Genomic DNA, 72,089 nt, shown 5'->3' on the forward strand with positions numbered 1-72,089 from the left:
TGCAAAAATGAGGTAAAGTACAATATGACAATGGAGCACTACCATCAAGACAAAAAGTAAGCACTAAGTAATGCTACTGGGTCTTTGTCCTATGACAGTGATAGTATGGCTGGCCAACAGAACCACAGTGTTCACAGCCATGAAATTCAATGTCAAATTAGTACAGTGCCACAGATGGAAATACACTTGTTTTTAGTGCATCATACTACTCCACTGCTCTTTTTTGCTGCATTTATGTTGCAAAAGAACATCTTTGTGGTTTTCACACACCGGTCAACATTTGTAACACCAGCACATGTGAAATGTAGCCATGTTTTACATTCATAGCATTCAGTCATACTCTCATCCAGTTTATATATGTTGCAGAAGCAATGCAGTGTCGACTGTACTTTCTTAGACTTTGTTTTTTTTTTTTTTTCTTTTTTATTAGTATGTGTGGAAACATCTTCTTCTCTCTTTCCTCAATGCATTGAATTAAATATTGTCTCATTTCCCTTTGGATGAAGTGTATGGTGGACAAACATGATTCATTTGCAAGAGCAAAAGCATTGGCCACTGCAAAAAGACCAAAGTCCCTGTATCTTATCTGTTTTTGACAACACAAAAAATTATTTATTTATTTATTGGCATTTGTTGACCGGGAAAGTCCACTTGGAAAAAAGAAACACATTTTCAGTGGAGGCCTGGGGAGAAAAGCTCCACATTTATACAAACATCAAAACAAATATTGAACATTATAAAGTACAGATCTGGAGGGAAGGCTCCACTTTTAAGACAGACTAATGTTACAGAACAACATAATTGCAAAACATATGATTTACAAATTACTATATAAACACCATATCATAGGTAAACTATATCACACAAAAAAGCAAGTAGTGAATAAATTATTAATAGAGTACTATAATTCAGTTGAGTTGATTGAAAATCAGAGGTGTTAGAAAGGCAGGATTATAGTTAAATAAGTTATGGGATTAAGAGGGCTATCATTGTATTTCACAAATATGGGTCTATAGCACATCATCAAACTTGTATAAGTTTGAACGATGTAATATCTAACCCAAAAGTCCAAAACCACACAATAACGAACACACATAACAGCGATTTTTTTTCCCAGGGAAAAAATCACCGTTCCCTAACAAAAAAAAAAAAACATAAACCTTAAACTAAAACTAAAGTGGGGGGCTTCACCTCCCACACCCCCCAACATGAGGGCTGTGCCCCACCACCCCCTACTTAAATATACAAACTCCAAGATTGCACCACAGTGGTGGAAATACCAAAGCCCCGAAAATGGTCCACCGATTTTTTTTCTCTAGGAAAAAAATTGATGTGCTGTGACTTCGCTATTTTTGCGTTTTGGACTTTTGGGTTCAGTATCACATTGTTCAGACTTATACAAGTTCAACAATGTGATATAGACCCCACATGTACAGCTAGGCTTATGTAAAATGTATGTTTTAGTGCAGCTTTAAAGGACATCAGGGCGTCTAGTTGAGTAATGGAGGGGAGGGTATGCCAATGTTTGGCGATACTGTACAAATACAGGCATTGTCCTGCTCTCTTGTTGGGTTTAGCTACACTTAATAGGGTTTTCTGTGAAAAGCGGAGGGAGTCGAGTGGGGGTGTATGTATACAAGATGGAATGGAGAGCTGGGCATTTATCAGGTTGAAAAGTAATTTATGGGCAGTAGTTAGTTGAGTAAACTGGAGATAGTGGTGACATTCTAGCCAGGATAGGTTTGAGAGAGTGCTGCAGTGGTGTGAGTGGTTAGACAAGTTAGAAGCAAATGTTGCTATCTTGTAGTAGCATTGTTGTAGTTTATTACTGAGCCATGTATGGAAGTTGGTGAAAATGGGGCTCTCGTATGTAAGGGATGGAATAAGCAGGTTGTTAGCTAATTTGATCCTAGTTTGTTTGTTAAGGTAACGTTAGTGTTGGTATAATTTGCCCAATTTGAAGTAGGTTTTCTTTACTGTGTTGAGAATGTGTTGTTCAAAACAGAGTTTGTTGTCGATAATAATTCCTAGAAGTTTTGCGGATTGTGCCTGTTCTATTTCAGTTTTGTTATGTGAGAAAATTTTGAATTCTGGAGTTGGAGGCTTTGATGAGAATAATAACAGCTTGTTTTATTTTGGGGGGGGTTAAGCATTAGTTGAGAGTCATTCAGCCAAGTCTGTATAGAGGAGAAGGCATCTTGGGTGATTTTTTGGAGGTTAGAGAAATTATTGGAGGATGAGATGATAGTTAATGTCAAACACTTGATCTGCACCAGCAAAAAATGGAGCATACATACAAATGAGCTGCTCCTTCAGTGTGTCTGAGATGCCAGAGAATTGTAAATAGTCAGACTGTTACACATGCACCACTCCTAGTTGACACAACCCAATGTGCCCCAACATGATGAATCTGGATAATCTTTTCACAGTAAATTCTACTCACAGACTAATGAGCAAGAAGCACAGTGTCTATAAAATCACCATAACATGGATGCTTTTCTGCAAGTAAATACTGGTTGAGCCATTCACCAGTGATAATGTCATTTCTGTCTCTGTATGTCAGTTTGATTCCATGGATTACTGTCCAGGTATCAGTGGCGGCTGGTGACTTCAAATCAAAGGGGGGGCTGCAGGAGACAGCTGAATGGGTGGGGTCAAGGGGAAGGGGTGTGACCAACCAGAAAGGGGAGGAGCTATGCTCAAAACTACAAAAACTAACTTTAATTAAATACGCTGCCCTGGGTGGCAAACCATCATTATGAGAGTCCAATCAAGACAAAAATAAGTGTAGAAGAATAAAAATATTGCAATGCATTGGCTGCATGACAGCTTACTTAATATTTAGATGGAAACAAAAGGTTGTGAGGCATGAAAAAATAAATTACTTTTTAAATACATTATTGGAATGCCAGTCAAAATCAAGTACAAGCAAAACCAGAAGCACTCAACTCAAACCACTTCTCCTTGCACTGCAGTTCTAATTATAATTTATATTCAGCTTTATTAAAGTTCCAAGTAACATGCTGAAAGTAGAAATCTCTGTGATGCCCCACTTGTAAAAATGTTTCTTATCCAAAAAGACCTGCTGCCTGACAACTATCTACTTGTTTCATGGGGAAAACTTGTAAGTAAAAGATGAAAAGCAAACAAGAAACAAGCTCAAGATACATTGCTTAAAGGATTACTGTACAGGTTATGAACCACACATGACTGGCATTCTGTTTAGTTTACGGGTAAAGTCTGTAGAGATGACTGGAAGTCTCCAACAAGTGTAATGAGCTTTTTAAAATAATGGAATCCTGTCCTTTAATACCCAAGGCTTATACATTATCTAGTCAAGTATTCTCTGCATGGCAACAACAGAAAGGCTTTCAATGTTGGCAATTCTTTAACAGTATGCTTATTAAAGCTTATTTGCATCTTCACGATCTCAGACAAGCTTACATTATGGTCATTAAAGCATTGCTACTTAAACACAGAGCAACAGGCACTTTGAGTAATAAGCATAAATCAACAGTACAAAAATATGACAGAAACCAGACCTTTCTGCAAAATCAAGGACAGATGAAAAGCCACTGTAGTACTTGTGTCTACCTTGGATTGGGGGTGGGGGGGAGAGACACTGCACATTTACACTGCATAACTACTCCTTGCCTTGCTTGGACACATCCAGAGTCAGTACATGGTGGAGTGGGGTGCAACAAGTATGTCACAATTTGAAATGTTTCTGGCTGACTGTGATGGCCCTGACATGTGTCATACCTCTCAACCTCAGAGCAAGAAATCTGGACAAAGCCATACACAGAAGTGGGACAAATGCCCACAAATAAGGACAATTTTTAAATATTGCTCTAATAAACTTAGAAAGATAATAGAATAGGTCTTGCATTAGTATGACTTTTCTGAAGGGTATAAAATCTGAAACTCAAATGTCTGTCATTATTTTCTAACTTCAGTCTTTAGTGATTTGTCACTAATTTGCCAAAAAACACAATTTTATGAAAAATGGACCAAATGTGATGCAAAAATATAAAATAGCCACACAATACAGCTGGGAACCTGTAAAAGAAGGGACGCTTTAATATTAGTGCTGCTAACTTGAGCAGCTGACAAAATAAAAGAATCTACATGCATTTCAAGTAATCTATAACTTTGATTATTACAGTTATTTCTTAATTGTAAACCCTCCATGTTTTCTTCCAAGATTGCTATTTTGCGGAGGGATTATTAGGGGGAAAAGCAACATTTTAAGCCAAAATCGGAGACAGTTGAGAGGTTGGCTATGCCTAATTCTATAAAGCAATTTATTTGCATGTACCTCTCAACCTGTTAATGCAGTAAATCTGAACAAGGCCAAATGTATTGGGGCAACATATAAACAGTACTAAAAATTGCTTTTGTAGAAATTGAGACAGTTGATAGAATAACAGTTCTTACTTTTGCATGCATTTTTCTGAAGGTTATGAAGTCTGAAACTCAGTGTATCATTATTTAGTGACTTAATTTCTAAATGATTTGCCAGAAAACTACAAATTTTATGAAGAACAAACCAAAAATAAGAAGCAAAAATCTATTCATTCTTTGAAAATCTGGACAGTTGGGAGGTATAGTTCAGCTGGGGCTGTCTGATTTTGCTGCCCTTCCCCCCTGACAAAATCACGGTTGAATGGAGCCTCTGCAGCCATTTCAATGAACCATTACTTGGCTATTTCACTCCATTTACCATAAACACTAATGTGCATACTGCTTTACTTGTATGAGGAGTTGGACTTCATTTGAAAGTTTTATTTTGTATTTTACAGCACAAACACTATGTCATCTACTAAACAAAGCAATGCAGTCTCACAATGAAAACTTAGCATTAAAACTTCTCTGCCCTTGAAACTCACATTCATTGAAACAGCATTGAAACCCACATTCAAATAAAATACATTTTGCCAGTGGCAGATAAAGATTAATTTTGGGCTGTTTTCAAATCATAGGCCCCTTGCATATGAAACATACATGTGCTCTTTGATACACCTTCCTCATTGTACTAAATTATATTCCTTGTACAATATATTACAGTTGTTAGAGGCGTTTTAAATTTGTTTTGAACATTTTCTAGTAAGCAATGAAACAAAATGCATGCACCCATAATGACAAAACTGCCCAGTTCAGAACATTTATCATAAAAGTCTACTCAGACTTCGCAGTCCACCATTATCAGTAAATATGCACAATTCTACAGTCCACCGTTATCAGTAAATATGCACAATTCTACAGTCCATTATCAGTAAATATGCACAATTCTACAGTCCATTATCAGTAAATATGCACTCTCTCTGAAGAAGTAAAAGTCATCTAAATAATTCCACATTAAAGAAATCTGTAACTAATGAAGAGGTTGCTGCTAGCAAACACCTTTATATTTCATGGTTTCATTAAAAAATAAAGTGCCTGTTGCCCCTCAGGAATAAATTGGCTATATTACATTAAAAAATGATAAGCTAGTAATATTGCAAGAGATGGATGGCAAACTGATAACGGACTCATAGTTAGTATTTTCATCAAAGGAGAACATTCTCAATACAGCAGCATCCACCCCTTGTGGGAGTAGAACCCACAGCCTTCTGCATCAAAGGTAAGTACACAACTTGTTGTGCTATTAACAAGGTAAACCAACTTCACTTAAGCAGCACTAAACTTCTGTTCCCCTGCAGCTCTCAGCTCCTTGTAAAATCTACTCAATACTCAACTTCGCAGCACAAGAAAACTGGAAAAAGCCAAAATGTATTGGGGGTCAAAGCCCAAAACCAGGGACACAAACAGTGCTTGTATAATCTTGGAAAGTTGCTAGAACCATACATTTTACTGCCAAGCTCCTGTGCAAAACAGAGCAACATACCACTACGCCAAATCAGCTGCTTTGTAAAGAGGAAGACTGAAACTTAAATGGCTATCATTTAGTGAATTCAGTTCTCACCATAGCTGTCAACCTCTTAGTACAAAATACCTGGACAAACCCAGTAATGAGGGAATACAGCCCTCAAACATTCAGTGAATTCAGTTCTTGCCATAGCTGTCAACCTTAGCACAAAAAACCTGGGCGAAGCCAATAATGAGGGAATACAGTCCCAAAAATAGGGACACATTTCAAATATTCATCTTATAAACTTAGAAAATTGCTAGAATAAAAGGTTGTGTTACGGTTGTGTTACTATGTATTTTTTGAAGAACATGAAGTCTGAAATTCAAATGCCTGTCAATTTTACTGCTGACAGAATAAAAATTTTCAGCAGAGACCCAGGGAGAAATACTGCAGACACGTCTTTGTAAAATGACAGGGCACCAGAGCAAATCCACACAAACACAGGGAGGAGATGCAGACTCCACACAGAAGGCACCCCAGCCAAGAATCAAACCAGAAAACCTATAGCTGTGAGGCAACAATACTACCACTGCACCATCAAATATGCAAGGACTTAAACATTCAGATTCCTGAAGTCTGAAATTCAAATGCCTGTCAATTTTATTTAACATTTGTTAATCAGGGCAGTCTGACTTGGAACAAAAAAAAAAAAAAAAAGAAAATCAACAGAGGCCCAGGAAAAAATAATGCAGACATGTCTTTGTAACATGGGAGGACACAAAAGCAAACCCACACAAGACCCCACAAAGAAGGCACCCCAGCCAAGAAGCAAACCTGAGAACCTGCAACTGTGAGGCAACAATGCTACAACTGCTCCATCAAATATCAAGCATTGCCACATTTACAAACCATAGATATTATGAGGAACAGATCAGATCAAACATGAGGCAAAAATCTGCAGTTTTTTTTTCACAAACGGTGGTGGGTAGGGAATTAAGGTCTTTAACACCTGCATACAAGGTACAGGGTTCAAGCCTGAGGTATTCCCTCCCACACATAAACACCTCTAGTAGCAAACTTCAAAAACTAAATATACTGCACTGGGTGCCAAACAGTTGTCATGAGAGTCCAATCAAGACAAAATGAAGTGTAGAAGAATAAAAATATTTCAATGCATTTGCTGCATGACAGCTTAATATCTAGATGGAAACAAAAAAAGGTTGTGAGGCATGAAAAAATAAATTACTTTTTTTAAAATACATTAATGGAATGCCAGTCAAAATCAATTATAAGAAAAACAAGCAGCACTCAACTCAAACCACTTCTTGCACTGCAGTTCTAATAATTTATATTCAGCTTTATTAAAGTAACAAGTAACATGCTGAAAGTAGAAATCTCTGATGCCAACACTTGTAAAAATGTTTCTTATCCAAAAAAAGACGTGCTGCCTGACATCTACTTGTTTCATGGGGAAAACATGATCAAAGTAAAAAATGAAAAGCAAACAAGAAATAAGCTCAAGATACATTGCTTAAAGGATTACTGTACAGGTTATAGACCATGATTGGCATTCGGTTTATGGTTAAAGCCTGCAGAGATGACTGTCTGTAAGTCTCCAAGTGTAATGAGACTCTTAAAATAATGTAATTCTGTCCTTTATTACAAATACTGGCATATGCATTTCAATACCCAAGGCTTATACATTATCTAGTTAAGTATTCTCTACATGGCAACAGAAAGGCTTTCAATGTTGGCAATTCTTTAACAGTATGCTTATTAAAGCTTACTTGCATCTTGCAATCTCAGCCAAGCTTACCTGATGGTCATTAAAGTATTGCTACTTAAACACAGAACAACAGGCACTTTGAGTAATAAGCATAAATCAACAGTACAAAAAATATGACAGAAACCAGACCATTCTGCAAAAATCAAGAACAGATGAAAAGCCACTCTAGTACTTGTGTCCACCTTGGATGGGTGGGATTCTCTGCACATTTACATTGCATAACTACTCCTTGCCTTGCTTGACACATCCAGAGTCACTACATGGGGAGTGGGATGTAACAGGTATGTCACAGTTTGAAATGTCTCTGGCTGACTTGTGATGGCCCTGACACATTTGTCATACCTCTCAACCTCAGAGCAAGAAATCTGGACAAAGCCATACAAAGAAATGGGACAAAGGCCCAAAAATAAGGACAATTTTAAAATATCGCTCTTATAACCTTAGAAAGCTAATAGAGGTCTTGCATTAGTATGAATTTTCTGAATGGTATGAAATCTGAAACTCAAATGTCTGTCATTATTTTCTAACTTCAGTCTTTAATTATTTGTCACTAATTTGCCAAAAAAACACAATTTTATGAAAAATGGACCAACAAATGTGATGTAAAAATATAAAATAGCAACACAATACAGCTGGGAACCTGTCAAAGAAGGGACACTTTAATATTAGTACTGCTAATTTGAGCAGCTGACAAAATAAAATAATCTACATGCATTTCTGAAATAAAAGTAATCTGATTATTACAGTTATTTCTTAATTATAAACCCTCCATGTTTTCTTCCAAATTGCTATTTTTTTGCGGAGGGATCGTTAGGGGAAGAGCAACATTTTGAGTCAAAATCAGGGACAGTTCAGAGGTTTGGCTATGCCTAATTCTATAAAGCAATTTATTTGCATGTACCTCTCAACCTGTTAATGCAATAAATCTGGACAAGGCCAGATATATTGGGGGAACATATAAACAGTACTACAAATTGCTCTTGTATAAACTGGGACATAGATCTGGACAAGGCCAAATATATTGGGGGAATATATAAACAGTACTAAAAAATGCTCTTCTATAAACTGGGACAGTTGATAGAACAGGTCTTACTTTAGCATGAATTTTTCTGAAGGTTATGAAGTCTGAAACTAGGTTTGTCATTATTTAGTGACTTAATTCCTAAATGATTTGCCAGAAAACCACAAATTTTTATGAGGAACAAATCAAAAATAAGAAGCAAAAAATCTATTCATTCTTTGAAAATCTGGACAGTTGGGAGGTATGGTTCAGCTGGGGCTGTCTAAGTTTGCCGCCCTTCCCCCTCACAAAACCCTGGTCGAATGGAGCCTCCCTGCAGCCATTCCAATGATCCATTACTTTGCTATTTCACTCCATTTACCATAAACACTAATGTGCATACTGATTTACTTCTATGATGATTTGAACTTCATTTGAAAGTTTTATTTTTGCATTTTACAGCACAAACACTAAGACATCTGCTAAACAAACTTGGCATTAAACCTTCTCTGCCCTTGAAACTCACATTCACTGAAACAACATTAAAATCCACATTCAAAGAAAATACATTTTACTCGTGGCAGATAAAAATTAATTCTGGGCTGTTTTCAAATCATAGGCCCCTTGCATATGAAACACATGTGTTCTTTGATACACCTTCCTATTGCTTTGAACATTTTTCCAGTAAACAATGAAACAAAACTGTCCAATTCAGAACATTTCCATCATAAAAGTCTACTCAAACTTCTACAGTCCACTATTATCAGTAAATATGCACAATTCTACAGTCCTCCATTATCAGTAAATATGCACAATCTCTGAAGTAGTAAAAAAGTCATCTAAATAATTCCACGTTAAATAAATCTGTAATGAAGAGGTTGGTGCTAGCAATCACCTTTATATTTCATGGTTTCATCGAACAATAAAGTGTCTGATGCCCCTGTGGAATAAATTGCCTAAATTACATTAAAAATAAGCTAGTAATATTGCAATAGGAAATGGATGGCAAACTGATAACAGGCTCATAATTAGTATCTTAACTTTCAGTACGGCAGCATTCACCCCTTATGGGAGTAGAACCAACAACCTTCTGCATCAAAAGCAAGCACACAGCCTGGTGTACTATTAGCACTAAACTTATCTTCCCCTGCAGCTCTCAGCTCCTTGTAAAATCTCCTCAATACTCAACTGCATCTCAACTTCGCAGCACAAGAAGTCTGGAAACAGCCAAATTTATTGGGGTGGGTCAAAAGGGCAAAAACCAGGGACACATTAAACATTGCTTGTATAATCTTGGAAAGCTGCTAGAATAAAATGCTGTGTTACCACGGTACCACCATACATTTTACTGCCAAAGTCCCTGTGCAAAAAAAGAGTCAGAACATACCACTATGCCAAATCACCTGCTTTGTGAAAGAAAAATGCTGTGTTACCACCGTACATTTTACAGACAAGGTCCCTGTGCAAAACAGTCAAGAGCAACATACCACTACGCCAAATCAGCTATTTTGTGAACGAGAGGAAGACTGAAACTTAAATGGCTATCATTTAATGAATTCAGTTCTCACCATAGCTGTCAACCTCTTAGCAGAAAACACCTGGACAAACCCAGTAATGAGGGAATGCAGCCCTCAAAAATATTCAGTGAATTCAGTTCTTGCCATAGCTGTCAACCTTAGCACAAAAAACCTGGACAAAGCCACTAACAGGGTATTGCAGTCCCAAAAATAAGGAAACATTTCAAATAGTCACCTTATAAACTTAAAAAATTGCTATAATAAAAGGTTGTGTTACTATATATTTATTGCTAGAATAAAAAGTTGTTTTACTATGTATTTTCTGAAGACTATGAAGTCTGAAATTCAAATGCCTGTCAATTTTACTTGTGATGGAACAAAAACAATTTTCAGCAGAGGCCCAGGGAGAAATACTGTAGACACGTCTTTGTAAAATGGCAGGACACCAGAGCAAATCCACACAAACACAGAGATAAGATGCAGACTCCACAAAGAAGGCACCCCAGCCAAGAATCAAACCACAAATCCTATAGCTGTGACTCTGAGGCAACAATACTGCCACTGCACCATCAAATATGTAAGAAATTAAATATTCAGAAACATGAAGTCTGAAATTCAAATGCCTGTCAATTTTATTTAACATTTGTTAATCAGGACAGTCTGACTTGGAACAAAAAAACAATTTTCAGCAGAGGCCCAGGAAAAAATAATGCAGACATGTCTTTGTAACATGGGAGGACACAAACGCAAACCCACACAAACACAGAAAGAAGATACAGACCCCACAAAGAAGGAATCCCAGCCAAGAATCAAACCTGAGAACCTGCAGCTGTGAGGCAACAATGCTACCAGTGCACCATCAAATAAAAGCAAACCCCACACAAACACAGGGAGAAGATACAGACCCCACAAAGAAGGAACCCCAGCCAAGAATCAAACCTGAGAGCCTGCAGCTGTGAGGCAACAATGCTACTACTTCACCATCAAATATCAAGCATTGCAACATTTACAAACCACAGATATTATGAGGAACAGATCAGATAAAATATGAGGCAAAAATCCGCAATTTTTTTTACAAATGGTGGTGGGTAGGGAACTCAAGTCTTTAACACCTGCATACAGGGTACAGGGTTCAAGCCTGAGATATTCCCTACCACACCACCATGAGCACCTGGGGCATTTTCACACACACACACACCCCTGTTCTCCATACTAACCAGTTTCACAAGCACCATATATTCAACACTTACCTGTCCTCCATTCTAACCAACGTTAGATCCAAACCCCTTCCCGCGCAATACTCCAATGACTTGCGAGAGTAGATCGCATCCAAACCCTTTCCCGACAAGACTGCAGCTCCCATTCCTGCTGCTCGTGTTGCAGTCTGGCTGCGCTGTATAATCCCAGCGTGTCTGTGCACTTTAAAGTGCACAGACATCTCCTCACGTTTCCCTATCAGTCCTGCCGGACTGCCGTGAGCATGTGCATACAGTAGACCAGTAGACTGGTCTACTGCGCATGCGCGTAGTCCGCGAAATTTAAAACTTTTTTTTCTTTTTATTTTTTTGAGTTCTTTTTGTTTTGAGGGGGCTGCAGTCCGGCAGTCCGATAGCACAGGCCGCCCCTGCCAGGTATCATCTTCATCTTCCACTGTGTCTGACTGTTCTTCCCGCGCTGTCAGCCTGCTACCTGTAAGTAATGACCATCTCTCTGCATTCTCTGTGACTCCATGTAACACTTCTTCTGGTGGTGTCATTGGATAACATCACTAACTGACCAGATGTCGCCATCATCTTCGATTGTGTATTTGTGTTCTTTGGTAGATTCGGATGTCATTTCAGTACTTTCCCAGACATCAACCTTCTGCAGGTCTACTTTTTTCCCAACCCTCTATGCTCCCACATGTTTTCTCTTTCCATATTTTCATTGTGGAAGGGGATGTATTTGTCCATGTGACTGCTGCTTACCAAGTGACTCAATCAGTGGTAAACCATGATCGCCTGGTATTTCTCCTAATACATAGTCTGAGACTTGTTTTAGCATATCAGAAAGGTGTGTTAGCTTTTATTTGTCACCAGGTAAACAGAATCTATTATTTTCTTTAGGTACTGTATACACGGCCCAATTAACATGGTTATCTTACTTCTCCTACGTGGTGGCAGGTCAAGTAATGACTGGTCTGCTTTCAGTACCTGTACGTTCTCCTGTTTTGCAACTATCTCTTTGGATAACTGGATGTCTCCACTGATCATTGCATGACACACAGTCTTTATCTAACATAATGGGTTTTCAGAATATGACTTATGAAGGCTATTCCAACTCCATCCATCAATGCAGTGAAAAATGCAACACATGTGCTTGCATGGCAAGAGGAATCTTCTCCAATCTTTACAACTGCAAAATGGTGACTCACTGCCCAAATCAACTGTATATGTTTTTTCATTATAAGACTCACTTTTTTATTTTGAATATTCCACTTTGATCATTTACAAATGTTATATGCATATTGTGCAGAGTACTAAAGTACCTCTGCATTACATGTACAACAAAGTCTTGTGGGTGTTTCTTCAAAAATGCTGGTATCTCCTCATTGTATTTACAATACTTCTCATATCCTCGGGCATTGAGCTGAACATATCTAAATGGGAAAAAAAAACAGATATAAAACCATGAAATATGCCAAACTCCACATTAAATATACTTAGCATTATTTAGTGTTCTTGGCATAACTGTGTTTGTCTTCTCATACCATAACAGTAGACCTACCAGCTATCACTGGTACTGTAAGTTATTCTGTTAGAAATTTCATGTTGTATGACACTCTCCCATATCTACATATGTTACCCGGACACTACTGAAACTGAACAGCTAATATATAGTACTTATTTCCCATGGTATTCAATGATCAAGTATTGTTACTCATCCTACCTTAAGTTTTCCATTTCTCAAACCTGGAACAGAAAAAAGTGCATGCAAAAACATATTAGTTCCCTCATCAGAAATCTCATAAAATGACATGCAACTCTGACAACATTAGCACAGGCAATACAGTTTTGCTGTGCTGCTTTATTATACACTATAATCTAAGTTTTGCATACATTATTGATTAACTTTTTTCACTGGTGTAGTCATGCCAGGTCAGTGTGGAAATCTGCACTGCGTAACAGGTAACATCCCTTCCCACAGGCACGAATAATTTCAATTGTGCTGCTATGTAGGATGGAAGGACAATCACAGCTGAGAATGACAGCATGCAAGACAATGAGGAGAACGGATGCTCCTATCATACAGTGGAATTGAAAGCTCTGTTAGCTGCAGTGGAAGATACTGATAATATTGCACAGACACTACTTCAGGAAGTCAAAATAAGTAGTCTGCCTACTGAGTTCTTGTTCAGTTACAAACAAGCTGAAGATGAGTAGGAGCTTTCCTTGGGTAGCAATTGTTCACTGTTGTTCTGATGCAGATACTGTTTCATCTATACATGGATTATCTATCAAAGAGAAAAATGTGCAAGACTTATTGTATACAAACAGTGATTCAATTTTCATTATGCATATACAGGAATCAGCTGCAGTGTCCCCAGTATGAACTTATGCTGCATTCGTGAGGTCAGCAGCAGTAGCAGGTAACTGTACTATGTCTTGGGGACATCACAGATCTGTGGAAAGCAGTGGTGAAAAGGACTTAAAAGGAACCTGTTAACAGATGAGACATTTTGTATAGGGTTGTTTTGTTGTTATGGTTTACTTTTCAAAATCTACGGGTATATGACACAGTCAGATTGTGATGTGTAAGACATTTGAGCATTCATAGATAACTTTCTGTGGTATTTCATGAAAGAAAAAAAAATGTATGTAACACTTGCACTGTGTCTGCCAAAAATTTTCCAACAGAAATTTCAACAATCAGTTTTACACTGCTGAGTTCAGTGTGGGTGACTTCACTGTCAATGTACTAGAAACTGTAATAATGTTTATGATATTCACCTGTTCTTTGAGTATACATGTTTACAGAGTGAAACATGATAGGTTTTTGATTCTTTGGAAGTTCTGAATAATGTTGTTATCTATGTAGGTGCTAGGGTTACTCTTTAGGCCTGCAAATGTTATACTCAGCATTGTGGGTAAACTATATCCTGCTATTACTGTGGATCTTTAACACATTTAGCCAGTAACAGTTTAAGCAAAGAAAGATAATCTCTGCCAACTCTAGTACCAACATGTGCGAGTAGATTGTGAAACATCACTCTTTTATGTTTGTTTTACAAACAGCGATGCGGGATAACAGTATAGAAGGATTTAGGAGTTATCCTGGAATAAATTTGGTTTACATACTGATGGATAAGTACAGCTATATGAAGACCATAGACATAATGACTGTTGACAGTGCAATCATGCAAACCAATGTATAAAACCCGATAGTTAACGAATGAAAGACAGAATTTTACAGTTTTTGGAGGTGTAGAAAACATATATGGACGCAGCAAATGCTGTTTTTCTCTGAACACATCCATTTTACCTTCATTTTGTGAGAAGGAAGAAAAATGGGAAAATGTATTAAACATTTATAGATAGCACACTGATATTGATGATTTCAAGTCATTAACAGATGGATTGTGGTAAGGCCATCTCAGTTAATCAGTTCCATGTAAGTACTTCTGATTATAATTGGCTTCAGTGTAAAATGAAATTAATGAGAAAGAAACAGTAGCAGTGTGCACAGTGTTTTATAATCAAATGTAAATGCAAACCTGCAATACTGTGAAGCCACAGATCTAAAATTGTGGAATTTATGTGTAGAAGACCCTCCAGCAATGACTGCTCATGGCCCAGTAGGAGTACAGGATTACATTCTGTGTGCTTTATAGTATATGACAAGTTCATCTAAGAAACTGAATATGTGAACAGCTATTGCAGGTAGGGTTGCCACCTTTTCAAATGGCCAAAGTGGGACATTTTTGGTACAAACATCAGATTTTACAGACCAACACATACCCACGGTCAGTAAAAAGGATAGAACTTAACTTTCTTGCCTAAATAAAAGCTTATTCTTGTAGCATTTTAGTTGCTTATTCTGTTTCTTATAACATTTAGGTATTTTAGATACAGAATAACTGTTTTATGCAACTATTACATAAAATATAGGAAATAATTTTGTCCTAAAATCTCAGAACATTTGTCATTTTTACAATTTTTTGTCAGGACACAACTGCCTAAAGAGGGACTGTCCCTCGCAAAGTGGGACAGGTGGTAACCCTAATTGCAGGAAATGTACAGCAGCATTACAAAAACAACCTTTTGTGACACTTTTGTTAATGGAATTGCTTCTCATTCTGCATGACTATTTTGAGATCACAGACACAGTCAGGAAATGTGAATGAATTAGTATCAGTAAGAGTACCAATTTTTTTTGTTTTGGGTGCATGACATCAAACACATAGCAAATGAAGTGCTACATTCATTGCAGTTATGATCTATGTGACGTTTTTATCAGCATGACAGTTATGATCTATGTGACGTTTTTATCAGCATGACAGTTATGATCTATGTGACGTTTTTATCAGCATGACAGTTATGATCTATGTGACGTTTTTATCAGTATGACAGTTATGATCTATGTGACGTTTTTATCAGCATGACAGTTATGATCTATGTGACGTTTTTATCAGTATGACAGTTATGATCTATGTGACGTTTTTATCAGCATGGCCCTTCATGATTATTTTCATTTAACTAAACCTCTGCTGCCAGTAGGTCCCACAGCAAGCTGTCGGACTGATATATTTTTTTCTAGACTTTGGCTCATAACCTTTCTTGTTTATTGGGAAGACGGCAATAATATAACGTCTGCTCTTTTAAACTGTTGTCATCACCATAAGTACAGAGCAAAGTAGTGAAAAAATTCACAGCAAACCTAAGTCCAGTGAACTTTTTAAAAGGGGCTTCTTTAACTGTATTAACCATTAATGTGTACTCAACAAATGTTAGTGGAAGAAGTGCCCACCCTTCAGAGATAGCAGTTTCAATGTTTTTCTAAGAAATGAGAATATCCATTGAGAAGGAATGTAAAGATATTGAAGCCATGTCATGGTCATCACAATTTGTTGTCTACTGACATATAACAGCAGTGAAAAAATAAGTTCAGTAGTCATACATGTTCTACAGACAAGTCTGAAACCTGAACACATTGATACATAGTCTGCTCAAAAAAACACTGCATAAGGTATATCCATTCAAGCATCAGCTGCCTGACATGAACAGATGGACCTGTGTATGTAGTGTGGAAAAGTAAGGTATTAATACTGTACCACTTGTAAGCTTTCTGCAGATGTATGAGTGGGTCAACATCTGACAGAGTATTCACTGAAGTAAAAAAAATAACCTTGATTCAATCCCGTATTCCTATAAAGTGATAGGTTCTCTTTTCTGAAATTCAGCATGCCTGCAACATGCAGAAGGCCCATAATTGAGTACAATGCCCCTTTTGGGATGTACCTTACCAGACACCTGCAGCAACTGGAAAGACCCCAAAAGTACCTCACCAAGAGGATCAAAGGGCTCAAACAGATGCCATATGCTTCCCGGTTAAAGAAACTCCAGCTCTACTCAGTGGCATACCGCCTGTTCAGAGGCGATCTCTGCCTGACGTATAAAGCCATGTCCAACCCGGAATTAATGGACATGCTGCACCTCAGAAAATCCAAATCCCGTCGAGCTATGTGCACAAGAGACTTGAACCTCAGCACTGAAATAAATAGGACATGCTGGAGGGACAGATTCATAACCCAGAGGGTCCCTTCACTCTGGAATAAAATCCCAGACCAGGTTAGGCAGAGTCCCTCATTGACTCTCTTCAAGAGGAATCTTGATGAGTGGATGGGAGATCGTAGGTTTACCCCGGGTATCACTTCTGTGTCACTGTTAGACAGAGGCACAGTATACTAACCTCGAAAAAGGGCATAGCAAAATAAATTTAAAATGGGTGGCGAAAGCCAAACACATTCTGGCTAGGCTTATAAATGCCCTAGGGCAGATAGCCTAGTATGAACCTATGAACCTATGTTGCTGAGATGTAGAGCCTTTGATTCCATGTTCTACATGGGTCAGTGTACTGTGTCAACTGTCAACTTATCTCTACATTCAGTGACACTTTCCTATGTCCTTCACCAGTCATACCTAACTGTCGCAGGTATTAACCTGTGCAATGTGTATATCTGTTTGCTGGCCACCTTCATGTCCTCAAACTTCTTGTTTGTCCCAAATACTTATGCACCACATTGTCCTTTGCTTTTCAACAAGTATTGCCAAACTACCATGATCTGCTGAACATCTAAGCAATTGAGCTACTTGGGCTACTGCTCTGATGTCCTCATTTCTTTCAGTGTCCCAGTCTGCATGCTACCACCTGTCCCATGCACTTCATCTCCATCACCTCTACTTTCCTCAGCTGCTCTGACTTCATTGCCCATGATTCTGTATTGTTACAGTAGTTCTGGTTGCAGCAATGGTTGCTACTCCTACTGTTTCAGGTTCTGTGGCAGCCTTCGTCATTGCCTGCCCCTGACTGTGTGTGTCACGTGAGAGCATTCTGATTGTAGCTTAGAACTCCTCATTCAGATTTCCTTTCTGCACAACCACCCCTCCCAGGTACATAAAGCAGTGAACCTGTTCCACAATTTTCTCAATGTTATTTTTGAGGCACCTGATTGCTCTCTTGTACTGCTACAACAACTGTTATCTGTAGACAGAATCATGGTATGTGCCTTCAGTTTTGCATTCCATTGCTCTATCCAGTGATGAACTTTTTGAGAGTCTGGCTGTAATATCACATGATATGAATACAGCAGCTTTGTTGATCTGTACTTGTTGATGTTTGAAGCTAGATGCATAAGCTATGTGCTGTGCTCTTAAAAGAGATTACCCTTTGTCTCCCTAAAGTGATGTAAGTAGAGGTAGCAGCTGTTTTACCATAATACTCATATGGAAGAGAATCAAGCTATTATTCATACAAAACTGATGCAGACATAGCAATGTTAAACTGCACAATTATCAGTATTGAAATTTTGATGTTTCTTGCATGTCAAACCATAAATGGTACAAAATCCTTACTTTCATTTGAAAAGTGTTTGCTCTGTTCCACAACAATGAAACTGGATTTTGTTTTCCTCAAATTCACTGATAGCTTTCCTCACTTCTTCAAACGAGTGTAATGATTCCACTTCAGATTTCTCACACATCTGTAGTTACCTAAGAAATCACCAAGTTGAAAAACATATTAATGCAGCAATAGTTATAATTTATTCAGCCGTCCCACTTACAGTATGTGGCACACATTCTGCAGCCAGACGTGACTGTATTTTCCAGTTGTGACAGTCAATTTAAATTTCGGTCAACATTACACTGAGTTATCACCAATACTCTAGCCCACACAAAATTATCCACACAGCTGAGGAGGGAAACATTGGTACATTGAATTCATTAGAAATAGTGATTTCTGTTTTAATTTCTGCCATGGATTTGCACTGAATTACCATTTTTTGGTCATCAATGGCACAACATGCAAATGCAAGTTTAATACAAGGAAGAGATGAGAAGTGATGGGAAAAAGTATTTCTTGATAGTGAATAATTATATGGGAAATCACATTTCCCCAAAAGGTTTGGCTCCTATGGTTTTCAAGTTCTCATGTATTTTACAGGAGACTGAGCTGATTGCCAAATAGTACTAGACAGTAGAAACAGTAACTGAATTGCTTTAGGAAGTACCTGCTAAAAATATACCTTAATACTGCAAAATGTTTTCTACATAAGTAGTAACATTTACTTACTTATGACAGCAAAGAAGTAACTACAGTACTTTAGAGAAGTAAATATAATTTTTAGTCAATTAACATCCACAAATGGACAATCAAGTGACATGATTTTAAAACACAGAAGCACTTGAAACCCTTTTTGAAACAAATATTCGCCTTCCATTCAGGATTCTCAGTAAAATCTATTCAAAACATGTGAAACATGATTTCAGTTAGCACAGTGAAACGGTTCGAGTAACTAAAAATATGAAACTTCCCTTGTCTGATTTCTTAATGTGCTACTTCAGGAATTAAAAGGTGTTCAGAATTATGACCACATGATCTTAAGTAAGATATAGTGAAGTATTTGCAGAAAATATTTTAATGTTTCTGTAGTTGTGCATCACATGAAACAGTGTTTAAAACTACACCTTCATGAATAAATATATATGCAAAGTATGTAGCTACAGAAGGTGCATGCAGCACTAGCCCCTGCTCACTCTCGGTCTCCATGCAGTTCCTGCAGTGATACTGGATTGTAGTACACATGCAGACTGTATTTCAGTAGGAACTGCTTAACAGTGTACAGAAGGAAGGCTCACTTTTTCAGTTACTCCCATTGTAATGTTCACTACAGCAACCATTACAACACAATGTAAAGAAATTGGCATCCTACCTGCTCTTCAGTTTTCATTGGTAATTCAGTGTCTCCCAAATCTGACATTAGAAACACCTGTTCTTCTGTATTTGTATGTTTAGAACTAATTTCTGCAGGTTCACCTAGTAAGAGATGAGGCACCAAAAATGTCAGTATTTGATTCAGTAATGGATTATCATCTACAAATTATACATATTGTTTAAACATCTTACTAAGGCAGTTGTTCTATATTAGGTAATGTACTGCAGTTGTAGTACTGCATCACAAAGTATTAGCCTACCACCAAGGGAGCCCGCAGGATTTTTTGCAGGGGGGTGCAAACCCAAGCCCCACCCACACAGCCCCACCCCTCTGCTGCCCCCGCCCACACTGCCCTACCCCCACCCCCACCCACGCAACCATTCCAGTGTCCCATTACTTGGCTATTTTTCCCCGTTTGTCATAGACACTGTTCAAATCTCTCAGTGTGCATACTGTTTTATGCTTTACTTCTACAATGATTACAGATATTTGGATTTCATTTACAACTTTTATTTAACATTTTATAGCATAAACACTGATAGACATTTACTAAACCTAAACAAAGCAATAGTCTTACAATGAAAAGAGGCTTAGCATTAAAACTTCTCTACCTTTGAAACCCACATTCACCAAATCAACATTGAAACCCTCATTCAAAGAAAATGCATCTGGCCAGTGGCAGGGTAAGTTTACCTTTGGGCTGTTTTAAAATCATAGGCTCCTTGCACACATTTTTAGAACCATGCAAAAGTTATTTGATTCACCTTCCTGACTGTATTAATTATACTATATAATAATTGAATTATATTCATTGTATAATACAGCACCACTTGTTAATCGAATTTTTGTGTCATTTAATACAAGAGCAAAGCCAGTGGTTAGAAAGGAAGAGTTTCAGTTTGGTCTTAAATAGTGCAGTGGAAGTCTGATCAGTAAGGTCTTTAGGAAGTTGGTTCCAGTTTTGCCAACTGAGTTTGCAAAAATAGATTCTCCTGCTGTATTCTTTGATAGAGATGTTTTAATCATGATTTTATTGGAAGAGCGTAGGGCTTTTAAGTTGTTATATGGTTTTATAAGGGTGGAGAGCATGGGTATGTTTTCAGGGTAGTGAAGGACTTTGTGGGCAATAGTAAGCTGATAGTACTGAATTAGGTGTGGTAATTCCAGCCATCCTAGGTTAGAGAGGTTCAGACAGTGATGTGTTTTATATGGAGAAGCAGTTGCAAATCTAGCAATGTTGTTATAGGTTACTGTGAGCTTCTTAATATTATGTTTAGATAGATTAGTGTAAATAGTGGAAGCATACAGTAAGGTGGAGATAAGATGTGTTCTTGCTATGGTGGATCTAGCTTCAGTGGTTAGGAAAGATCTGATTCTATAGAGTGAGCCTAGCTTTCTATTAGTTGCTTTAATGCTGGAGTTGATGTGAAAGTCAAATTTTAGAAGGTTGTCGATGGTAACACCCAATAGTTTGGTTGTTTGGTCAGGTGATATAAGGGTGCCATTGTTAGACGTAATTGTGAGATTAATAGAGGGAGACAGGTGTGTGGGTAAGAAAAGGAGAAGTTTTGTTTTCTTGGGGTTTAAGAGAAGACAGTGATTGGAGAACCATTGTTCAATAGTAGTAAATGTCTTTTGGGTAAGGTAGTGAAGATCAGTTTGGTTTGTGGCAGAGCAGATGATGGTGGTGTCGTCAGCATACTGAATACAGGTGGTTAAGGGTGTGGCTAAGTGCAAGTCATTGATAAAGACTGAAAATAAAAGGACCTAGGATGGAGCCTTGCGGGACCCCTAAAGTGGTGGGGAGGAGTTCAGAGAGATTGTTGTTCCACAGAACAGCTTGTCTCCTATTGTGAAGATAGGAAGTGAACCAAGTAAGGGCAGGTTTATCAAGAGAAAGCATTTTTAATCGATGTAGAAGGAGTTGGTGATTCACCATATCAAAGGCTTTAGACAGGTCTACAAAGAATGCTGAAGATAGAAGATTGTTATTACGGTTGTTATTAATGGAGTCAGTAAAAGATAGTAAGGCTGTAGTGGTACTATGGAAAGGACGAAAGCCGTGCTGACAGTTAGCTAGGAGATTGTTAGAAAGGAGGTGACCTAGTAACTGTTTGTGGATGCATTTCTCCATAATTTTTGCAATTGGAGATAGTAGTGCTATAGGGCGGTAGTTAGAGTATTCAAATGAATCACCACCTTTGAAGAGGGGGATGATGTGTGAGATTTTCCAGAGGGAAGGTATGGTACTTTCTGTTATTGTTCTGTTTATTAGTATAGAGATTGGGTAGGCGATTGCTTTGGCACCTAGCTGGAGATATGCTTTATGCTTCTTATTCTGGAACTGTATGCTGTCACAGTGCCCTGTTGCTCTGTTTAAGTAGCCATGGTTTAATGAACATCAGGTAAGCTTGTCGGAGATTGTAAGATGCAAGTAAGCTTTAGTAAGCTTGTCGGATATTGTAAGATGCAAGTAAGCTTTAGTAAGTATATTGTTAAAGAATTACCAGCATTGAAAGCCTTTTCGTTGTTGCCATGCAGAGAATATTTACATGACTAGATAATGTATAAGCCTAGGGTATTGAAATGCATATGACAGTTTTATTTATTTTATTTGCAGTTGGTTTGCCAGGATAGTCCATTGGGCCAAATGAACCCGTTTTCAATGGAGTCCTGGGGAGAAAAGCTCCAAAACTAAGTAGGTTATTAATAGATATACAAATTATACAATTACACAGAAGTTAATCATACAAGAAATAACAATTTGAAAATAATACAACTAGAGCGAGTACAATCTAGTGATGAAATTAATAGGTAATACAGACTAAAGGGACATTTAGCACAAAAGCACTGAGAAATAACATATTTGGAAGCATTTCATGACAATATTGAGGAATAATAACATATTAGGAAGCAATGCACAAAAGTACTGAGAAGCAATAGCATTATTAGGGAAGCAATACTTGGGAAGTGTGGCCTAGTATATTCTTTCTGATTATTCTAGGAATAATAATATGTATGAGTTAGGGTGGGTAATTAGGAAAGTTGCAGGAGGAAACATAGGAAGAAAGAAGATGGAGTTTGCAAGTGTTATGTGGTGTGGGAGCAAGAGCATTCCCACTGGGATACTAGATGTGAGTGAAGAGATCTTTTAAATATAAAATGGTTGGGGTGGTGCGAATGGAAGGTGGTAGGGAGTTCCAAAGGCATGCAAGGAGAAGATTTTGCCTGGGGACTAGTTGGTTTATATACTTCTAATAGATTTTGATTGTTGGATCTTGATACTCTTGCAGGAAGGTGCATTTTAAAGGCTGATGAAAGGGAGGGACAAAGGGAGGGTTGAAAATGAGCTTATGTGCAAGATTTAGTTGAGTATATGTGAGATAACTGGGTAGCTCTAGCCATTTTAGTTTTGGAGAGAGGAACAGTGGTGGGTGGAGGACTTGTGGTTGGTAGCGAACTTGGCAATTTTGTTGTAGCAAGAGGAAAGTTGTGTTGGAGGTCTGTAGACTAGTTAGGAGTGGAGCTCCATAGAGAAGGAGAGGATAAGAAATGAGGTAGAGGGTGATTTTGGTAGCAGGTGTAAGGTAATGATTTTGTCGGTAAAGCATACGGGTTTTCTTGATATTTAACTGTAGGTGGGAGTTGAATTTGAGCTGGTATCAATTTGGACCCCAAGTAACTTGGTCTCTGACACCAGTTCCAGGAGTAGATTATTTTGTCTAGAGATGTGGAATGTGTTTATATTGAAAGAAGTTGCCTTAGAGGGGATGAATAACATTAATTTGGTTTTAGAGGCATTGAGTGCTAGGTGATTCCTTTTCATCCATTGCTCAATTGTTGTAAAAGCATCTTGAGTCAGTTTTAGGAGTGAGGGGATAGAGGTGGCAGATAATAGCAGAATCATCGGCATATTGGATGATGTCTGAGAATGGGATAGAGTTGCGGAAATGATTTATAAATATATTTAAGAAAAGGGGACTCGGTATAGAGCCCTGGGGTACCCCAGTAGGAGTATTTAGAAATGAGGAGGTGGCCTTTTTCCATTTGACTGCTTGAGATCTGTTACATAAGTAGCTGGAGAACCAGTTCAAGGAGGAGGGAGATGGGTAAAGTTTAGTTAGTAGCAGGCTGTGAGAGTGTGTCAAAGGCCTTAGAGAGGTCGAGTAGTAGGGTAGAAACAATTTGGCCAGAGTCGGGCTTTATTTACAGTTTCAAGGAAGGAGAGGAGGCGGTCATAATGCTATGATGTGGTCTGACTCCATGTGTGGGAGTTAGTAGGTGATTATCTAAGAGATGTGGAAGGAGTTGTAGTTGGATACACTTTTCTAGGAGTTTAGAGATGGGGGACAGAATAGCGATGGGGAAATTAGTAACATTGTTGTTGTTGCCACCTTTTATGTAGAGGTATGATAAAGGCCCTTTCCAGACTTGGGGTACTATACATTCTTGGATAGAGCAGTTGATTAAAATGCTAATAGGGTGCGATTGCTTCAGCAGCTTTGCCAAGAAAGTAAGAAGAGATGTTATCAGGAGCATTGGTGCATGGCTTCAGTTTCATAAGGAATTTCTTTATAGTAGAAGTTGGGTATAGGTTTAAATGAGAAAAAAGGAGTGTGAAGAGGGAGAATTAGGGGCAGATGAAGCTGATGAAGTAGTAAGAGGAGTGGAGGGATGGGAGTTAGTAGATGGGAATGAGGAAGTAGTAGCAGTGTAGTGATGTTAGAGAAAGATGGCGTTAATTTGGAAATGGATTCAATGAAAAGAGTTAAATTGGGTAGCCAAGTCTTGGTCAGGAGCGTTTGGGTCTGGGGTAGGGGTATCTGGTTTGCTGGGGTTAAGTAGATACTTTCCAAAATTTCTGAGGGTTTGATTTTATTATTTTGAAGTGTGGAAAAGTAGTTTTGTCGGTCTAAGATTATGAGCTTTTTTACCTTATTTCGAAGTATTTTATATTCATTGTAATAAAAGGACAGGATTACAGTATTTTCAGAAGCTTATTACATTTTATTGCAGACCAGTGTCTTATAGCAGTGTCTCTGTGTTAGTACACTTGTAGTTGGGTCAGGGTGGCTTTAATGGTATATGGTAAATAAGCATTGCTACCTTATTTAAAAGCCAAGCCCTGCAACAACTAGCTCCACACTGAAGTCAAAACACAATAGCTCTGGTGGGTAAATGTACTCTGTAGTAATCAAAAAGGCAAATGTTTAAAATAACTACAGCTTATGTGCAAACACAATAGGTAGTGATGAAACAATGCTCTGCTAAAAATGCTTTAATGCTCCACAATGCTGAGCTGCAGATCAGTTATCACTGGCTACCAGGATTTCACCCACTTCAGCTCAAGCACGGTGCCGTTCAGTGCAACCTTCCCAGAACTAATTTGTCTGACCAGAATTATTTGGTGTGTGTATTAGAGGGAGGTAGCATACCCCTCAGCTGTCCAGATTTTTGCCCCATATTCCTCCTAAAAGGATTGAAGTTGCTAAATGAGACATTTCAGTTTTAGATGTCATGTCATTTAGAAAAATGCATACCAACACAAATCCTGTTACTCTTGCAATTTTCTAAGTTTCTGAGAGCCATATTTATAATCTGTCCCTATTTATTTTAGGCTTTGTCCAGATTTCTTGCACTAAGGTTGAGGCCTTGAGGGTATGGTATGTTTGTGAGAAAGTGAAATGCCCAAGTTAGAGTTAACAGGTGGAATTTTCAAGTGCATTTTCAAGGAACTGTGAGTTTTAAGGAAGCTAAGTTCACTGCTGCTCATGCCAAGTCTATTTACAATGTGCAACTGTTTTGTTTAGCAAATGGTATCTCTATTGTGGTATAACGTTTTAAAGCTATGTTAGTAGCACCACAAGTAGAATACTTGCATCTTAATGTAAAGGCTTGAGGTTCTATTCCTACAGCATATACATTTGTATGTTGCAGTCCTCAGGATGCCCTCCTTTGGATGAGATGCCTAATAACTATGAACCTGTTTTTCAGCTTGTCATCCATTTTCTATTGCAATATACCAGCTTACCATTTTTTTAATTTAACATAGGCAATTTATTCTTTTGACAACAGGCACTGAATTTGTAAATGAAACACTGAAATATACAGCAACAACATCTTCATTAGTTTCAGATATCTTTAATGTGGAATTATTCAGATTACTTTTACTTCAGCAGAGTCACTCAAACAAGTGCTGCTGTATAATACAAGGGATATAATTCAATTATATATTATAATTAATACAATCAGGTAAATCTAATAACTTTTGCATGGCCTAACTGTGTGCAAGGAGCCTATTGCTTGAAAACAGTTCAAAGGTAAATAACCTGCCACTGGCCAGATGCATTTTCTTTGAATGTGGGTTTCAATGCTGTTTCATTGAATGTGAGTTTCAAAAGTAGAGAAGCTTTAATGCCAAGTCTGTTTTCATTGTAAGACTATTGCTTTGTTTAGGTTTAGTAAATGTCTCAGTGTTTGGGCTATAATGTTTGAAATAAAAGTTGTAAATTAAATCCAACTGCCTGTAATCATTGTAGAACTAAAGCATAAAATAGTATGCACACAGATTTGAACAGTGTCTACAGTAAATGGGGAGAAATAGCCAAGTAATGGGACACTGGAATGGCTGTGTGGGCGGGGCTTGGGTGGACTTGGGCGGGGCTGTGTTGGCAGGGGGCGGGGTGAGCTATGTGGGTGGGGCTCTGGGTTTGCACCCCCCTGCAAAAAATCCTGCGGGCTCCCTTGGACACAGCAAATGCTGTTTTTCTCTGAACACATCCATTTTACCTTCATTTTGTGAGAAGGAAGAAAAATGGGAAAATGTATTAAACATTTATAGATAGCACACTGATATTGATGATTTCAAGTCATTAACAGATGGATTGTGGTAAGGCCATCTCAGTTAATCAGTTCCATGTAAGTACTTCTGATTATAATTGGCTTCAGTGTAAAATGAAATTAATGAGAAAGAAACAGTAGCAGTGTGCACAGTGTTTTATAATCAAATGTAAATGCAAACCTGCAATACTGTGAAGCCACAGATCTAAAATTGTGGAATTTATGTGTAGAAGACCCTCCAGCAATGACTGCTCATGGTCCAGTAGGAGTACAAGATTACATTCTGTGTGCTTTATAGTATATGACAAGTTCATCTAAGAAACTGAATATGTGAACAGCTATTGCAGGTAGGGTTGCCACCTTTTCAAATGGCCAAAGTGGGACATTTTTGGTACAAACATCAGATTTTACAGACCAACACATACCCACGGTCAGTAAAAAGGATAGAACTTAACTTTCTTGCCTAAATAGAAGCTTATTCTTGTAGCATTTTAGTTGCTTATTCTGTTTCTTATAACATTTAGGTATTTTAGATACAGAATAACTGTTTTATGCAACTATTACATAAAATATAGGAAATAATTTTGTCCTAAAATCTCAGAACATTTGTCATTTTTACAATTTTTTGTCAGGACACAACTGCCTAAAGAGGGACTGTCCCTCGCAAAGTGGGACAGGTGGTAACCCTAATTGCAGGAAATGTACAGCAGCATTACAAAAACAACCTTTTGTGACACTTTTGTTAACGGAATTGCTTCTCATTCTGCATGACTATTTTGAGATCACAGACACAGTCAGGGAATGTGAATTAATTAGTATCAGTAAGAGTACCAATTTTTTTTGTTTTGGGTGCATGACATCAAACACATAGCAAATGAAGTGCTACATTCATTGCAGTTATGATCTATGTGACATTTTTATCAGCATGACCCTTCATGATTATTTTCATTTAACTAAACTTCTGCTGCCAGTAGGTCCCACAGCAAGCTGTCGGACTGATATTTTTTTTTCTAGACTTTGGCTCATAACCTTTCTTGTTTATTGGGAAGACGGCAATAATATAACGTCTGCTCTTTTAAACTGTTGTCATCACCATAAGTACAGAGCGAAGTAGTGAAAAAATTCACAGCAAACCAAAGTCCAGTGAACTTTTTAAAAGGGGCTTCTTTAACTGTATTAACCATTAATGTGTACTCAACAAATGTTAGTGGAAGAAGTGCCCACCCTTCAGAGATAGCAGTTTTTGAATGTTTGTCTAAGAAATGAGAATATCCATTGAGAAGGAATGTAAAGATATTGAAGCCATGTCATGGTTATCACAATTTGTTGTCTACTGACATATAACAGCAGTGAAAAAATAAGTCCAGTAGTCATACATGTTCTACAGACAAGTCTGAAACCTGAACACATTGATACATAGTCTGCTCAAAAAAACACTGCATAAGGTATATCCATTCAAGCATCAGCTGCCTGACATGAACAGATGGACCTGTGTATGTAGTGTGGAAAAGTAAGGTATTAACACTGTACCACTTGTAAGCTTTCTGCAGATGTATGAGTGGGTCAACTTCTGACAGAGTATTCACTGAAGTAAAAAAAAAAATAACCTTGATTCAATCCCGTATTCCTATAAAGTGATAGGTTCTCTTTTCTGAAATTCAGCATGCCTGCAACATGCAGAAGGCATGTTGCTGAGATGTAGAGCCTTTGATTCCATGTTCTACATGGGTCAGTGTACTGTGTCAACTGTCAACTTATCTCTACATTCAGTGACACTCTCCTATGTCCTTCACCAGTCGCACCTAACTGTCGCAGGTATTAACCTGTGCAATGTGTATATCTGTTTGCTGGCCACCTTCATGTCCTCAAACTTCTTGTTTGTCCCAAATACTTCTGCAAAACAGTGTCCTTTGCTTCTCAACAAGTATTGCCAAACTACCATGATCTGCTGAACATCTAAGCAATTGAGCTACTTGGGCTACTGCTCTGATGTTCTCATTTCTTTCAGTGTCCCAGTCTGCATGCTACACCTGTCCCATGCACTTCATCTCCATCACTGCTACTTTCCTCAGCTGCTCTGACGTCATTGCCCATGATTCTGTATTGTTACAGTAGTTCTGGTTGCAGCAATGGTTGCTACTCCTACTGTTTCAGGTTCTGTGGCAGCCTTCTGTCATTGCCTGCCCCTGACTGTGTGTGTCACGTGAGAGCATTCTGATTGTAGCTTTGAACTCCTCATTTCGATTTCCTTCCTGCACAGCCACCCCTCCCAGGCACATAAAGCAGTGAACCTGTTCCACAATTTTCTCAATGTTATTTTTGAGGCACCTGATTGCTCTCTTGTGCTGCTACAACAACTGTTATCTGTAGACAGAATCATGGTATGTGCCTTCAGTTTTGCATTCCATTGCTCTATCCAGTGATGAACTTTTTGAGAGTCTGGCTGTAATATCACATGATATGAATACAGCAGCTTTGTTGATCTGTACTTGTTGATGTTTGAAGCTAGATGCATAAGCTATGTGCTGTGCTCTTAAAAGAGATTACCCTTTGTCTCCCTAAAGTGATGTAAGTAGAGGTAGCAGCTGTTTTACCATAATACTCATATGGAAGAGAATCAGAAAGCTATTATTCATACAAAACTGATGCAGACATAGCAATGTTAAACTGCACAATTATCAGTATTGAAATTTTGATGTTTCTTGCATGTCAAACCATAAATGGTACAAAATCCTTACTTTCATTTGAAAAGTGTTTGCTCTGTTCCACAACAATGAAACTGGATTTTGTTTTCCTCAAATTCACTGATAGCTTTCCTCACTTCTTCAAACGAGTGTAATGATTCCACTTCAGATTTCTCACACATCTGTAGTTACCTAAGAAATCACCAAGTTGAAAAACATATTAATGCAGCAATAGTTATAATTTATTCAGCCGTCCCACTTACAGTATGTGGCACACATTCTGCAGCCAGACGTGACTGTATTTTCTAGTTGTGACAGTCAATTTAAATTTCGGTCAACATTACACTGAGTTATCACCAATACTCTAGCCCACACAAAATTATCCACACAGCTGAGGAGGGAAACATTGGTACATTGGAATTCATTAGAAATAGTGATTTCTGTTTTAATTTCTGCCATGGATTTGCACTGAATTACCATTTTTTGGTCATCAATGGCACAACATGCAAATGCAAGTTTAATACAATGAAGAGATGAGAAGTGATGGGAAAAAGTATTTCTTGATAGTGAATAATTATATGGGAAATCACATTTCCCCAAAAGGTTTGGCTCCTATGGTTTTCAAGTTCTCATGTATTTTACAGGAGACTGAGCTGATTGCCAAATAGTACTAGACAGTAGAAACAGTAACTGAATTGCTTTCGGAAGTACCTGCTAAAAATATACCTTAATACTGCAAAATGTTTTCTACATAAGTAGTAACATTTACTTACTTATGACAGCAAAGAAGTAACTACAGTACTTTAGAGAAGTAAATATAATTTTTAGTCAATTAACATCCACAAATGGACAATCAAGTGACATGATTTTAAAACACAGAAGCACTTGAAACCCTTTTTGAAACAAATATTCGCCTTCCATTCAGGATTCTCAGTAAAATCTATTCAAAACATGTGAAACATGATTTCAGTTAGCACAGTGAAACGGTTCGAGTAACTAAAAATATGAAACTTCCCTTGTCTGATTTCTTAATGTGCTACTTCAGGAATTAAAAGGTGTTCAGAATTATGACCACATGATCTTAAGTAAGATATAGTGAAGTATTTGCAGAAAATATTTTAATGTTTCTGTAGTTGTGCATCACATGAAACAGTGTTTAAAACTACACCTTCATGAATAAATATATATGCAAAGTATGTAGCTACAGAAGGTGCATGCAGCACTAGCCCCTGCTCACTCTCGGTCTCCATGCAGTTCCTGCAGTGATACTGGATTGTAGTACACATGCAGACTGTATTTCAGTAGGAACTGCTTAACAGTGTACAGAAGGAAGGCTCACTTTTTCAGTTACTCCCATTGTAATGTTCACTACAGCAACCATTACAACACAATGTAAAGAAATTGGCATCCTACCTGCTCTTCAGTTTTCATTGGTAATTCAGTGTCTCCCAAATCTGACATTAGAAACACCTGTTCTTCTGTATTTGTATGTTTAGAACTCATTTCTGCAGGTTCACCTAGTAAGAGATGAGGCACCAAAAATGTCAGTATTTGATTCAGAAATGGATTATCATCTACAAATTATACATATTGTTTAAACATCTTACTAAGGCAGTTGTTCTACATTAGGTAATGTACTGCAGTTGTAGTACTGCATCACAAAGTATTAGCCTACCATCAAGGGAGCCCGCAGGATTTTTTACAGGGGGGGTGCAAACCCAAGCCCCACCCACACATCCCCACCCCTCTGCTGCCACCGCCCACACAGCCCTACCTCCACCCCCACCCACGCAGCCATTCCAGTGTCTCATTACTTGGCTATTTTTCCCCATTTGTCATAGACACTGTTCAAATCTCTCAGTGTGCATACTGTTTTATGCTTTACTTCTACAATGATTACAGATATTTGGACTTCCTTTACAACTTTTATTTAAAATTTTATAGCATAAACACTGATAGACATTTACTAAACCTAAACAAAGCAATAGTCTTACAATGAAAAGAGGCTTAGCATTAAAACTTCTCTACCTTTGAAACCCACATTCACCAAATCAACATTGAAACCCTCATTCAAAGAAAATGCATCTGGCCATGGCAGGGTAAGTTTACCTTTGGGCTGTTTTCAAATCATAGGCTCCTTGCACACATTTTTAGAACCATGCAAAAGTTATTTGATTCACCTTCCTGACTGTATTAATTATACTATATAATAATTGAATTATATTCCTTGTATAATACAGCACCACTTGTTAGAGTGTGTTTTAAATTTATAGTTCTGAACATTTTTCCTTTAAGCAATGAAACAAATCATATGAACCAATAATGACAACCTGCCCAATTCAGAACATTTAAACCATAAAGGGCCACTCTACTCAAACTTCTGTCATACAATCCACCAATATCAATCAATATGCAGAATCTTTGCAGAAGTAAAACTCATCTGAATAATTCCACATTAAAGAGATCTGAAACCAGTGAAGAGGTTGTTGCTAGAAAACAACTTTATATTTCAGTGTTTCATCTACAAATTCAATGCCTGCTGCCCTTGAAGAATAAATTGCCTACGTTATATTAAAAAAATGGTAAGCTGGTATATTGCAATAGGAAATGGGTGGCAAGCTGAAAAATAGTTATTAGGCATCTCATCCAAAGGAGGACATACACCCCCTTAAAATACAAATCTACATGTTGTGGGAGTAGAACCTATAACCCTCTGTATCAAGATGCAAGTATGCTACCTGCTGTGCTGCTTTAAAAATTCTATACCACAATAGTGATACCATTTGCTAAACAAAACAGTTGCACATTTTAAGCAGGCTTAGCATGAGCAGCAGTAAAATTATCTTCCCTTGAAGCTCACAATTCCTTGAAAATGCACTTGAAAATAAATTCCACCTGCTAACTCTAGGACATTTCACTCTCTCTAACACACACCTCAACCTCTAAGTGCAAGAAATCTGGACAAAGCCTAAAATAAATAGGAGCAGATTATAAATATTGCTCTCATGAACTTAGAACATTGCTAGAATAACATGATTTATGTTAGTATGCATTTTTCTAAAGGATATGACATCTAAAACTCAAATGTCTGTCATTATTTAGCAACTTCAATGCTTTTTAGGAGGAATATGGGACAAAAATCTGGACATTCTCCAAAAACCTGGACAGCTGAGGGGTATGCTTCCTCCTTCTTATACATACATACAGACACACATACACACCATACCTCTCAATCAGTTAACACAAGAAATCTGGACAAAGCCTGTTATAATGTTAGTGATAAAGGCCCACAACTAGGGACACATTAGAAAGTTGCTAGAATAAAAGGATTTGTGTTAAAATGAATTTTCTGAATGATATGAAGTCTGAAACTGAAATGCATGTCATTATTTATTAACCAACTATATTCAGATATAGTTGGTTGTCTCAGTACTCACCGTGGCTTGCATATTCTCCTCTCTTGAAAGGCCCACTCTGCTTAACTTGTATATTATTTCCTCAGTCACTTCACCATGGGTTGCAAGGCAGCTTTATCACTAGTACGTGCACAAAATATAATGCCTTCAATGAGTCTTGCAAGAAATCACATGCAATCACCATGGCACAAAGGTTCTACTGAAGATGCTTTCAATTTTTCTCATACACAAACACGACAGAAGCCAGAAACAGCTGTTATTCCACAGCTAGATGCAGCAGTAGCAAAACAAATTACAGAGAACCAAAATAAATTGGAACCAATTCTATCTACCATTATTTACTGTGCAACCCTTGACATTCCTTTCTGTGGAAAAGAAGGCTCTGGTGGAAATTTGTGTTACTTGTTAGATTTTTGTATTGAAGCTGGTGACACAACACTGAAACAGCACACTGAAACAGCTGCAGAAAATGCTTGGTACACATCCCATAGGGTGCAAAATGAGCTGTTGGCAGTCGGCAGAATATGAACAAGTACTTCAAAATGAGACTGTGAAGCAAACAGGGCAGTTGGATTTAGTGTATTGGCAGATGAAACTGCAGATATCTCAGACATTGAGCAGTTGTCATTGGACATTTGGTTTGTTGATGTCTGTATTCAAGAAGAGTTTACAGTTTTTGTTCCCATTGTTGTGTGAGATGCACTGTCTGTATCAAATGTCGTTGTCAGTGAATGCATAAAGTAAGGTCTAGACCTGGAAAAATTACTCGGACAAGGCTATGATGGCTGCTCCATAATGACAAGCATCCAGAATGGTGTTCAGGCAAAGATTCGTGAAAAATATCCAAAAGCAGCCTTTATCCACTGTGCATCTCACAGACTAAACCTTGTAGTCAATGATCTGAATGATGTTCCTGAAATACGTGGTGCTGTTGGTGTTATCAAGAAGATTATTACTTTTTTTCCGTGACAGTCCAAAATGATGAGCATTGCTACCAAATATATCTATTTTGTGTGAGACATGATGGACCGAGTAATATAAATCCATTTGTGTGTTTAGTCAGAACTTTGAGAAAATATTTAACTACCTGGCTGATCTTCAGAAGAGCACTGCTGGTGAAACCAGAAAAAATGCACTTATGTTACTCAGTGCTTGCTCTTCATGCATGTTTCTGATTTCTCAATTCATTATTGCAAATTACTCAGCAGTTCTTGAGCCTGTTGCTCAGATGTTCCAGTCTGTTCAGCTTGTATAGCAAAGGTTCAACAACACATCAACAGACTCATTTAAATATTCAAGGAGCACTGCAACCATGCTGAAGAGCACTTTAGGAATGGCATTCTCAGTAAGGCAAGATCACTAGCAACTAAACTTGGTATTGAGTTAGTCTTGCCAAAGATTTGCAGTTGACACCGAGCAAACACAGTAGGCATGGATTTTGAGAGTTATTACAGAACAAGTATTTATATTCCCTATGAAAACAGTCCTTGAACCAAATAAGGAATCAGATGCAAAAACCAGAGAATACAAGAAAAAGAAAAATAATCTGGTTTCACACAGCAGTGAAGATCAATATGTCCTTTATTGTAGTAGGTAAGCGCTATCTCGGAATAACATCCGCTTCATCAGACCAACAAAGATAGAATAGCAGTTAAATTTTTAAACACTAAAACATCCAATCAAAAATCAGATAAAATGTGCATCATAGTTAAAAGCCATGTGATAAAATACATCTGTAGAATATATAGAGCGTTAAAAAATTGAATAAAACAGACTAAATTAATTGAATAAAACAGACTAAATGAACAATATGTACTTAAAACTGGTAAATACAATAGTAAAAAATAATAAAAGATGGACTATTGAAATATACATGATAAAATATTAAAAGAGAGATCAATGCTTTAATGGCCATGCTTTAAGGAAGGGTTTCAGGGAAACTCTGTTGTTTAAACCAGGAAATTTATCAGTTTGAAAGCGCAAAATTCATTTCTGTTCACTAGATTCTGTTCTATTATTTATGTCACCTCCACTCTTGGTACTATGCAGAATCTCTAGTACCATAAAGCTAAATTCATGTTCTTTACCCTCTTTAGCTACATGTAGTGATAGTGCGCTGGTTTCTTTAACATTCCTGATATCCCTAAGGTGTTCAAGTATTCTATCCTTAAACACCCTGTTCGTTTTCCCGTATGTAAAATGAGAAGCAGGTAGTACAATAGCAAAAATAGACAACATTTTTTGTTCGACAATCTGCATAAAAAGCAGTATCTATCTTAAAGCCCAAAGTGGGATGTGTGAAATGATTACCAATATGTATATGTGTACAGGCCATACAGTTCCTACACATATATGTACCAAGTCTATCAGATATTATAGTTGATTTAGTATTAAAGGATCGATAACAGAGCTGCCTCTTAAGTGATCTATTATTTCTAAAAGCAAAATCTGGCTGTGTGCCAATGACCCCATTCAACTCATGTACAGTACACAGAATATCCCAGTTCTTTTTAATAATATCACATGCTACATGCACATTACTGGCAAAGGTCAATGGCATCCTTAGTTTATTCCTAGAGGTATCAGTGGAAGCATCACTTGAGAAAGTATTGTCAATATTATCCCTGATGTTAATACTAGTGGGGAGGGGGGAAAAGTATGGCTGGCACTTACCTGATCTATGCCGCCATCCTTATGCTATTTGAGAATCAATAAGTTTACTACTATAGCCTCTTTCTAAAAATTCTTGTTTAAGTGTTTGTAATGCAACAATGAGACTATCATCATCATTAAAAAGTCTCATAGTTCGAAATATCTGTCCTTTCAACACATTGAATTTCGTATGATTCGGATGTATGCTGCCATAGTGTAGAACATTATTCTTTCTAACAGTTTTCTTATACAAAGTAGTAGACACAGTGGATAAATTGTTTTTAGTAACTTTAACATCCAAAAACTCTACTTCTTTATCAGAATATTCATAGGTAAATCTCAAAAAAGTATTCAACTGATTTAAGTATAAAAGAAACTCTTGTAGCTGCTGCTCTGAGCCATGCCACAACAAAAAAATATCATCCACAAAATGTTTATACCATTTGATGTTAATCTGGTATTCATTATTCGAAAGTACACGTTCAGCTTCCCAATTAGCTAGGGATAGGTTGGCGTAGCTATTAGCACAAGCTGTGCCCATAGCTACGCCAACTTTTTGTGCATAATAAACATCATTAAAATAAACACATTGTTTTCTAGGATGATTTCCAAAAGTGTGCAAATAAGTGTCACCTTAGTATCAGGGGTGTTTCTCTCACACAGTAATTCTCTGACATTTTCAATTCCCCATTCATTGGGTATAACAGTGAACAATGATTCAATATCCAGAGTTACAAATAAACATTGTCCTAAGATAATTTCATTTTGTTTAGATAGCTCATTTAAAAAACTCTTGGTATCCTTTAAAACAGTGCTACAATTAGCCAAGGCAGCATGCAAAGTCTTTTCTACAAAGATAGAAAGTGTCTCAGTTACCCAACCTCGGCCTGAAACTATAGGGAGCATAGGTGGAGTTAAGGGATTCTTATGTATTTTGGGTAGACCATATATCAAAGGGACTGTTGGATGTTCTACCTTGAAATACTCAAACAGTTGCTCAGATATCATGCCTGTTATTAATAAATCAAAGATCAAAAACTGTACTTTTTCTATGACACTACTGAGTATATGCATTGGTAAAATGGCATACGTATCAACGTCACTGAGATGACTTAACATAGATTCTATATATTTGCCCTTGTCAATAACAGCAATACCACCTCCTTTATCAGCTGGACGTATTTCTATACTATTTAGTTCTTTCAATTCAACTAGAGCTTGTAACTCTGCAGCTGATAAATTACTAAAATTATTCGTTTGCTTATCTAGAGACTTCGCTCTAAGTTGTTTTTCATAAAGGTCAATGAACAGATCTATAGTAGAATTACTAGGTGGTACGTAAGTGCTGGGCTTTCTAAATATACAATCAGCATTATCAGAATTACCAAACATAGCTTTAAGTGTAAGAGTTCAGTAAGACCCAGAACTACATTGCTTTCAACTGTTTCAGATGAACAAGCAGCATATGTAAATGCTGTTAAAACTACCACTTCTACAGAACCCACAGAACTTTTACCCAATGTTCCTAATGTTCCTGTAAGTGAGGGAATTGTTTCAGAAGTCTACCTAAATACTTCTGCAGCTGCTGTAAGCAGTCACTCTGATGCTAGCACAAGCACTGCAGCTGTTAGACCTAAAACAAGCATGGCTTCCAGTGTGAGTCTGAATTCCACAGAGCAGGCCTCTGTACTATCAGGCTCCACCCTTGGACATTTTTTATTGAAAGAACCTCTGCCTATAAGAGGCAGATCGAAGAATCGCCTGCAAAATCAAAGTACACAATGACTACACAGCATGGAGGATGAAATAAGGTCAGGAAAGAAATACAAACAAGCTTAGTTCACAATATCTCTACTTTAACTTTAACTGACTCACAATTATCGGTGTTAAACAGAGGTTTAACCTTTGCTCCGGCTCAAAGAATGGACATAACAGAGGTAATTAAAGACCTACACCTTTTTGGCAGAACTCTTACACTTAAAGCTATGTTTGGTAATTCTGATAATGCTGATTGTATATTTAGAAAGCCCAGCACTTACGTACCACCTAGTAATTCTACTATAGATCTGTTCATTGACCTTTATGAAAAACAACTTAGAGCGAAGTCTCTAGATAAGCAAACTAATAATTTTAGTAATTTATTAGCTGCAGAGTTACAAGCTCTAGTTGAATTGAAAGAACTAAATAGTATAGAAATACGTCCAGCTGACAAAGGAGGTGGTATTGTTGTTATCGACAAGGACAAATGTATAGAATCTATGTTAAGTCATCTCAGTGACGTTGATACGTATGCCATTTTACCTATGCATATACTCAGTAGTGTCATAGAAAAAGTACAGTTTTTGATCTTTGATTTATTAATAACAGGCATGATATCTGAGCAACTGTTTGAGTATTTCAAGGTAGAACATCCAACATCCCTTTGATATATGGTCTACCGAAAATACATAAGAATCCCTTAACTCCACCTATGCTCCCTATAGTTTCAGGCCGAGGTTGGGTAACTGAGACACTTTCTATTTTCGTATAAAAGACTTTGCATGCTGCCTTGGCTAATTGTAGCACTGTTGGAAAGGATACCAAGAGTTTTTTTAAATGAGCTATCCAAACAAAATGAAATTATCTTAGGACAATGTTTATTTGTAACTCTGGATATTGAATCATTGTTCACTGTTATACCCAATGAATGGGGAATTGAAAATGTCAGAGAATTACTGTGTGAGAGAAACACCCCTGATACTGAGGTGACACTTATTTGCACACTTTTGGAAATCATCCTAGAAAACAATGTGTTTATTTTTAATGATGTTTATTATGCACAAAAAGTTGGTGTAGCTATGGGCACAGCTTGTGCCAATAGCTACGCCAACCTATCCCTAGCTAACTGGAAAGCTGAACATGTACTTTCGAATAATGAATACCAGGTTAACATCAAATGGTATAAATGTTTTGTGGATGATATTTTTTTTGTTGTGGCATGGCTCATAGCAGCAGCTACAAAAGTTTCTTTTATACTTAAATCAGTTGAATACTTTTTTGAGATTTACCTATGAATATTCTAATAAAGAAGTAGAGTTTTTGGATGTTAAAGTTACTGAAAATAATTTATCCACTGTATCTACTATTTTGTATAAGAAAACTGTTAGAAAGAATAATGTTCTACACTATGGCAGTATGCATCCGAATCATACGAAATTCAATGTGTTGAAAGGACAGATATTTCGAACTATGAGACTTTTTAATGATGATGATAGTCTCATTGTTGCATTACAAACACTTAAACAAGAATTTTTAGAAAGAGGCTATAGTAGTAAACTTATTGATTCCCAAATAGCAAAAGGATGGCGGCATAGATCAGGTAAGTGCCAGCCATACTTTTCCCCCCTCCCCACTAGTATTAACATCAGGGATAATATTGACAATACTTTCTCAAGTGATGCTTCCACTGATACCTCTAGGAATAAACTAAGGATGCCATTGACCTTTGCCAGTAATGTGCATGTAGCATGTGATATTATTAAAAAGAACTGGGATATTCTGTGTACTGTACATGAGTTGAATGGGGTCATTGGCACACAGCCAGATTTTGCTTTTAGAAATAATAGATCACTTAAGAGGCAGCTCTGTTATCGATCCTTTAATACTAAATCAACTATAATATCTGATAGACTTGGTACATATATGTGTAGGAAATGTATGGCCTGTACACATATACATATTGGTAATCATTTCACACATCCCACTTTGGGCTTTAAGATAGATACTGCTTTTTATGCAGATTGTTGAACAAAAATGTTGTCTATTTTTGCTATTGTACTACCTGCTTCTCATTTTACATAGGGAAAACGAACAGGGTGTTTAAGGATAGAATACTTGAACACCTTAAGGATATCAGGAATGTTAAAGAAACCAGCGCACTATCACTACATGTAGCTAAAGAGGGTAAAGAACATGAATTTAGCTTTATGGTACTAGAGATTCTGCATAGTACCAAGAGAGGAGGTGACATAAATAATAGAACAGAATCTAGTGAACAGAAATGGATTTTGCGCTTTCAAGCTGATAAACCTCCTGGTTTAAACAATAGAGTTTCCCTGAAACCCTTCCTTAAAGCACGGCCATTAAAGCATTGATCTCTCTTTTAATATTTTATCATGTATATTTCAATAGTCCATCTTTTATTATTTTTTACTATTGTATTTACCAGTTTTAAGTACATATTGTTCATTTAGTCTGTTTTATTCAATTCATTTAATCTGTTTTATTCAATTTTTTAACGCTCTGTATATTTTACAGATGTATTTTATCACATGGCTTTTAACTATGATGCACATTTTATCTGATTTTTGATTGGATGTTTTAGTGTTTAAAATTGTAACTGCTATTCTATCTTTGTTGGTCTGATGAAGTGGATGTTATTCTGAGAAAGCGCTTACCTACTACAATAAAGGACATATTGATCTTCACTGCTGTGTGGAACCAGATTATTTTTCTTTTTCTTGTATTTATATTCCCTATCTTGACTCATTAGTTTCTTCACTGACGTCTCGCTTTTCCACCAGTAACACTGCTCAGTTCAACTTATTTTATCTGCATCCTAAAATGATGCAAAACCTACAATGTGAAGAATTCTGAAAACGAATTGCCATCAGTAATGAACTATATCATATTGCTACTATATCTGAATGCTCGCTTCTTGTCTGATGCATTGGCTTTGAAGTTGTAAGACAACCTAAAGAATCTGATGGGCTACTACTACCTTTGTAGTCAATATCTTGCAGAACTTCTATGATGTTACTGAACAAAAAAAAAAAAAGTGTCAGGTATGGGATTAAAAAAAAACTTTTTCTGATTTGAAACAAATTCAGTTGAAACAGGTACACCAATGATAAACATGTGCATCATGGTAACCTGGACAACAACAAAAAATAATTACATAAAACTAGTTTATTTTTGCTTTTGTACATGTTTATGCAAGGAAAACTTAATACTGCAGTAAGCACCGTCATACCTCTCAACTGTAAAAATTTTCGCAGAATGTCTAGATTTTTGCCTCATATTTTTTGTGTGTTCCTCCTAAAATTTGTACTTTTTCTGGCAAATAGCTGAGGAATGAAGTAATTAAATAATGATACAGTGGATATTATAATTTATTGTTATAGAATGAAAACTAGACTTGCAAAAAGTTCATTAATATAAACAGCTTTCTTAAAGCAGCCGCTGGGGAAAACAAGAAAAGATGTGAAGGACTGCCTAAAAGAGATGCAGCTTCCAGTTCCAGATCACACCTATGAATGAGTAGTGTTTGCTAAGGTTAACTGTTGCAAACTGAAGGCACAACATGTGTTGCAAAAGCTCAGACAATCTTGCCTTTTCAACAACCTGTAGGATACACCACGAGAAGTCCAATGTAATAAAAACGTTCTTCTTTATTCAAACATAAAGTATAAAATTGAGGATGAGCGCTTTCGCGTGCACCATGCACGCTTCATCAGATCTGATGAAGCGTGCATGGTGCACGCGAAAGCGCTCATCCTCAATTTTATACTTTATGTTTGAATAAAGAAGAACTTGGTGTATCCTACAGTTTCCTTGATTATATCGTTTGGCTTTTGCACATTGCTGAGAGGATACTTTGGGAGTGTTAGCGGTATTATTTCTACAAACTTTTCAACAACCTCCAAAAAAGTAGACAGTGAAGGCCTCTGTAACATACTGAATGCAGAGCACCTTTCTTCAAAATTTTGGGAGGCCTGTAGGAGAGTAAACAACAGGAATGAACCACTAACCAGCTTAAATGAATCTGGAGACTCTTCTTTAAATAAAAATAGCTAGCATTCTACTGCAGAGAATGTGCAGGACTCAAACAACAAATCAGCTTAACATGAGTTTAATAATGCCTTTATCTTGAAAAATTCAAATGTTAATAATGGTAACTTAACCCAAGCAGTGTACAGATGGAGGACGACCAAAGCCATACCTTAACTATAATGTACGATTCGGTGCGTGTATCTCATGATGAACAGTGGAGTTCACGATACACCCCAAAAGTAAGGGATGACCAGTTTTATTTTCAATGATCATGTGGCTGCAGCAACGACACTCTAGAACCCCAGTCAAAATAAATGGAAGAGGAGTACACGTATGATGTATGCCATAAAACAGGAGATCACCACATCAGAATTTTTTCACACCTTCCCAGCTTGTTACATAACAGTTATCGCACACATCCCCATTTCTTTAACTATTTTAAATAAAAAGCATTTCTACACACACATGGTTCTTTATTAAATTTAATAGAGCACTTTAAACAGTGATAGTTGTTCACCTTTTAATAATGCTATTGAACCTGTTGACTCCACTAGTGTAGCAACCAGACCTCCAGTTGTGACAGTGATGATCCACATTTAAGAACAAATTCTATCCCAATATAGCCAAAGTGAAAAAATGTTTGCTGGGAAGGGCAGGATGAAAACAAACTGCACAAACAAAATAAAAACTATAACATTTTGCATCGGAAAATTTGCCAACAGTATTGCTACAAAAAAGTGGTGATGAAATGTATGCAGGGTGAACACAATGTGATAACAGTGTTGCTACAAAAAAGAAGTGGTTGATGAAATGTATGCAAGGTGAACAAGTTCAGCAGGATTGCTCATGGTGCATAAACAACACATGATACTGTTAACATCCAGTGCATCTTAAAGTACAATCAAATCCTCATTTCTTACACCTACAAAACATAGGCAACTTATTCACACATTTCTCAAAAGTTAATTTAAATTGTGGTATTTAGTATTTAATATCATGATCATCTACAGACATTAATAAAAGCCTGGAGTAAAAAACACACACAAAAAAAGAAACAATATACACACACATATGTACATACATACATATATGCATTCTATATGCACTGCTATCGCAACAACCGCCTGTGACTATTTCTGGGACATCTTATTTGGTATTTATACTGACTAGGAGAAATTTAGATGTCAGTGTAAAAATGTCACCACGCCTTACAGACAGGATTGAAAGATGTCATTAATATTCACATGAACTAGGTATGAAAGGCCTCAGTTTATGATAAATAGGGGCAGGAAAAATGTCAATGATCTACAGAGTCTGTTACTGTATTGCAACAAGCCCCAGTGCAACAACCTTGCCCACAGTTTAATCCCATCCATTTACTGGAATATCCTAAGCAGCTATGGACTCCTGTGATGACTTAATGCTGTACCATCACTTCAAGCAACATAATCAAGGGGCACACCACACCACCCTCTCTGTGGAACATTATTTTCTCAAATCTAACTGGTAAGGCAGGTGCATCTTACTCCAAATTTACAAAACGTGCACATGTACATACACGAGGCTACTGACACTGTCTTCTGGTTATCAAAAAAATGCCTGGCAACTTCAGTATGTCATACAGCAGTGTGTTTTAACCAATCCCATTCAGTAATGAACTCTGCAACAACAATGAGAATGAAGCCATCAAAATGGGTTCATAATACTAGCCTGAAATGTTGGGGTGAGAAGAAAACATATTGCTTTCTCTTTCATAGTGCTAGTGTCCCAGGACACGTTTTTGTCATTAAACAATATTTACACCTTCATCATAACTTTTAGTAAACCAGATGACCCTATAGTACATTCAAAGAAAAGCAATGCTATCATTTAATAACCAAGCACACACACACACCAAGGGTTCACTTTATGAAACTACAGTTCTACCAGACAAAATGATTTCATACTAGAAGAAAACAATGCATACAGTTTAGTGAATCAGCCTTTTGACAAAACCATCTACATGGGAGATTTTACTTAAAAGTTTTATTACTTTGTGAAGTGTTCCACATAAAGCACAAACACCCAACACATGTAAATGACACCATTTTATAAACACCACACCAAGACTTAACAACAGACCTCACATTCAATCACAGTCCTGAAGCTGATACACCAACTTACAGTTCCTAATTGTAGTTACATTTTTGAACACACCATCCCCGTTCCTGCTGCATTTCTGTTTTATTTAATCATACAGCACACATGCAGTTAGCACACATCTATTTAAGCCAGCTATATGATGCATAAATAACATAATGCGTGCATGGAGAAATAGAGATTCATGCCAAAGTCACACTAGCTTTGGTTCACTGTTTTATGTTTACGACTGCTAGCATAACGACCCAAATCACCATGGTGGTGAGCAGTACCATTAAAACTTCCCAAGTAGCAATGCGATGGAGTTGAAACTCACCCATGTCAATGTGTGTGTAAGGAACAGCTTTTACTTCCAGTACCATACAGCAGAAAGAGAAAGGGTTATGTTGAACTTCACTAAGGATGGGCGGGGTCAATAACAATCACTTATTTCTCATGCTAACACACACACGTGCCACAACTTGGAAATGGTGCATAATTGATTGAATAAAGCAAATGTGAACACTTACTCTCCAACTCCCGGTCATGCTTCCTTAAATGAATAAAGCAAAACTCATTCTCCACGAACAGGCGAATTAGCAAGCAAAACTTGAAGACTTATTCTCCTGCAAAGTGAATACCAAACTGTTTACATCACTTGTTGTATTTCAAATTGAGCGCGAACGACAATGCACACAAAGATGTGATGTGATGCATTATGGGACCAGGACCAAGAACGCCAACGTATTTTTTTTTTTGATAAAGAAAATTAATCTCCTGGCCAGCCGGTTCCAGGGGGGGTGCAAATGCACCCCCTTGCACCTGCCTGCGTGTGCCCTTGCCTACCGTACATACCTTGTATAGCAGAGAAGTAGTGTAAGTACTGAAGTTATTACATCAAAAGCTGAGGTGTACCTCAGACATGTCTTGTCCTGAACTGTACCTTAATACAAGAAGCGTACAATTAATGTTATGAAAGTAAAAACTTTGGTCATGATAGCACTGCATCACTAGGTGTAATGTGAAATGTAAGATATACAAATTTTCCCCTAGAGCTTCTACAGAAGCACCGGTAATAGCCCAGTTCAGATACCCTGTCCAAATGAGTGACAAATACAAGCAATCAAGCAAACAGCTCCCCAGAAACATGTGATAGAAAATGGCCACTCACTACTCTTAAAACTGTTTTCGCTTTTTTCATGTTTTCACTTATACTGCATTTATATGTTTTCATAGGGCTATGAAGGATTAATGAATATTATTGTAGCCATGGGTATCTTCAAGTTTTTCTGAAGTCATGATATTTTCAGGGAGCCATACTATGGGTAATGTGCTGAATTATGTCTAATTTCTGTGTAGGTAGACAGTAAACAAAGTGTGGAGAACACAACTGCCTAACCCATGAACTTAGGGAAAATAAATCCATTAAATTTGTTGATAAAAAGAACATGCATTGTTGTGCCTCCATTTACCTTAACAGAGCATGTTCAATGATATCACTGCTACGGTAGCCTTCGGTATGTGATCATAGGGTCTATAGTAGAAGACCAAATTCACATTCTTTCAAATGCGTCTTGGTCGAACTGAAAAGGCTGAAAACGCAAAATATCGAACCGGCTGTTAAGCAAAGTCTTTCTCTGGGAAAGAATTTGCTTGGCCACTTCGGTACTTTGCTATTTTCAGCACTGTAGTGCAGTCTTGGAGTTGGCATATTTAAGTAGGGGGGTGTGGGGGGTGAAGCCCCCCACTTAATGTACTGTTTGGAATTGAGTTTTATTTATTTATTTTTGTTGGAACAGCGATTTTTTTCCCCTTGGAAAAAAATCACTGCTCTGACACTTCAACATTGTAAGCTTTACATAGGGTCGATCAATCACCGTTTGCTTTTTTAAGCATTTGGTGATTTAATATAGATCCTGGTCATATCCCGCTAAGGATGACAGTCAGTCTTCTAAAGCCTTCTGCTCCTTCCACATGTGCATTCAGGCTGCTATTGACTCCTGCATCCTGCCCGTGATGGCAAAAACAGGAGCCTAGGGTCAAAGGCAGTTCTGGACTGTCTTGCCAAATGAAAAGGGGGAGGGAACTGTCCTAATAAGACAGTCAAGCTAGTCAGAAGTTCACTGTAGCAGAAACAATACAGAAAGAAAGGGATGGGGCAAACTGTGGCTACAGCAGCAGTGAGTTGATTGAACATGTACTGTTGTGGTAAGTGCACTTTCAAATCTGTATTATCTTTATCAGGAGCCACTGCTGAAATAGCTGCAGCTGTACATGTAAATTTCCGGGAATGACACAGCCTGGGAGGAGGAAGAATGAGGCTCCCGAAGACCCTGGAGATGGATCATTGCAAAGTGTGTATTTTGGCTAAGGAGAAATTATTTCAGTCTGTATTCTTATATAATAGTATATGCAGGGTGTGATGATGTGAGGTAGTGCCTGCTGTGCTACGGGGAGTAAGGCAGTGCATGTGTGACATATGCAAGCTTCACAAGGTGGAATTTTGTAAAGAATAGTATGTTATTTGAATATCAAACTGATTTGTACAGTTGATTGTGTTAAAAAATGTATTTGTAAAGTTTCTTCAGTTAAAAATGCATTAACAGTGGGTCTGGCAATACATAACAGAAATACACATATGTCAGACTGTATTGTGGTAACTACTGAAATGTATATATTTCACTGAGAAAACTGGAAGGGAAGGGGTTGTGACACCTCTGCACTGGCCCAGTAATCAAAGGACCTCAATCCTCACCACTGGCAACATTGAGTGACATACACAATGGGAGGATGACAAGTACACATACAGTAAAGTGCAATTTCCCTTAACAGCACACATCACAGTGAGTTTGTGGCTGGTTTCTCCCTCTTTCTCCAGATTCCAAATAAGACTCCCCACTGGCACAGCTATAGGTTTGAGATCTCAGCCGAGTGGCCAAGCTAAGACCTCCAGCACCCTCTCTGTCCAATCAGTGCTTTGTGTCCCTGCCCAAGTAGATGACACATATACACTTTGAGATTTGGTAGATATACAAACATACACACACACACACACACACACACACACACACACACACACACACACACACACACACACACACACACACACACACACACACACACACACAACTGGGAAAGGCTGGCACAAGTTTACTAGCTATGTCCCCTTTTGCCCATACTATAAGATAGTTCTGGCTGCCACCAGCCAACTCTTAATCATCTAGTTAAGGCCCTTAACAAAGGGTGCCCAATCCTACTGTGTAATGTTACTAATAATCCAAATGGCAGTTCTGACCAAGTGCAAGGCTATTGGAGTAGCCTGTACAGTGTCACCAAATATATATGCAAGTACTCTCAGAGCTTAAATATGTCTCACAAATATCAGCCACAAAATAGGTTTAAATATATTTAATAATAAATAATAAAAGAACAATACAATACTCAGTTAAATCCAACACAGTTACTTCAGAGTTCAAAATCACAAAACAACATTGCAGGGCAGTCTCAAATAAATACAGAAAACATCTAAACTAATCTTTATTATATTCCTATCTATATCTAAAAGAGATACTATGCCCTGAATCTTACTTACAGACAGGCAAGTGCAGATGTTGATGATGAGTGGATGTTCTTGCTATGTCCAAGACAAAATACAAAATGCACAGTCTCTCTCTCTCTCTCATAGAGTTCTTAAATCAATATCAAACATTACTGCTGGGTAAGCTTGGATGACATCGTCCTTTGTCACCTGACTTCAGTTCCCAGGCTAAACAGAAACTTAACAGAATTCAAAATCTCTGTGTGAGAAATACATATATCTCAGAGCTGTGCAGCTGCTATGAAGTCATAAAGCAATAAAACAATTTTAACATTTTAAACCTAGTAATTACTTGTCTTTCAAGACAATACAAAAACTCTTAACTCTAGACATTGTGTCTGCTACTGAACTGAAACTGAGGGATAACATCTTTTGTTTATGGCCCAGCTATAAAGTAACTTAACCCCAACTATTCTTAAGTTTTGAAAGTTAATTTTCTATGTTCCAGCAGGGTATTCTGTGGTTACATCCTTGAAGCTCAGTACATAACATACAATTCTCTATAAATCATATCAATTCACAAATGACATAGAATTATTTACGGAATTCCAGATAGCTGGACTGGCAGTGTCATGGGGTAAGCTCAGCCCAGGTAATCTTAAGAAATGGTAACCTTAAATGAAATGGCTTGGTTTAGGCCATAAAGAGTTTATCTCACAGGTCTGAATGCAGCCAGAGATGCAATGTCTGTCAAAAGCCTATCTTATTAGTATCTGCAGGAAGGGTGGAAGTGTTGGAATTGTTTTACAGCTTCCAGATGCTGTAGTAAGCCTTAGCAAAATTCTAGGTGTGAACTGTGGCACATCTGTGCCAGATCTTGGCTTAGCTTCTAGTGAGGGGTTAGTTTGGTAAACAGAGTCAGATGATGAGATGTGACATCACTCTAGCCATCAATGAAAATGTATTTGAATACTAGTGAGAGATATGATAGAAGCACTCTGTTTTGGGAACTTGACATGACACACTCATGTCACTTCATCTCGCCTTGTAGTAAGTCACTAGGGAACAGTAATTCTTCAGTCAGTTAGGAAAATCTGGTGAGATTAGCTAAATGTTATTTTTTGCAACTGTCAGAGTCTTTCCATCTGTGTTGTTATTTATATTTCCTGTGATTGAAACTGTGGTGTTTTTTGTGAGTAGGTATTTAGTATTTTCATGCATTTTTTAAATATTTATTATTAAATATGTGTAAACCCTTTACTGTGTCTGGTCTATTACAAAAATATTTAAACCTTTGAGAGTACTTGTACTTATGTAGTGGCCTTGTGACTCCACGCTCCTGAAAGTCTTGTTGTTTGATCAAACATTAGCAGTTGTATAGGTATTAATTTTACTAAATGTACTTGAGTGCCCTGGTAATAGCCTTAAAGTAGCTGGATGTGGGTGTTCTGGAGGCTGTATATCTACCTTATAATCTGGCTGTGGGGGGTACAGCAGGTAAGCTGTGCCAGCCTTTCCCAGGTGTGTGTCTGTGAAAATCCAAATCTCAGTGACAGCTGCTTTGAACAGGGATACAGAGCAATGATTTCACAGAGAAGGTGGTGGAGGACTGATGAGTTAACTGTTTAGTTGTCACTGTAAAGTCTTATTTCGGTCCTGGAGAGAAAATCAAGCCCCAGGAATGGAGTGTGAATACCCTGTGCGCTCTTAAATGAAACTCTATGTGGCTCAGAAGGGTTGCATCTGAAAATACTGTGTGTGTCTATTTTTCTTACTGTGAGCTTTCCCCCTCCAGTATCAGTGGTGGCTCACAGGAGGGACGTCACACAGACGACCATTCATCTACCCCTGGAATACCACCCATTGCAGTATGCCATCCAGGAAATCAAGACTGCATTAGAAAGTGATTTAATCATTCCTGGAGTTGTTTTACCATGGTATGATTAACAAATAAAGCTAAAGCAAGTAACAACCAATAGAAAGTGTTTGAACAGTCCCATATCAGGATGTGCACTGTTGGTCTTCTGACATGACAGAATGGACAACATAATAACAGAGTTTATCAGCAGTGCAGATGGAATCCTTTCTCTCTGCTAATAAGTTTCTGAAAAAAACAAGGGATGTTGAAAGCTAGCCTGAAGATACACTCTGAAAGTTGTGAGGGCATGATTGTGATGTTTGTTGGAGAATTAACCCTACATGCACAGCCCAGTAAAAGGGTTAACTCACTGTGAAAAGTGGCAGATGAGATATACTCTCAAGCATTTGTGAAACTGGCAAGTAAGTTAGTGTACTAAGAAATGAACCATAAACAGCCACAGTAGCTGGTTGAAATGTAGACAGGAAACAATGTCCAGCAGAAAGTACATATCCAAATTAGGTTTAACTGTATAACATGTGGCATTACATTTACACAGAACAAAAGTCTTACTTCAACTAGCAGTAGTTGTGAAGTGGACATACTAATTAATGTAAGATAATTTGATAGAAATGTATAATCAAAATATTGTTTGCACAAAATGAAAATGTCAGAAAAGTTTTGTGAAGACATGACTTGGGATTCAATAAGCTGCATGTTTGGTCTGTGCGAAACATACACAGAGTTCACATGTCAGGAAGGCAAGCAGCAGTGCTACTTGCAGATGCATGCTACTCATCAAATGCACAGGAACACAAGCACATTTCCATGGCCATCAATACTGCTGGTTGCCATAAAAGAGTGTGCAGTATCACCAGCACTCACACAGTAAACACACAGCTTTGCCAATGGGCAAACCTACTATTTGAGTTTGCGCATACAACTGCACAGACCACCTCAGAAGAAGGAACTGCAGTGGAAGCATAAACAGAATGGAAAAGTGTACTGCATGGAATGTACACTTAAATATCATACATGCTTGGATAGCTAACTATACTCCTGACATAGTTACCCTAACTGAAACATGGTTAAAACCACACCATCTGGACAGTGAAATCATCCCTCCTGGCTAAAATATCCTTAGATTAGATCGACCTAAAAGAAAAGGAGGAGGAGTCTCCATACTCTACTCCAATTGTCTCTCCCATATCAGTTCCACACTAGACTTACCCTCCTTCTCACCAGCTGAACTCCTACCGAACAACTTCATACTTAACAGTTTCAACACCATAACTGTCGCAGCAATCTATATTCCCCCTGGTGATAATATTAACATACTTGAGAACATCCTATTTCAACTCTCACATACCATCCACAATGAAATAATTATACTGGGAGATGTAAATATTGATTGGTTTACAATACAAGCTCCCAACACTACTTCCTGTATAAACCTATATGGGTTTGAGCAGCTAATCACAACCCCAACCTACATTAATAAATCTCACCTACCTAGCTCTCTTCTTGACTGGATATTGGTCTCCCACCCTCAAAACTATCATAACTCCCAAACCCTTCCAAATGCCCTCAGTGACCACTGCCCTATAACAGTTACCAGACATACTCCACACCTTACCAAACCTAACAAATTTATTACCACCCGCTCACTTTCTCATTTCTGTCCTAACTATTTTATTCACCAACTCTCCAAAATTAACTGGTCTTACCTCACCACTCTTCTTTTAGATGAAGCTGTACACTCCTTCAACACTACATTCCTAAACATTCTTAACTCCCTTGCTCCTCTTCGCACAATTAGAATCAAATCTAATACTGCTCCCTGGCTCACTAAATCTACCAGAACCCTCATGAAAGACCGAGATAGGATTTGGAAAATGTGGACTAAAACTAGGACCCCTTCTCTTCTTCAGAAATATAAAGAACTCAGAAATAAAATTTAAAAAAATCATCCATTATGACAAAATAAACTTCTATGCCAATCCTCCCTCTACTCTTAAATCAGACCCAAAGAAATTCTGGAGCTCTATTAAATAGACTCTTCATCCAGGAAACCCTTCCTCTCCTAACCCATGTCCCAGTGCAACACCTGAAGACATAGCCAACAAATTTAACAATCATTTTATAAACTCAATAACCTCCATAATAAATCCCCCCCCAGAAACAACACTAGCACCCCCACAAACTCTATACCTCTTCCAAACCCTCCTAACTCCTTCTCTCTAAAAGCAGTATCAACTAACTATGTAAAGTCATTACTCTCTAAACTTAAACCTTGCTCCCCATCTGTTGACAAGCTACCCTCTTAATTCCTGCAGATTGCCTCTGAACCTCTTGCCTATCCTGTATCCATCTTAATCAACCAATCCACTTCTGAATCCTATGTCCCCACTGTGTAGAAGAATTTCTTTACTCTACCCATTCACAAAGGGGGCAACTCCTCAGACATATCTAACTTCAGATCGATTGCCATACTCTCTCCACTCTCAAAAATCCTAGAGAAATGCATTCACAAGCAGGTAATGCATTACCTTCACCAGGAAAACCTTCTCACACCCACACAGCATGGTTTCCATCCCAAGCATAGTACAACTACTGCACTCATATCATTCATCAACATAGTCTCCCTAGCTCGTGATGACAATAAACTTGTCTCATGCCTATTCCTTGACCTTTCTAAAGCCTTTGACACTGTCTCTCACCCACTCCTCCTAGATAAACTCACTAACTTACATTTCTCTCCCCCTACTATTTCCTGGTTCTCCAGCTATCTCTCAGCCTGCCAGCAATCAGTTAAATGGCTATCTGCACTATCCTCCCCTCTCACTGTACAAATGGGAGTCCCCCAAGGGTCCATACTTGGACCACTACTCTTTAATATTTTCACCACCTTGCTCTACTCCTCTTGTCCCCAGTCATCTCTTGTGCAGTATGCTGATGACTCAACTGTTATAACCATTGCTGACAACCCAACTGACCTCCACTCAATTACCCAGGCATCCTTCCACACCATTGAGGATTGGCTTAGTGATAACAAACTAATACTTAATCCAAAAAAAACTAAGCTCCTGCTCTTCCTCCCTAAAAACATCACCACATTCAAAAGTACATTTACCATCTTATCCTGCAACAACACTATCATCTCAGCTGAATCTAGTACTAAATTGCTCGGTGTTACAATAGATAATCAGCTTACGTTTGATCTCCATATTAATAACTTGGATGCCTTTTCCGTAGCAATAAATACTTAACTAACACTGCCCAAATAACTCTCTCCCAGACTTTATTACTCCCAACACTCCTGTACAGCTGCCACATATTCACAAACCTAAATTCTACACTTATTTCCAAGCTTGAAACTACCTATAATAAGATCGCCAGATTTGCAGCTAACCAAACCTACAAGTCACACCACTGTTTAGCAATACAGCAACTAGACTGGCTAGAATTCCCTCAGCTGCTCCAACTATACCAACTACAAATCATCCACTCTATCATCTATCTACCCTCCTTCTGCCCCAGCCTCTTCACTATAATAGCCAAATATTCCCCTGCTAGGATGCTACGCAGCTCAAATCAAGAATTATTAGACATCTACAAACCAAAAATCGAAATAGGCTGCCTTCCCTATAACTATAACCCGGCTATATCCTGAAATCAACTCCCCTTGGAAATAAAATCCCTGCAGCATAGCAAAAGTTTCAAATTAGCCACAAGGAAATACCTAAAAACAAAATGGTCTTGCCACTGTAGCCAACCATCCTGAAACCACCATCCTTTCTCCTATTTCACCACCTCACTCTTAATGTATCTCTAACCCTATTCCCCTGTCTCTTCTACCTCTTCCCTTCCTCTACCTCCAACCACTCTTAATTCTTACAGTCTCAAAACAACCTACCTGTCTAGTCTGTCTCCTATACTCTACCTCCCCTACATCTACGAGCCATTCCTACTTTCCTTTCTTGTTTCCAAACTCCTATACAACTAGATCCTACCCACTTCAAATAAGCATCTGCCTAACTATTAACTCATTTTGCTCTAAGGAGCTAAAATAATATTGTATCTAGTCACATTTTCCTCTGCTAATTGTTTAAAACCTTGTTTGTAACAACTCACATACTTGTCTGCCAAGTGTTAATACTCTGTACAATTGAATTGCCTGAGGATCTTTTTTTTCTCTCCAGGTCTCTGCTTGTAAGATCCTATAGCTGATTGTTACTACTATGTTACTAAAATTGAATAAATTGTTTTCTAGTCCAGAGTAGCTTTTCTCGCTGGGTCTCTGCTGAAAATGAGCCAAAAGCTCAGCCAGACTAACCCGGTTAACAAATGTAAAATAAATAAATAAAAAATAAAATAAATGTACACACATTAATGAAGGAGTGAGGGGAATGGCAGGGACAGCTACAATGAAAGACACACCATGTAGGGAAGGTGTGCTGATGTCAATGTGCACACAAAGGAAATATACGAATGAATAATGATGAAGACGATAGAGTAAATGTGAACAGTTTTCTAAGTGAACTTATGTAAGTGTGCATACTTCTCCAGGACAATTGGGTAGCATAAAAGTATGCAAAATGTATGTCACAACACTTACTGCTGTTCACACTTCCTGAGCAAATGTAGAACAATGGAAACAGGCAAGATAGTATATGAGGTGACAGTTACAGAAGGTTGCAATGCAATGCAGGTAATTTGTGAAATAAACATCAGTGACATGCTGAGTTGATAGGACAGTTAACAAGGATGTACATAAATGAGGAGACGTGTATAGCTTGTAGATACTCAGAATGACATGTCACAGAAAAAAAGGCAATGGCAATCTAGCTGTCAAGTAATCAGGGAGAAATATCGACAGATTCATGGACACACTGAGAAATACTCAGGGGCACTGTTAAATATAAGTACTTCTAACCTGAAACATTGTCAAAGTAAGGCAATGTAAAGTAATATATATTTTCTGAAGTAAAAGAAATGCGGAACTGTAATAATTGTCAGTAGTTGCTAAGGGGTAATTCACCACCTCTTCTCCATAAGTCACCATTTTTAGGAGGGATGCAAGGAGGACAGCGCTGAAATTTGAGTGAAAATCAGGGATATTCCTGGAAATTGTGGAGAGTTGAGAGGTATGCATGGCAAACATACCGCAATCTCCTCCTGCAATAACTGAATGGTACAGCAGTTACATCATACTGATGGCAAAGCACTGAGTATGCCCATCTGCACAGAAATCACAAATCACATTAGTCCAAAGTCACGAGTCCATGATCTAGGAAACTGTCTCAGTATTGTTGTAGACATACTAAACAACACATGAAGCACACTGCATACGTGCAATGTGAAACTCAACATGTAGCATAGCAGCACTGTCCCCCTGACATTGTGATTGAAAACATACTGCCATTAAGCCCTGGCAGACATTTGTATGGGTTCATGGAACATATCAAGTAGTAAAAGTGGAATGATATAGTGGGACTTGTGTGATGTCACTACATTCAGTGTACATGTGTACCTATGGTACAATGGGACATCAAGCTGTTCAACACCTCCAGATAATAACTTTAGTATGAATGACCTGCAACACAGTGGAAATGTGAATATAGTTGTAGAGGTCTACCTGTTTCACTTCATTACATCAGTCATACATGATAATCCTGACACTGCAGTGTTGAATCTGCTGGAGGGACACTCCCACCCAGAGGCCCTATAATGCTGAAAGCGAACATAAATTAACAGTTAGGCATATTTTACTTGACCATGGTATGAAGTCCTTGGAAAGGCAGTAAAAGCACATAACCATAAAATTAAATGCAGTGACTCTTGACAAATATTTAGGGTTTAAACACCTTATGTTTGTATCCATAAACATTGTACATCTCTGATTGTTTTAGTGGTAAACCATCTCTGGGGGCTAGTAAATACATTTCAGTGAAGTACATGATTGGACCTCCCCTCATTTCAGATGTTTCTCAAAGTGCTGTACCTTCATTTCAAGTCAGACTCACTGCAATACTGCCTGTTGCAGTTAACTTTGGTGAAGGTAACAGCAATCTACCAGGTTCTGTTAGTGTCTTTAAAATTATCAAGATTTGTTTTATCTCCTGTTTTGCTGCAGACTTTCAGATAGTTCTCTTGGTACTTACTACAGACCTGCTCCATTCAGCCCTTGCTACCCTCGGGGTTCACTTCACTCCCTGGCCTACCCCCAATTACCACCCACTCCAATACATCTGCACTTTTACCTCACATACTCCACCTCCTCTACTCACTCTCCTATCCTGTACCTTACTTTCTATCCAATCACAAACTGTTCTCTTTATAATGTCTACACCCAGTTCTGCTGTAAATACCTTCTCACATTTTGCTCTACTCCCTCCCCATCCAAACCTACATATTCTTTATACTAGTATAACTGTTCATTACCTCAATTCACCATACTGCAAGAGTTAAGAAGATGAACCTCTGTGTTGCCCGCCTGTGTGACCTTTGTCATCCTCCTCATGTGATTCCTAATATCACCAGCAGCAGTAGTAATAAATAAGCACAACATGAACCATTACTTCATCCTCACCTGTCAACCAGTTTCCTGCTCGCTACTCAAAAATCTCTTCAAGCTTATTTCCCACAACACCATTCCACTGTTGTAACCCCAAAATACTGAGAAGTCAGTCCCAGTGTGTAGGATGATAATAACACAGTTAAGGCTGTTATACATAGCACAAGCAGAAAACTATAACTCAAATGGAAAGGGATGATGATGATGATGATATGGGGGGAAGCTCAAGAAATAAGGACAGACTAGGATTTTGGATACTGACTCTTAAGGAGAATGACAGAATCATGCAAAATATTATATTCATAAAAGTAGCACAGAATATTTTAAGAACTGAACCAGCATAGGAATACAGAAAAGAGATTCTGCTGATAGAGATGACTGAAGTTAGGGATACAGATAATAGGCATAAGGGGGCTGGAATTTAGTGGAGAAAACTGGCACAAGAGACAAGGTATTGGGAGCAAATAACAAAGGAAAGGTACTACAATGGGAAGATACCAAGAATTTATTTGGACTGCAGGTTAGAGACTGCCTTCCCTATCAAGGATTGCTATCAGAGCATAGGCAAGGAGAAAGAAACAGGGGGGACCTAAATGAAAGACCAGCACTGGTAGAGTTTTTAATAGAATCTAGAACAGAAGCTGCCATGAAAAAAAAGGAATAATTAGTAAAGCATGTAAAATATTGCATGATAACTACAAGAGTCAATCAGAGAAGCTTAGAAAGGATTGAGGAGACAATGGATAAGCAATTCACAAAGAGACAGTGGGTATCTCCCAAATATGCACCAAAGTCTATAAGATTTAGGATCTTTGCCTGGAAGTGTTTACATGGGTTATTTTATACTCCAAGTAGACTCCAAAGAATTTTTACTCAGGTGTATAGCAAATATTGGAGGTGTGATGGGGAAGAAAGAGGTGGTTGGATACATGTTTTTGGGAGTGTGGTGAGTTGGCAGACTTTAAGGACTCCCTGTGGACCACACTGTCATAGATGCTGGATGAGGGGATTGGAGTGACCAGGGAGAAGATTTTTTGAGCTATGATATAGAATCAGAACTGCCTGGGCATAGTAAAACCTTGCTGAGTCTAATTGTGGTGGCTGCCAAAAAAAAAAAACAGTTACTAGAAAATGGAAATCAAAATCTAAAGCAACTTTACTAGAAGAACTGAATATTGTAATGGACATAAAACAGTTGGAATTGGGATCTTTAGAAAAGGGAAGAAGCAAACTACATAGGAAAAATGTGAATTGTGGGAACAATATATGCAGAGAGGTAACAAGGTTTAAAAGAAGGCAGGATTTGAATGAGATACGTAAGGCTTAACTGACAATGAATGGATAGATTATATGTGATGCATAATGTTTGCAACTACAGTTGTTTTAATGGTGTCTGTAATGTATAATATTTGCAGCTAAAGTGGTGTCAATGTTTATTTTTCAATTATGTAAATGTAAGTTTGCCTATATCATACGTGATAAACATAATAAAGATGTTTATTGTTAAAAAAAACACTCTAGTCCTGGTATTTGACTGCCACTCCAACTCCTGGAATCTTCTAGGAGCTGGGCCTCCATCATCTCCAACACCCTGCTGTTTAGGACCAGCCACAATGCTCCTTTCCTGGCCACAGACAGTGTTTCCTCCGGGGGCTTCCATAACCATGTCTGAAGGGCTAAAGACACAGACACTCACACACACACACACACACACACACACACACACACACACACACACACACACACACACACACACACACACCTCATCAATAAACACATGGACTACATCTTCTCAACACAAGCTATCCCAGCATCCAGACAGTAACTCCTGCTCATGGGTCCTGGCCAATATGTACATACTTGGCCAGCCAGACTTGAACATAAACCCAAACATCAAGAGAGGAACTGAAGTTTCCCATGCCAGTAGCATTTTGAGACTTCAGACCCCCATCATCTTCCTCTTCCTGTGTGGAAGCACCACTCTGGCCCTGTCCATTGCTTCCACTACATAATTTGTACTACCAAACACCTTGATCTCCTTGACCAGCACTGACAGCCTATTCACAGCTGCAGGTAAACACCCTTCTCCCTTTGGGACTTCCACAACCTTGCATCTCCTCAGGACTTGAAAACTGCCCAGGCAGTAAACATGTGAAGCAGTAAGACTCCAGGCCAAGCAACAGGAGATACTCTGACATTCTCACAGGGCAGCTGCACTTCGAATATGCTGGCCAGCACCACCATCCTCTCACACACCAGTCCAGTCCCATCTGCTGGCTACTGTTGCCTTCCCTGGAAACATCCAACACCTGGACCTTCACACTTCCAATACCCTCCTGGCAAGGCCTGACTGCAGATAGAGACTATTGCTCCTTGGGAGTTCCATAACATTTCTCATCAGGGCTTATACACCAGGATGAGGCCACACCAATGCTAATCCAAGGAACCACAGTTGCTGACCTAGTGAATCCACCAAAACACAAATCCCAGCTCAGCTGACTAGGTGGTTATGTACAGTAGCTATATCAATGTTCAGACCTCCAACCCTCCACTAAAAATTAAAACAGTGTGAGGGACTTTGAATTTACCCTAAACAGCTTTACTTACAAAGTGCAAGCACATGGCAACATACCCTCCTTGCCTGGCATTGTCTGTCTTTAGCTGTCCACTGGCAAGACCTTGTTCTCAATTTTCAACCTTGAAATACTCCTTTACCAGCCACAAGGAGACACTCATAAAAACCGAGGATTTCCGTAACACTGGCTCCCTACACAGCTTCGTCTCTAAGCTGGACACACAGTGCTGCCAACCTCAGGGACCATGGTTGTTCATCCTGAGCACCTCCTATCTCCCAGGTAGAAAAACACCTCCCATAAATGAGAATAGGTTCTGTCCAATAAATAAAGAGAATAATTATACCCTTGGGGATCTCCATAGAGCCAACCACCGAGACACAGTTTGAATTTTTCCCCAAGGCAGACATAGTCCCAGTGGTCACTTACTCCACTAGCGTACTCTGAGTGCACTACCAAAACAATAGAGCCTGAACTGCTTGCCAGTACTACCACCTCTGGGACTTCTAGCATTCAGGTCTCTGTCAAACAATGCACTCTTCACACACAGCCACGGCAGTTCTTCCATTGCCACAGTCGAGTTATTCATCCTTGAGACTTCCACGACCATGGCTCCCACAAGAATATGTATCAGTAATAGTAGTTTATATTAGTAAAGAGAAAAGTCAAGGATTAGGCTGGGAAGGTATGTTAGGAGGTATTACAATGTACTATCACAAGTATAAATGTACTTGGATTAAGCTTTGGAAAACAAGAAAGTACTGAACTGATATGGAAGTAATGAAAAGTGCTTACATGTTGTTGAAGCAGTTAGATTATCATTTAGGACAAAATATATAAATTTCATTCAATATTACTTTCAATAATTGCATATTTAGCTAGTGTTTTAGTATACTCTTAATATATGAAAAGAAATGTCATTTTTTTTCTTTTACTTGGGGATCTATATTTAACTCTGCTAAAAGGGCTGTTTTGTACATAACAATGGATGGATTTGGTTTAGGATTGATACTATGCATACAGCATTTTTACATTCAGTATTAAAATGTTTAAAGAATGATGACGCTTATTTATGAACACAGACACTGATATTTTAAGTATGAAAGAGTAAATAAATCTTTTGAATTTTAAAAGAAAGTGTCCTAATAATCAGATAAATAATTATCAAGATGAAAATCTTAGTTCGGTAACTAAAAAGTAACGGGATTGAAAATGAGAGGAGACAATGGTTTAATAATATTATGGCTTTATGGCTAAGTATTTCTGTATATATTTCCATGGAAAGAGTTGCGTAAAGATAAAAGGATAGCAATTCAAGCAAGAATGGGAAGAAGTAAAGATATGCTGGAGTGCCAGGATTTCTTACCATTTCCAGTTATTTGTTCCCAATACCTTATCCCCTTTCCCAGTTTTATCCAATAAAGTCCATCCCCTTCTTGCCTATTGTCTGTATCCATAAATGCAGTCATCCCTATTGACAGACTCTCCTTTATCTATTCTAGTGCTGGCGTAGTTCTTATAAGACATTCTGCTTCTTTATGAGTATAATATTGTAAGATTATTGTAAAGTTCTGCACCTAAAATCACAGTCTCTCCTTGTTTTTTGCACTTCCCCCCCTTTTCATCATCATCCCTTTCTATTTTGAATTAGAGGTTTCTGCTTGTGCTATGTATAGGAGTCTTAAGGTCTTAAGTGTCTAGCTGTGACATACCCCTTCAAATCGTGAAATCCCTTTCTACCTTGTTCTGTCAGAAGAATCAGCTTATCCCACTTGACTCTTGCCGTCTTCCCCTCCCAGATAAAATCCTTCAGCTGTTAATTAATTGTTATCCACAACTTCTCCTCTGATTGATGAAAATATGCCTGACCTGTGAATAAGACTAAAGGGATTAATATTTTAACTGCTTGTACATTAGTATCTATATCCATATAACAGAGCTTCCAATTTCTCAGTCTTTGGATTATCTTTTTACTATCTTCCCACATATCCTTAGCTGCCACACTGGAAGCTTTTGTAAATTATGGTCTTAAGAGTTCTTTATTTTCTTTGCCAATGGTTCAAAATATAATGCAAATAATAAAGGGGAAAGAGGACACCCCCTGCCTGGTTCCTCTGCTCAAGGTGAAATTATCATAGAGGACCCCCTCCCACTTTACTTTTCACCTCCAATCCCTCATATACCCTCATAATCAACCTTATAATTTTATCACGGAATGCAAATGCTTCCATTGCCCTCCTCATGAAGTCCCAGCTTACTCTGTCAAATAATTTATTTGCATTAAGACCCACCAACAACAGTGGTATTTTCTTACACTCTGCTTCCCTTTGGATTATCAATGTTTTGTTAATGTTGTCAAATGCTTGACCCCCCCCCCCTTCCAGAAAACCACAGTGATCCATATCTATCTATTTTGGCATCACTTTTGCTATTCTTTTAGCCATAATAGATATAAACAGTTTACAATCATGGCTTATTATTGAAATGGGCCTGTATGAAGCTGATCTGATAGATCTTTACCATCTTTTTAGGTATTACAGCTACCGCCACTCTCTTCCAGGATGTTGGTACTTCTCCTCTTAGAATAGTGTTCAACAAAACCTTCAAGATCTTTACCAGTTTTCCCTCCTAGCTTCCAAACTTCCACCGTAATACCATCTATTCCAGGGGACTTGCTGGTACAGTGGTTATGCATCACAACTTTATGTCACCTCCTCCTATCCTGTAAGTAATAGAGCCTCATCTACCTCTAACACTGTCATATTTAGTTCTTCCAGAAACATGCCCATTTGTACCTTTGCTTCATTTTCAGATGTGTCTGCTTTGTACAGACTGTAACTGAATTTCTGAAATATTTCTAATACCTCTAATGGATCTCTTGTTACTTTCCTTGTTGTATGCTCCCTCAGCTTGATGGCAGCCCTTTCTACCTTCTGTTGTCTGAGTTGTTGTGCTAAAAGTTGTTGTGCTCTACAGTTATCAAAAAGCAGTTTAACAGAAATCTTTCTGAACCCATGCATATTATCAAGGTAATCCCTTATCTTTTTTTTAGTATTCTGCAGTTGCTCCTCTTGTTGCTCCGTGAGATTCCCCCTACTGTGCAATACTTAAACATTTATCAATCCCTCTAATTAATTATTGTTACTTCTTACCCATCTTTCTTTTATTTCCACCCTAATTTTTTAATCTCCATTTTAATTTTATCCTACTCCAGACTTACATTTTCAGAAAAAGTTTCTAATAATTTTCACTACACATTCCTTAAATTTCTCTCTTTTCAACAGATAGGTGGGAAAGCACCAGTGTCTCATTTTTACTTCATTATCCTGTGCTTTTATTTTAGGTATTATTGGTGCATGATCTTAAATAGTTATTAGGTGCATATCAAGACCTTCAATTAAAATGCACACATTTCTGTGAAATGTAAATTTTGTCTAACCTAGCACAGTTTTTATACCTGGAGGAATAATATGTAAATTCAGTGCAAACTCCTATTACTGAATTCACATCTTCCATGTCAAATATTTTCATAAATTTCTTCCAGGGTTTACCCTTTTTTGTTATACTTTCCCTTCTAGGCCCACAAGACACATCTCCACTGCTTCAAAATAAATTGTAGTCCCCACCTATAAATAGTATTCCTTGCTGAAAGCTGATTATTTCTCCCAGAATTTTCCTAAGCTCCATTACAGCAGTTTTAGGTGGAGTATAAATACATGCTATTGTAATCCTCCTCCCTTGCCAGTAGCCCATTAGTAGTATAAATCTACCATTATCATTTTTTTATCATCTTCTATTAGTACTATAGCTCCTCTTGCAAGTAATACAAGTACTCCTCTTTTCCTTTGTCCCAGGCATTCCACTCAATATCCATTCTTGAAAACTATTCTTTATCAAATCACATGTTCATTTCTTTCCAAGTGTATTTCCTGTGGCACAGCTATTTTGCAGTCTACATTTTTAAATATAGCTCAGTACTCTTTCTTTCTTGTATTTAACTGTGAAACCACTGACAGTTGAAGATATTACAGAAAGCATCATTGCATTAAAATGTTAGTACAGAATGGGAGATCAATAGATTGCATCCTGACTGGAGAACAAAGGTTGTCCAGAAGGGCATTAATGTGGAAGCAATGCCCTCTAAAAAATAAGTCCACCATTTCATGGCAGCATAGCAAGCTGGACTGAAACAACATAATGGTTACTATTACTTTATGTTTACTAAGCATCGCTTTTGCTGTGTAGCAAGTGTGAAATGATAAGGAAAAGAAAATTAAAATAAAAAAGAAGTGTGTATGTCTTTATGTCTGTGTGACAGTTTATGCATGTGAGAGAGTGACAGATTGAAAAAAGTCATTATCTTACACTCACTAAGCAGTAATTTTGCTATTTAGCGAGTGTAAAATAAATGAAACCAGAAAAAGTGTGTGTGTGTGTGTGTGTGTGTGTGTGTGTGTGTGTGTGTGTGTGTGTGTGTGTATATTTATGTTTCTGTCTGCATGTGAGTGAATGTGTGCATGAAAGCAGAACAGACTGTGTGTGTGTGTGTGTGTGTGTGTGTGTGTGTGTGTGTGTGTGTGTGTGTGTGTGTGTGTGTGTAATTGATAGTGAAGAGTCACCGCGATCCCTGGCAGCAGCAGTGTCAGTTAAGAGGTTTGGGTTTCCTCTTGACCATACCTCTCAATCCTTCGGCACAAGAAATCTGGACAGAGCCTCAAGTAAGGAGGGACAGAAAAAAAACAAAAATAAGGACAGATTTTAAATATTGCTCTTAAAAACTTAGAAAGTTGCTAGAACAGCATCTTTCCGTTATCATGTATTATCTGAAGCATATGAAGTCTGAAAACTCTAAGGTCTCTGATTATGTGAATAACTTCAGTCCTCAGGGATCTACCAGAAAACTACATATTGTGTGAGGATGGGATCAAACATATGAACCCGAAATGTGCACATTCTGCAGAAATCTGGGCAGCTGAAATGTATGCTCTGTTGAGTCCTAAAGAAAACATCGGACAAAGGCTCAAAACAGAAACTTATTTAATAAGATTATTAGGATTTGTGATAGAATACAATTTTTGACATAGAGGTGTGCGTGAGAGACTGAGTGAGAGCCACAGTAAAGAGGTTTCCATACCTATAGTCCTTTATGCTAAAGAAATCTGACTAAAACATAAAATAAAGAGGAAACTAAGGCTCAAAATAGGAACAGATTTTAATTTCTGCTGTTATAAAATTACAAACTTGCTAAAGTAAAAGGATTTGCATTGGTATGAATTTTCTGAGGGAAGTAAAAGTCTGAAACTGAAATGTATGCTATTATTTATTAACTTAAATCTCCAATGACTGGCAACAGACCAAAAATTTTAAGAGTAAGGGACCAAAAAATAAAGTAAATGCCTGGATATTTTTCAAGTGTTATATTTTGGATGTGAAATGCTTTCTCCAACCCCATTCTGTATACAGCAACTTTGCAACATTAGGTGAAGGAGCTACTGTACATCAATATATATATATATATATATATATAAAGAGCAGTGTTGCAGTTAAAAAATAAGTAAAACACAACAATTTTACAGAGCCTATTCTCTAAGCACAATAATGCCCTCCAGGGTGTGTGTTACTGTGCAGTTAACACCCTTCTAGGAATGTAGAGGCTGTCCACAACACCCCTGGACGGGCGTTAATTGCACATTAACGCACAACCTGTTGTGCATTATTGCTTGGTTATTCCCAACTTTTATGTATAACAGTTTTTTGTTAAATGTCTAGTTTCAGCTTTTGTGTTACATGCAAACAGTGTTTGGCAGATTGAACTTTTATACACGTTTCTTGTCATCGTCATCTCTATGTCAGCCCATGTTACATCCTACAAAACTTTTAGTGCTATTGAAAGCCCTTACACAGGGAAAAAAAACAAACACAACCCAATACCCTTAAATCTATTAACTTAATACTAATAACTTCTTCGAATATTGATGTTTTACCCTCCTAATAGGGTCAAATGTCCCTGGCAGCCACACTCAAAGACTTGAGTTAACCTAAAAGAAAGTCTATTTGTGTGAAAACGCATGATTCAGCCTGTGCTTCTACAAACTACATGCTGGTTTTGTTTTAATTTTATAGTTTTCCCAGCTGTAAAAAAAAATGAACGCTTTTAGAGAACATTATCTCCTAGCCAGTTTCTCTCTCCTTTTTTTTTCTAACCAATTTCTGTGTATCAGATTGTAGCCAGTTGTTATTATCCATGGAGACATGAGGAGCAAATACCGAAGTATTACTAAGCATACATTTACCTGCTAGAAAAAAGCCTTATAATATTCAATATTCTTTTTCATTTACTTGTGTTCTTGTAAAACTTGTCAGTATATCAAGGTAAGGGCTTTAATCCAGTCATTCTACCATACAAGGATGACAAAAAGCACATTAATATTTCCTTTCTTTTTTAACCAAATTAGTATTCCCATTACACTTAAAAGTAACTGAGAAAACTTTACTCTCTAGCATGCAAAGAGAATTATGCACTACAAAATAGTACTATTAAGAAAAAATGTTGTTTACTTATAGTCAACTTTTTCTCTCCTCCTCCCCAATGTGTCTTTCCGAACATTACTGGCATGAAGTAGGGCATATGCTGTATAGTCCACCACAACCACTAAAAAAGTTCAGTATTTCCAGTTTGCTCTTGTTCTGTCATGTTCCATAAATACAATTATCGCTTTGTATTCACACATTTGTCAATGTCCAAGTTACTGGATTTATTCCTTTTAATCTCCATCACCCAAATCTTGTCTCTACTTCATTTCCATTGTACTCTTGCTTCTTCTAGTCAACTGTCATACTCCCTTCCTTCTGTCCAGCATTTCCTTTGGAAACACTGGAAAAGGTTTTCACTGGCACGGTCTCTTTGTGGTCTTTATTAGCAGAAGAACAAAAAGCAGAATATCCATTGGTTTCACAACTCACTGTTTGTTGGACAAACTTTTGGATTTCCTCCTTAGCATGTACTTCATCCAGAATGATTTTGCACCTCCAGGGAAGACTATTTGGAAGATGTCTTGTTACAGCAGTTTGAATCTCATGCCTGCTTCTCCGCATTCCCTGAACAGGGTAAAGAGTTTACTCCTCTTCTGCCTGGTGTACAATGACTAATCATTCTCCACAAACACTCTGCTGTATCCCACTTTTAGTACTTTGTCCTGTCACAGTTTTGTCAGAATTCCTTATGCTGCTAGGATTGCATCTGTACTATTAAAGGTCTAGGTTGATTTCTCATAGCCAGGTATGGAGTATATACAGGATGTACCCTTTCAATTAACATCTACTGCTGTGGAATGATAGTCCAGTTGCTTATCTGTGCTTTCATGAAAGTAATGCTGTAGTCTGCTCCTTCCAGCTTCTCTGGCACAGCTTAAAATTTCAATCTCAGGTTTTTGCTATGTGCTCTGTCCTGTAATTCCATTTTTTAATGTCTTTTCTTGAGCATTCTCATATTTCGCAAGCCCTTTCTTCAGTTCCATCTCTAAATTTTACAGTGTTATCACCACCTTATCTGAATATCTGTTTAAAGTTTCTTCCATTCTTTCTTGATTTTTTGTTGTTTGAGGTGATATACTCTATGACAGCCTCTTAACCTCAGGCCAGTAATCAATGACCTTCAGTCCTCACCAGTGACACAGGTAAGAGAAGGCTACTAAATCAGGAGTGGGTGTAGTCAGTATTTTCAAATGCATTTCTTTGCACCAAGCAAAATGTCCTGGAAGAGCACACAATGAACATGCTCCAGCCCTAGGACTCGACTGTATGTTTCTCTCAGACCACAAACAAGACTCCATACTGACTTTGGAGCACTGTGACCTAGTTACAAGTAGATGACACACCCACAGTTGGTTATTTTATTTTCACACACACACACACACACACACACACACACACACACACACACACACACACACACACACACACACAGAGTCCTAGGAAGGTTGGCACAGATTTACAAGCTGTGCCCCCTCTACCCAGACTATAAGGTAATCATGCTGCCACCAGTCCACTACTGTAAGGCTCTTGCAAGAGTATCCGATTATACTGATTAAAATTCATTGTAATGGAAATGGTAGTGTGACCAAAGCAACAAACCTTTTCGTGGTGGCCATAAAGTCAATGAAATAAGAATAAGCACTCTTAAGATGTTAAAAGTCTTCTGTAAAAGACCAGCCACAATGAAAAGTACAGAGATATGTAGTAATACATAATGAAATAGAAATATAAAAATACTGACTATCTAGTTACAATAAACACCAGAGTTTAAATGACAGGTGTCATATTAAAAAAATACACAGTTGGATAAATTCAGACAGATACAGAAAACAATACTTAACTAATCTCACTATACTTTCCTGACTATCTGAGTAGGTATTCCCTATTTAACTTAAATAATTCAGCAAGGCAAAATAAAGTGCTGAGATGATTACTTCCACCTGGCTAGGTGATGATCTCCTAACTGAGATGACTGTCAAATATTTTTACTTGTCAGGTTCTGAAAATTCAAAACAAAATAAACTGCTGTAAGAGTTTTGTCCTTTCGGTGCTGGTTATCAAATGACATTACATCTGCTGTAGCATCTCAAAGCTATAGCAGAATTTCAAAAACGTCCAGTCTTCTCTTCCAGAATTGTCTGTTAAAACATGCACATTTATTCAGTTATGATAATACTGTCTGACATACAAGTACATCTCCTCTCTGTCCAGCAGGATGCACTGTTGATGCATTCCTAACAGGAGCAACTGCATAAATATCTGTTTAATACAAGCAACTGTACAAATCAGTGTGACAGATTACATACAATTCTTTAGAAAAGTCCAGCTAGTTATGCTGGCATATGTTATACATGCACTGCCCTACTCTCCCTGGCACAGATGGCAATACCTTTCATCATGACATCTCTACCCCTTTGAAGACTCGAGGTATTTTTTCAAGTGACTCTATAAAAGCATTGCTTGACAGAAATGAGCTTCTGTGAGCACATTAACCTATATCCTGTCTTCAGAGTCCACCTGCATTAGCATTGCTGACCCCATTACAGTGCTGCACTGTCATGTCATATGCCTGCAATCCTAGGCTCCACCTTAATAACTTGGCATGTTACTGGCTGACTCTATGTAGCCATTTGAAGGGATTTTGGTTTGTAACCACAGTGAGTTTCCTTCCATACAACTAAGGCTGAAGTTTCTGCAGTGCCCATACTGTGGCTAGACATTCTTTTTCTACAGCCGCATTACTTTCCCTCCCTAGGTTGGAGTCTCTGGCTGAGATATACAACTGGGTGTTCTTCCCCTCTGAGGAAATCTGGCTGAGTGCAGCCCCCACCCCATGGTCTGAATCATCCAACTGCACAACAATTTTTTGCTGTAACATGGACTGGCTGACACAGGGGGCCCTCCCAAAGCCCCTTTAAGCTTTTAGAATGCCTGCCCACAGGCTGGGGTCCACACTACCTTATCTGGCCTCTTTTTCCTTGTCAGGTCTGTAAGGGGACCAGCTACTGTGCTATAACTGGAAACAAGCTTTGTATAGTACACCACTGTCCACAAGAATGCCCTCACCTGCTTTTTGGTAACAGGGGCAGGTCACACCTGAACAGCTTCCACTTTGGCAGGTTCTGGCCTAATCTTACCAATCCCCACTCTATGTCCCAGGTCGTAGACCTCTGCCATACCCACTTGATACTTACTGGGCTTAATGCTCAACCCTGCCCTTTTCAGTCTACCTAGGACCTCCCTGACATGCTGAAGGTACTCTTGCTGGGAATGGCTGTAGATGGCAATATCACCCAGATAAACAAGGGTATAATCTCCTGTTCCTGCTAAGATATGATCTACCAGCCTCTGGAAGGTTACTGGGGCATTTTTCATCCCAAAGGGCATCTTTGTAAAATCATATAATTCGAAAGGAGTCACAAAGGCTGACCTCTCTCTAGCGATGGGAGTCAAGGGCACCTGTCAGTAGCGCTTGGTCAGATCAACAGTGGTCAGATACTTATCCCCACCTAGCTGCTCTAAAACTTCATATGTCCTAGGCATGGGGTAAGCATCTGACTCTGTGTGAGCATTTAGTTTTTTGTAGCCCATGCAGAATCTGATGCTACCATCTTTATTTGGTACCAGCACCAGTGGGGAAGCCTGGGGACTGCTGGATTCCTGGATTACCCCAGTTCCAACATTTCCTGAGTCTCCTCCCTCAGAGTCTGTCTAACTCACTCAGACACTCTGTAAGGGGCCTGCTTGATAGTCTTCTGGGGTCCTGTATCCACATGGTGCTACACCAGGTGGATGCACACAGATTTCCCCGTGAACATGCCCCCAATCTCCAGCAACACTGCTTGGATTTCTGGAACATGGGATAGAGGATAGCTGCTGGGATACTGCTACCCTTGCCACAGAAGTGTCAGTCCAAACCCCACTGAGGCGATCAGTCACCAGTTCCTGCTCAGACTTCTTCTGCCACCCACTATAAATACTCAGCACCAGGGCCTCCCTATCATGGTAATGTCTCATAATGTTAACATAGTACAACTTGTGCCCAACAATGGTAATTAAGGATTACCTGAGGAAAGAAAGAAGGGTGGGACCTATACCAACTATAGTAATGCAGAAATACCAAAAGGTAAAATTAGGTGAAAAAACAGCACTCACATTCTAATATAAAGATAAGGAGTAAAGCGACTAAGAAATATCAAAGAGGGGAGCAAAAATATCAAGAAATATTTAGAAAATAAAGCACTGTGCTTGAGAGCACAGCCTGATGCATCTTGAAACTTTACGCAGTAAACAAGATTTGAAGGGAAGGAAGGCACTATGGGTAGCCTTAGCTTGAGAGTTTCTGGCTGGGGCGGGCTTGTTATAATGGCTGAATCAATTCCTAGGATGGAACCAAAACCCAACCGTTATGAATGAATGAAGACTTGACAACATCAGATTGTAGGTTTTGTAAAACAGAACCGGAAACAGTCACGCATCTTGTAGCTGGTTGTGATATAGTAATGGCAGAAGGACTGTATACTGAAAGGCATAATAATGTGGCAAGATTGTTGCATTGGGGATTGTGCAAACATTATGGTTAATGTGCAGAAAGGACAGAATATGAACTATAATCACATGGGATCAAAAAGTTTCTTGAAAGCTGATTTTTGATTCAAGTATACAGCATTTTTACATATTGTAATCCTCCTCCCTTGCCAGTAGCCCATTAGTAGTATAAATCTACCATTATCATTTTTCTATCATCTTCTATTAGTACTATAGCTCCTCTTGCAAGTAATACAAGTACTCCTCTTTTCCTTTGTCCCAGGCATTCCACTCAATATCCGTCCTTGAAAACTATTCTTTATCAAATCACATGTTCATTTCTTTCCAAGTGTATTTCCTGTGGCACAGCTATTTTGCAGTCTACATTTTTAAATATAGCTCAATACTCTTTCTTTGTTGTATTTAACTGTGAAACCACTGACAGTTGAAGATATTACAGAAAGCATCATTGCATTAAAATGTTAGTACAGAATGGGAGATCAATACATTGCATCCTGACTGGAGAACAAAGGTTGTCCAGAAGGGCATTAATGTGGAAGCAATGCCCTCTAAAAAATAAGTCCACCATTTCATGGCAGCATAGCAAGCTGGACTGAAACAACATAATGGTTACTATTACTTTATGTTTACTAAGCATCGCTTTTACTGTGTAGCAAGTGTGAAATGATAAGGAAAAGAAAATTAAAATAAAAAAGAAGTGTGTATGTCTTTATGTCTGTGTGACAGTTTATGCATGTGAGAGAGTGACAGATTGAAAAAAGTCATTATCTTACACTCACTAAGCAGTGCTTTTGCTGTTTAGCGAGTGTAAAATAAATGAAACCAGAAAAAGTGTGTGTGTGTGTGTGTGTGTGTGTGTGTGTGTGTGCGTGTGTGTGTGTGTGTGTGTATATTTATGTTTCTGTCTGCATGTGAGTGAATGTGTGCATGAAAGCAGAACAGACTGTGTGTGTTTGTGTGTGTGTGTGTGTGTGTGTGTGTGTGTGTGTGTGTGTGTGTGTGTGTTTGTGTGTGTATAATTGATAGTGAAGAGTCACAGTGATCCCTGGCAGCAGCAGTGTCAGTTAAGAGGTTTGGATTTCCTTTTGACCATACCTCTCAATCCTTCGGCACAAGAAATCGGGACAGAGCCTCAAGTAAGGAGGGACAGGAAAAAAACCAAAAATAAGGACAGATTTTAAATATTGCTCTTAAAAACTTAGAAAGTTGCTAGAACAGCATCTTTCCATTACCATGTATTATCTGAAGCATATGAAGTCTGAAACTCTAAGGTCTGTCACTATGTGAATAACTTCAATCCCCAGGGATTTAGGGATGGGAGGGTGGTATAATGGTTAAGGTATTTTGCTACAAACAACAGTGGGCAGGGGTTCTCACTCACAAGGGATAGTAAGCAAGGCTTAGCAAAAGGAGCAAAGGGGCAGTTAGCTTAGTACTAACCTATGATTTGCCAGAAAGCTACATATTGTGTGAGGATGGGACCAAACATATGAACCCAAAATGTGGACATTCTGCAGAAATCTGGGCAGTTGAAATGTATGGTCTGTTGAGTCCTAAAGAAAACATCGGACAAAGGCTCAAAATAGAAACTTATTTAATAAGATTATTAGGATTTGTGATAGAATACAATTTCTGAAATAGAGGTGTGCATGAGAGACTGAGTGAGAGCCACAGTAAAGAGGTTTCCATACCTCTGGTTCTTTATGCTGAATAAATCTGACCAATGCATAAAATAAAGAGGGAACAAAGGCTCAAAATAGGAACAGATTTTAATTTCTGCTGTTATAAAATTGCAAACTTGCTAAAGTAAAAGGATTTGCATTGGTATGAATTTTCTGAGGGAAGTAAAAGTCTGAAACTGAAATGTATGCTATTATTTATTAACTTAAATCTCCAATGACTAGCAACAGACCAAACATTTTAGGAGTAAGGGACCAAAAAATAAAGTAAATGCCTGGATATTTTTCAAGTGTTATATTCTGGACGTGAAATGCTTTCTCCAACCCCATTCTGTATACAGCAACTTTGCAACATTAGGTGAAGGAGCTACTGTACATCAATATATATATATATATATATAAAGAACAGTGTTGCAGTTAAAAAATAAGTAAAACACAACAATTTTACAGAGCCTATTCTCTAAGCACAATAATGCCCTCCAGGGTGTGTGTTACTGTGCAGTTAACACCCTTCTAGGAATGTAGAGGCTGTCCACAACACCCCTGGATGGAAATTACACATTAACGCACAACCTGTTGTGCATTATTGCTTGGTTATTCCCAACTTTTATGTATAACAGTTTTTTGTTAAATGTCTAGTTTCAGCTTTTGTGTTACATGCAAACAGTGTTTGGCAGATTGAACTTTTATACACGTTTCTTGTCATCGTCATCTCTATGTCAGCCCATGTTACATCCTACAAAACTTTTAGTGCTATTGAAAGCCCTTACACAGGGAAAACAAATAAACACAACCCAGTACCCCTAAACCTATTAACTTAATACTAATAACTTCTTCAAATATTGACATTTTACCTTCCTAATAGGGTCAAATGCCCCTGGCAGCCACACTCATAGACTTGAGTTAACCTAAAAGAAAGTTTATCTGTGTGAAAACAATTGATGCAGCCTGTGCTTCTACTAACTACAGGCTGGTTTTGTCTTAATTTTATAGTTCTCCCAGCTGTGAAAAAAATGAATGCTTTCAGAGAACATTATCTCCTAGCCAGTTTCTCTCTCCTTTTTTTCTAGCCAATTTCTGTGTATCAGATTGTAGCCAATTGTTATTATCCATGGAGACATGAGGACCAGATACAGAGGCATTACTAAGCATATATTTACCTGCTAGAAAAACCCTTATAGTTTTCAATATTCTTTTTCATTTACTTGTGTTTTCGTAAAACTTGTCAGTATATCAAGGTAAGGGCTTTAATCCAGTCATTCCACCATGCAAGGATGACAAAAAGCACATTAATGTTTCTTTTCTTTTTTAACCAAATTAGTATTCCCATTACACTTAAAAGTAACTGAGAAAACTTTACTCTCTAGCATGCAAAGAGAATTATGCACTACAAAATAGTACTATTAAGAAAAAATGTTGTTTACTTATAGTTAACTTTCTCCCTCCTCCTCCCCATGTGTTTTTCTGAACATTACAGGCATGAAGTAGGCCATATACTGTATAGTCCACCACAACCACAAAAAAGTTCAGTATTTCCATAAATACAATTATCGCTTTGTATTCACACATTTGCCAATGTCCAAATTACTGGTTTTATTCCTTTTAATCTGCATCACCCAAATATTGTCTCTACTT

Source organism: Protopterus annectens, chromosome 7.part0, assembly GCF_019279795.1.
Source record: "Protopterus annectens isolate FY-2018-M chromosome 7.part0, PAN1.0, whole genome shotgun sequence".
Classification (NCBI taxonomy): Eukaryota; Metazoa; Chordata; order Ceratodontiformes; family Protopteridae; genus Protopterus; species Protopterus annectens.